Source organism: Leptodactylus fuscus, chromosome 1, assembly GCF_031893055.1.
Source record: "Leptodactylus fuscus isolate aLepFus1 chromosome 1, aLepFus1.hap2, whole genome shotgun sequence".
Taxonomy (NCBI): Eukaryota; Metazoa; Chordata; class Amphibia; order Anura; family Leptodactylidae; genus Leptodactylus; species Leptodactylus fuscus.
The window spans coordinates 12,701,391-12,767,022 of NC_134265.1; the positions used below are offsets into that span (position 1 = coordinate 12,701,391).

The 65,632-nt window shown below is 44.2% G+C and overlaps 1 protein-coding gene and 1 pseudogene across 1 annotated transcript; both read right to left on the reverse strand.

Annotated features, from left to right (window-relative positions):
• Positions 1-729: 729 nt before the first annotated feature.
• On the reverse strand, positions 730-51,414 carry LOC142188928 (uncharacterized; annotated as a pseudogene).
• Positions 49,325-50,582, reverse strand: LOC142188943 (uncharacterized). The gene is made up of 2 exons (XM_075262070.1): positions 50,477-50,582; positions 49,325-50,280 (listed from the first exon to the last, which is right to left on the reverse strand). The coding sequence occupies exons 1-2, from the start codon at positions 50,580-50,582 to the stop codon at positions 49,325-49,327; spliced, it is 1,062 nt and encodes a 353-aa protein (XP_075118171.1).
• Positions 51,415-65,632: the final 14,218 nt, after the last annotated feature.

The following is a 65,632-nucleotide window of genomic DNA, read 5'->3' on the forward strand; positions in this document are numbered from 1 at the left end:
GTGACTTAGTGGTCTTATGTCTATGTTAGACATGCACTGATTAAGGTGGGATACAGCGACACATCTACATTGAATATCTTGTTCCTTTGTTTCTGCACTGTAATAATTGGTCCTATATGTGAATATAACAATTATGCGCTGACTCTATAAAGGAGTGCTACTATTTGAGCGACTGAAAAACTTCCATCACGAGCACCCTGTCGTCCATAGAGGGGTGCAGAGACAATTTTCTGTACAGTGCGTTGCAGATTCAGGCCTGCCTGGCAATCATTGACCCAAAAACAATGTACCAATATGTGCCAGTCATCCACTGCTACTGCAAGTATCTCGTAGTCACAACACATCTGGATAGAGGATGAGACACTGCCAACACTTCCTTATCCTCTTGTTAGAGAAGGAGACAGATGTCCACCTTTGCACTGTTAGTGAGGTGAATGAGCCAGAGAAAAAAGAGCAACAGGAGGCGCTATATAAATGTAATTTAATTAGATTACATCATTTTCAAATTACAAATCTCTGATTGTGGTTCTGGATTTACAAAACAAAACAAAAAACATACAATACTTTTCATGGGAAAACCTCTTTAAGCTGTAATTGTGAGTGAATTTTTTTTCTGTGCAAATTCTCTGATGTCCAGATAGAGATGACTTTTGGTTAAAATGATTCACACAGGTTTATGGAAATGGCTTCTCTCTGGTATGAACTGTTTGATAGCAAACAAGATGTGATTTACAACCTAAAACATTTCTCACATTCTGCACATCAATATGGCTTCTTTCCTGTGTGAATTCTCTGATGTCTAACAAGATATGCCTTGAGGTCAAAACATTCCCCAGATTATGAACATGAATATGGTTTCTCCCCTGTATGAATTGTTTGGTGTCCAACAAGACCTCGTTTCTGGCTAAAACACTTGCCACATTCTGAACATGAATATGGCTTCTCTCCTGTGTGAATTCTCTGATGTGTAACAAGATGTGTTTTGTGAACAAAACCTTTCCCACATTCTGAACATGAATACGGTTTCACCCCTGTATGAATTGTTTGGTGTAGAACAAGACTTCCTTTCCGGCTAAAACATTTCCCACATTCTGAACATGAAAATGGCTTCTCTCCTGTGTGAATTTTTTGATGATCAACAAGACCTGATTTATGACTAAAACTCTTGCCACATTCTGAACATATATATAGCTTCTCTCCTGTGTGAATTGCTTGGTGGTCAATAAAATGGGATTTCCGACTAAAACACATACCACATTCTGAACATGAAAATGGCTTCTCTCCTGTGTGAATTGTTTGGTGTTGAACAAGACTTCCTTTACGACTAAAATGTTTCCCACATTCTGAACAAGAAAATAGCTTCGCCCCTGTATGAATTTTTTGGTGTAGAACAAGACTTCGTTTCCAGCTAAAACATTGCCCACATTCAGAACATGAAAATAGCTTCTCCCCTGTGTGAATTTTTTGATGATCAACCAGACTTGATTTATGGCTAAAATTCTTGCCACATTCTGAACATGAATACAGCTTCTCCCCTGTATGAATTGTTTGGTGTCCAACAAGACTTCGTTTCTGGCTAAAACACTTGCCACATTCTGAACATGAATACGGCTTCTCTCCTGTGTGAATTCTCCAATGTTTAACAAGATGTGTCTTGAGGCCAAAACATTTCCCACATTCTGAACATGAATATGGCTTCTCCCCTGTATGAATTGTTTGGTGGTCAACAAGATGGGATTTCCGACTGAAACACTTACCACATTCTGAACATGAATATGGCTTCTCTCCTGTGTGAATTCTCTGATGTTCAACAAGAACTGCTTTTTTGCTGAAGCATTTTCCACATTCTGAACAGGAAAAAGGCTTCTCCACTTTATGAATTGTTTGGTGCAAAACAAGTCTTCGTTTCTGGCTAAAACACTTGCCACATTCGAAACATGAATATGGCTTCTCCTCTGTGAGAATTCTCTGATGGAGATCTTGCCTAACAGTCTGTGAAGAATCAGTAGGTAGGACGTGTATAGTAGGATCAGATGATAGATCTTTGCTGTGAAGGGCTGAGGGTATATCTGGGGTAATGACATGTTCTTCATCTTGTGTGATACCATGATCTTCTGCTTTATAATCTGTAGATATCAGATGTCCCTCTGAGCTCCTGGTACAGCCATCTGACAAGAAGAAACAGGATTTTATTATTTTTTACATAATACAGTCTTAAGGATATGTTCACATGGCTGAATTGTTCCAAACTACAAATTTCAACTTCAGTAATGTTTCCTAGCTGAAAATTTCAGCTTCTGGAATTTGAAGCTGAATTTTTCCACAGCTGTGAGACAGTATTTTTCCACCTCCCATACCCTTCAATGGGAGTTATTAAGTGAATCTAGGCTAATGCTCATTCTTTCCATTGGAGGAAAAAAACTCAGCATGTGCTTAAATTTAATGCAAATTTCCATTGCGTGAACATACCCTATACCCTAAAATAATATTTTATAAAATTTTAACATACAGACCTATATACATAGTGTAATACATGTAGCAAAATTCAATCTATAGCAAAACAGATAACATCCTAACAGTAGACCTCAGAGCATAGGCCAGAAAAGAGGACTGTGCAATAATTATAACCAAACAGGCAGAATCTAGTTGCACCTATTGGTTGGGCAGTGGGTGCTGTTCTTTAGATGTACAGCCAACACATGCTATGTCCTGACACCTGTACACACACCAGGCAGTAGAAGGTCTCCTATAAAATGGAGCTTTTCACACGTTTTCAGGTCCTCATCCAGAACTTCACTGTGGCTATCCGTCTGTGTGATGTGACTTCAAAGATGAACAGAACTACATCTGGAGGACAAGTGTAGTAAGCCTAGCGCTTGTCTGTAAGTGGTGCCTGCAGGAGCTGAGAGCAAACCCCTGTGAGAACTTGGCGACTGTCATGGTAAGGAAGGCGTTGAGCGTACCGGAGTCACAGATGTTGTTGATCTTTTGCTGCAACTAATGCCAAGTACTTGTGGCTGAACAACGTCCACCTCAGCTTTATTTGGCCACATCTATACAGGAACATGATCCGGCTGCCCTGTCCCAGGGTGGGTCAAAGTGAGGAACACAATGGGTGACTGAGTCAGTAGTCCGGGCCCCCTCTTTGGTGTTGACAATGCTATTATAGTGCTGAATTATAATAAACAAGTGTGACGTAATAGTACGGTACAGATGAGAGGAGGTTAAAGCCCTCTGATTCAGGTTTTACTTCCAGTCTGCAATAGTACCTAAAAAAACAAGCCCCATAAAATTGGGCCTCTCATGTTTAACTGGTAAGCCCAGACCCCTAATACAGCACCAGTTACACTGCCCTGATATAGACCATTTTAGCAGGATTATTCTTTTAAACCCTTCCTACCACAGCTATTCTTCTATTTCAGTTTTTTTTTACTTCCCCCCTTCCAAAAGCCATCACTTTTATTTTTCTCTTCACAGAACTTAATTTTTGCAGGACAGATTGTACTTTGTACCAATTAATATTCCATATAATGTACTGAGAAGCTGGAAAAAAATTCAAAATAGAATGAAACTAGAGAAAAATTATGTTTTTGCCACCTTTTTGGGCTTCAATTTTTTGGCGTTCGCATTGTGGCCAAAATTACATGTTGTTTGCAAGTAGGTCCTTAAATGGCGATACCAAACGTAAGTAGCTTTGGTAATATTTGAATTGAAGTCTATTGCATAATCCATTCACTTCTATTACAGACTGCCTCGCTCCTCAGTCTCTAATTGAAATATATTGAAGACAGTCCTGGGAGATTTCAATAGGCTCCTGGCTGACTTGGCAATGGAACGCCGTCCCCAGATCTAGTCACGGGGGATGATGATCCTAGCCATCATGGAAGAGTCTCAGTCAGGATTGACTGAATAATTTGGTTAATGTCCAAAATCAGCTCCTGAGCGCCCATCATGTTTAAAGATCCGACATCTGCCGTAATAGTATGATGGGAAAGCTAAAGATTCCGATGTGAAATGAGTCCTGTAAGTCCGTGCCAGAGAAATATAATCCATGACTGACTCATTACAGCCAACTAAGTGACACAATACTTTAGATTTCATAAACTTTCGGGTCTAAGAGCTCTGTGAGGATAAAAGAGTCAGCAACAGAAAAGATCAACCAAGAAGATATTTCCCACATTTACAATATTGGGATCAATCTCATCAAGTGATCTGGATCTTTCCCTAATTCTGTACAAGAAGGCAGAATGCAAGGAAACACTGTATGATAGTATTCACATTACACAGAGCTTATAAATTCTACATATATTTGTTGCAAAGAACGAGGAGAATCTGAGACTCTTCTCTGCTTTATATAGTGGTGACTCCTCACCTAGGCGGTTCCCTGTAGCAATGTCCTCCTCACACTCCTCATCACCACTCACATAGGGATCTTCTTCTATCTTTACATCTATAGCATTAATATTGTCCAGAGCTTTTTCGTCATTCAAAATCTGTGAAACAAATATAAAGAAAACAGGAGGAGAAGTTATTGAATATACAGCAGGAATTATCTGAGAACCAGGACATAAGTATTAGATGACGGCTCAAAGACAACCACAAGACCCTCATACACATGTATACTCAGCGTGGCTAGACCTGCTTCAGGTTGTATCAAGGGAGGAGATCAGATTCATCAAGATACATCCGGGGTTGTTTGTCTCATGGGAAATAAAGGATCAGATCGGTAGAAATCCAACCTGATGGTTCCTTATTCCAACCAGCAGTCTCCATAGCCAGAAGATTGTGAGAAGATCCAGACAACATGTAATGTCTATGGTCAGCTTTATCCTCCATCTCCACCTCTCATTACACAAGTATAAACATCTAATACTGCTGGATAACCCAAGACTGACCACAAGGACTTCACAGCCCGTCTACACATCACAGGGAATATCTCCATCTACCTGATCATCCTGTGGAAGAAGAGGACGGGGACATCTCTCCGGTGTTGTCCTCTTACTGGATCTACCTGTAGGAAACACAGACAGGGACTAAATTCATTCTGTACATACAAATAATGGAAGTCCATGTGTATATAGTCATGTCTATTACCTGCTGATGTGAGGGGCTGGTGGTCCTCCATCATCACCTCCTTGTACAGATCCTTGTGTCCTTCTAAATACTCCCACTCCTCCATGGAGAAATAGACAGCGACATCCTGACACCTTATAGGAACCTGACAACACAATGATACAGTCATCACCCCGACCCCTCCAGTTACCGTATAATGTCCCAGCATTCCCAGCAGTGTCACCTCTCCAATCAGCAGCTCCAGCATCTTGTTGGTGAGTTCTAGGATCTTCTGTCCATTGATCTCCTTCTGTATCAGGGGGTGAGGTGGAGGCACCGGGAATAGGCTCAGACTTCCTCTCCATCCATCAAATACAAGGGTCTGACAGCGCCCACTAGAGGTCTTCTTCACTACTGTGTAATCCTGGTTATGGGGAGACACATTAATAAATCTCACTACATACATGTCCAGAGTCCATCACCTCTCCAGTCATATCATCTGTTATTACTATAGATAAGAATGATGTAATGATGACATCATCAGAATCTCTCACCTCTCCAGTAAGCTGGTAGATGATCTCTAGGGTGAGATTTAATAGACTTTCCGCCATCTTGCTCCTGTCTCTTTCCATCCTTGATGGATCAATCAGGAATATTCTCTTATAAAGAAGATACTGAGAGGATTCTATATTGTAGGAACCTGAATGGAGAGAAGATGAGACAATGTAAAAACCTCACAAGATCCTGTGTATTATAGATATATAGTCCTAGCAGCCCTGACTGTGTCATACACTATGTATTATAGATATATAGTCCTAGGAGCCCTGACAGTGTCATACACTCTGTATTATAGATATATAGTCCTAGGAGCCCTGACAGTGTCATACACTCTGTATTATAGATATATAGTCCTAGGAGCCCTGACAGTGTTATACAATATGGTTCAAGCCTATTTAAAATGTGGATGGTACCGAACTTGTTCAACTTTAAACAAATCTGAGACCTGAACCACCCGGATCCGAAATGAATGTTGAGAAACTCCCCATCTGTACTCATGAAATAACTGTGATTAATCACATATTTGGAAAACTGAATTACATGTCACTAGCCACACCCGGGTCTGATTACTGCCAATCCTGTAGAGAAATCACTTATATAGAACCTGTCTGACCACATGTAGTAGTCTAAAACATCTCAAAAAGCAACACATTACGCTATGATCTGAAGAAATTCATGAACAGATGAGAAACCAAGTCATTGACAACTACCAGCCTGGAAAAAGTAATAGAACCATTTATAATGCTCCAGTGAACCACAATGACGTTAGGTTCACAACTGTGTTCGGGTTTATGTTCTTCAGGACTTCTTGGGGACTCAAAAAACTGGAGCCCTATCTGCTTAAAAAGTGGTTACCTACCGAAACCTGCGGACCCCAATGACTATCAGTATAAAATTGGTGGAGAGTCCTGCTTTAAGGACTTTTCTTTCCACATATTTTATTTTAGTCCTTAAACGCTAGTGTGCACTGAGCCTTGGTGGTTATAGTGAGATGGTCTGGGGCGGCAATTCTGCAAAGAAAAGAAGGCAAAAATTTCTCCACAGGATGTGAAAGACTCATTGCCGGTTACAGCAATCGCCAAGGTGGTACAAACAGTTATTAGGTTTAGGGGAGTTTCTTTCTCACACAGGCCCAGGCTGGTATGGATAACTTCTTCTCTTACTAAATAAGAGAAATAATTGTATAATTATTACCTGCACAACCATAATGAACGATAATAAAACTATCACATTATCATCCAGCAAAGGGAAAAATTATTAAAAACCAACAACAAAAACTGAAACAAAACCTCGTCTGTACCTGAAGAAGAGACCAATGAAAACTACAAGTCCTCCCGCACACCCCGAGCCCTCGCACCTTTCTGGGGAAAGAGAAAGATGAAAGTTCGGGCTCAGAATACGGCGAGACCAGAAGAAATGATTCAGTATGTTCTTTCTAGTGTAGAAGTAATAAAACCTAAACCCTGTATAAATGTGGTATTAGTGTAAACATAGCGACCTGTAGAATAAAGCCATCATGTGATTTATACTGTAGGGTGAAGGCCCCGACTACTATTTACCTCTATGGGAGGGATGGAAACAGCCCAGAACAACCTCAGACGGCAAAAGACACAAATATTGTCATCTCAGCCATGGAAGGAACAGCCGAGTCCTGAGACAACGAGAATCACCGGAATACACAAAATATACAATTAAATACTGACACTGTCTGGAGAATTTTTACAATTATAATATAAATATCTGGTAATAAAGGGGTTAATAAAAAAAATGTGTTTACCACACAAATCCTGTCAGGTCTGTGAGTGACCATCTACCTCCTCCTGTACAGTAACCGTGGTTATAGGACCTGTGATGATGTCACCTGTGAGGGAGGAGTCAGCGAATCACATGATCAGGCTCGTTTGTTATGGTAAAGCTAGATACTATACTCGGTGAGGACCTTCTGACGTCATAAGGTCACGTGACAGGGTAGGCGTGTCTTTACTAGTAAATTGATTCTTCCAGAAGAAAAGAATTGTAATTCCGTGCAGTGGAGGAACCTGGAGAGATATGGGGTGCAGGGTGTAGTGTATGTGAGGGAGAGAAATGGGGTGCTTGGGGAACTGTGCGAGGGGGAGATGTGGGGTGCATGGTGAATTGTGGTGGGGAGGCATGGGGTGCAGGGTGAACTGTGGTGGGGAGGCATGGGGTGCAGGGTGAACTGTGCGAGGGGGAGATATGGGGTGCATGGTGAATTGTGGTGGGGAGGCATGGGGTGCAGGGTGAACTGTGGTGGGGGAGATATAGGGTGCATGGTGAACTGTGCGAGGGGGAGATATGGGGTGCATGGTGAATTGTGGTGGGGAGGCATGGGGTGCAGGGTGAATTGTGGGGAGGCATGGGGTGCAGGGTGAACTGTGTGAGGGGGAGATGTGGGGTGCAGGGTGAATTGTGGTGGGGAGGCATGGGGTGCAGGGTGACCTGTGCGAGGGGGAGATTTGGGGTGCATGGTGAACTGTGCGGGGGGAGATATGGGGTGCATGGTGAATTGTGGTGGGGAGGCATGGGGTGCAGGGTGAATTGTGGGGAGGCATGGGGTGCAGGGTGAACTGTGCAGGGGGAGATATGGGGTGCATGGTGAACTGTGCGAGGGGGAGATTTGGGGTGCATGGTGAACTGTGCGGGGGGAGATATGGGGTGCAGGGTGAATTGTGGGGAGGCATGGGGTGCAGGGTGAACTGTGCGAGGGGGAGATATGGGGTGCATGGTGAATTGTGGTGGGGAGGCATGGGGTGCAGGGTGAATTGTGGGGAGGCATGGGGTGCAGGGTGAACTGTGCAGGGGGAGATATGGGGTGCATGGTGAACTGCGAGGGGGAGATGTGGGGTGCATGGTGAATTGTGGTGGGGAGGCATGGGGTGCAGGGTGAATTGTGGGGAGGCATGGGGTGCAGGGTGAACTGTGCAAGGGGGAGATGTGGGGTGCATGGTGAATTGTGGTGGGGAGGCATGGGGTGCAGGGTGAATTGTGGGGAGACATGGGGTGCAGAGTGAACTGTGTGAGGGGGAGGCATGGGGTGCAGGGTGAATTATGGTGGGGAGGCATGGGGTGCAGGGTGAACTGTGCGAGGGGGAGATGTGGGGTGCATGGTGAACTGTGCGGGGGGAGATATGGGGTGCATGGTGAATTGTGGTGGGGAGGCATGGAGTGCAGGGTGAATTGTGGGGAGGCATGGGGTGCAGGGTGAACTGTGCAGGGGGAGATATGGGGTGCATGGTGAACTGTGCGAGGTGGAGATGTGGGGTGCATGGTGAATTGTGGTGGGGAGGCATGGGGTGCAGGGTGAACTGTGCGAGGGGGAGATGGGTGCAGGGTGAACTGTGGTGGGGAGGCATGGGGGGCAGGGTGAACTGTGCGAGGGGGAGATGTGGGGTGCATGGTGAACTGTGCGGGGGGAGATATGGGGTGAATTGTGGTGGGGAGGCATGGGGTGCATGGTGAATTGTGGGGAGGCATGGGGTGCAGGGTGAACTGTGCGAGGGGGAGATGTGGGGTGCATGGTGAACTGTGCCGGAAAAGATCAGGATCGGAATTCCGTGATTGTGAAATTTATTTGATCGCCGATCGGAATCCGAACATTTCCGATCCCAACCCTAACTGTTAGTCTTATGTGTATGTCTTTTTATTGCATATTTTTTCTTTTTCTTTTTTTTTTGAATAAATTCTTTATTTATAACACAAAATAAATACATGAAAAAAAACGAGTGAAAACATCACTCAACAAAATACAAAGACGAAATGGGGCCAGAGTAACAGCAAAGGGCCAGCGACATAATAATACAAGGCGAGCAGTACAGGAACAGGGCATCTCAAGTACAGACATGTAAAGGGAAGTCCCATAATGTCTTTGTACGACTGAGACCCCTGGAAAAGGATCCAAGGTGTCCAAGCCTTCATGAACGCTTCACGCTGTGAGGTCCTCCATACACTGAATGTCCTACACTTTTCGGAGCCAGTGGCGGAGAGAGGGTGGATTGGGGGACTTCCAGAGAGCCAGGATGCAAGCTCTGGCAGCATTGATCATGTGCCTTATCGCCGATTTACGGTAGGAAAGAAAGCCGGTGTATGGGGAAGCATAGTCTGAAAGATTTGGGAGAGGAAACGGTGGACACCATCCCAGAAATCCCTCAACGCAGAACAGCTACAGAAAATGTGTAAAACCTTCCCCTCCTCCAAGCCACAGCACCAACACAATGGAGAGGAAGACGGGAAGAGCCTGTGTAACTTAGATTGGACATGATACCATCTAGTAAGGATCTTGTAGCCCGCCTCCTGATATTTTTTTTTTTTTCTAGAGTGTGAGCCCCACATAGGGCTCACAATGTACATTTTTTTCCCCTGCCTCCTGATATTTACATGCCACTGAGCTCTTGTGAGCAAGCTCCAAAATCTAACGCAGTTCGAGTCTGAGAAGGACAAGTTAAAGAGGACCTTTCATCAGATTGGGCAAGGCAGTTCTATATACTGCTGGAAAGCCGACAGTGCGCTGAATTCAGCGCACTATGTGCTTTCCCGATCTGTGCCCCGGGTAAAGCTCTATCGGTACCGTAGCGCTTTACAGTCAGAAGGGCATTTCTGACAGCCTGTCAGGGACGCCCTTCTTCACAGCAGCGCTTATTGCATTGCACAGTGTGAGCGAGGAGGAACGCCCCCTCCCTCTGCTCACAGTGCTTGTCCGTAGACAAGTATTATCAGGAGGCGAGGGGGCGTTCTTCCCCACTCACACTGCACAGCGCGATAGGCGCTGCTGTGAAGAAGGGCGTCCCTGACAGACTGTCAGAAATGCTCTTCTGACTGTAAAGTGCTACGGTACCGGGACTGATAGCGCTTTACCCAGGGCACAGATCGGGAAAGCAGATAGTGCGTTGAATTCAGCGCACTGTCGGCTTTCCAGCAGTATATAGAACTGCCTGTGCCCAATCTGATGAAAGGTCCTCTTTAACTTGTCCTTCTCAGACTCGAACTGCGTTAGATTTTGGAGCTTAGACCACCGTTTCAGGTCAGACCGGATTACGCAAAGCAGGTACAAATAGTTCTTGGAGAAGAGGTCACCTGGGTCCCCGGAGATCCACACCCTGAGGTACTGAATGGTCGACTGGGACCACCACCTATCGGAAAAGGGGAAGACAAAACCCCATTGACCCTGGTGAACGCTGAGAGGTTGGAATATAAAGAAGAAATCCAAGATCTCATAACCGGGCCTAGACCAATGTGTTCCAGAACCCCAAAAAGAAAGGGCCAACCAACCCGGTCAAATGCCTTCTCCGAATCAGTGGAGAGAAGGCAGAGCGGGAGGTCACGGGAACGGGCAAAATGGACAGTATTGATGACCTTTATGGTATTGTCCCTTGCCTCCCGAGAGGAGATGAATCCAACTTGGTCTGGGTGCAGCAGGTCAAGGAGGAGGGGAGCCAACCTCGTAACCAGAACCTTGGAGAAAAGCTTCAAATCAACGTTAAGGAGGGAAATTGGCCTATAGCTCGAGCATAGCTTAGAATCCTTCCCCTCTTTGTGTATGACTGCGATGTGAGCTCTAGTCAAGTCCGAGGGAAGGGAGCCACCCTCCGATAGTGAATCGAGGGCACGAGTCAGGGGGCCCAACAAAACTGATGAGAATTTCTTATAATGGGAAGCAGGGAGGCCGTCGGGACCGGGAGCTTTGCTGGGTTGCATCGTTTTAAGAGACTGCGCGACCTCATCCCCAGTATTAGGCGATTCCAACGTGGCCAAAACCTCGTCAGAAAGACGAGGCAGATCCAAAGCCCTGAGGTATTGTTTAATGGCCGGTAATAATGAGGGGGTGGGGGAGGACACGGAGGAGGGAGAGAGATTATACAGCTGGCGATAGAAACTAGCAAACTCTTCCGCAATATGACTCGGATCCGTGAGGCACGCATCCGACGCCCCAGTAACAGACAGAACATAATTACGGGAATGTTGTTCCTGGAGGGACCTGGCTAAAAAGCGGCTACACTTGTTCCCGAACTCGTAAAAATGACGACGGCCCCTAGCTAAAAGGCATCTAGTCCTGATGTCAAGGCGCTCCCGCAATCTCTTACAAGCCAGGAGAAGAGCAGAGCGGGCATCCTCGGCATGTGAACGTTTGTGCGTCTGCTCCAGGGTGACCACGTCAGCAATCAGAGCCGCAATCTCGTGGGAGCTGTCTTTCTTCAAACGAGTGCCATGCTGGACAAACACCCCCCTGATCACACATTTGTGCACAGCCCAGAGCGTAACCGGGGAGACATCGGTCGTGTTATTCACCTGAAAGTAAAAGTCAAGGGCAGAGGAGACAGCTAGAGAGATTGGAATATCCTGCAGGAGCGACTCATTAAGGCGCCACTGCCAGGTCCGAGGTCTCGCGGAGGGGGATGTAAGTACTGCATGGACCATAATGTGGTCAGCATAGGTGATAGGGTCGATCACCAAACCACGTAGCAAGGGGACATCCGCACGTCTGACAAAGAAGTAGTCCAACCTGGAGTAGACATCACGGGGATGGGAATAGAAAGAGTAGTCGCTAGCTTCCGGGTGGACCATACGCCAGACGTCAATCAGTTGGTGGGAGTGGAGGAGCCTACGAACCTGGCGAAGGACCCGGGCCAGCATGTATGACAGTCTTCTGGAGACATCAACAGATGGATCCAAGGCTAGATTGAAGTCTCCTCCCACCAAGAGAGTGCCCTCAGTAAAGTCCGCCAACTTGTCCAGGATACGCTCTAGGGTACCAACCTGGTTGGAGTTAGGAACATACAAATTAGCAAGGGTGAACATGGTGCCAGCCAACTCCCCCTTAATAAAGAGGAATCTGCCCGAACCATCCGACAGGGGCGGCTCTAAATTTCCAAGCAACAGAACGGCCAATCAAGATGCTAACCCCCCCCCCCCACCCCCGGACTTGGACTCAGAAAATCAACTATGGTATGCATCGGGGTATCTCGGGGAAGAGAAGGAGGAAGCCGCCCCCTCTCGGAAATGCGTCTCCTGCACAAACGTCACATTAGCCCTCTTACTCCAGAGCAAGTGAAGAAGAGAGGATCTCTTCTCAGGGTATTGATCCCGTTAGCATTAATAGAGGAAAACACCAGGGTGTTCATGACTGGGAATCGAGGGCCCCCCTATGGGAAGGAAGGGAAAGGAAAGAGAAAGAAAAAAAAGGGGGGGGGGAGAGAAACACACAAAATCAAAGGAAACAAGTAAAACTAATCACCTCCAGCCAAGCTAATCTCAGAACGGGCAGCAGACTAGAACCGTGCCCAGCTAATCCAGGCACGGAAAACACCAAACAGTGGGAAAACCCACTAATGCAGGTCTCAGAGGCACACCGCAGTATACGCTCAGAGAGCTTACATATTTTTTCTTTTTTATTGAGTACTTTATTGTGTATATTAAATCTTTCGATTTGATTCAGGAGTCTTGAAGGACTTACCCAATGGCAAAGCCTCTGGTCCAGATGGTCTTATTTATTTTTACCATAAAAGCTTCAAGGAAGAATTGCTCCCTCATGTGAGAAGGTTGTTCTTTTCTTTCATAGCTGGCCACCTGATTCCGTCCACAATGCTCCACTCACAAATTACCTTACTACCCAAGCAAAACAAAGACCTGCAGGAGTGCTCAAATTATAGACCCAGAGCCATACTAAACTCAAAGCAATTCTTGAAAATTCTGAGACGGAACATGATACCAAGAGACGTTGGAAGATCAATAAAATGATAACTTCCCCTTTTATGATTTTATACACTATGCTCCACTAGCCCTCCTCCTATAATTCTATAAACTGTCCTCCAGTAGTCCTCCTCCTATAATTTTATATACTGTGCTCCACTAGTCCTCCTCCTATAATTCTATAAACTGTGCTCCATTAGTTCTCCGCCTATAATTCTATAAACTGTGCTCCACTAGTCCTCTCCTATAATTCTATAAACTGTGCCCCACTACTCCTCCTATAATTCTATAAACTGTGCTCCACTACTCCTCCTATAATTCTATAAACTGTGCTCCACTAGTCCTCCTTTTATATTTCAATAAACTGTGTACCTGTGTGTACTGATATGTGCCAGTCACTCAAGTTTATTAGGGTGCATTCACACTGAATATACGCTCACTGATTCTGAACGTGTAACTCATTCTGAATCAGCGGCGTTAAAACAGATCCCATTGCTTTCTATGGGAGTTGGCATACGTCCACGCATGTGATACGCGCGTATCACATTGAAAGCAATAGGGAAAAAAGCAGCCCATTCATTTCTATGGGGAGTGCACGAATGCCAGCTCCCATAGAAAGCAATGGGATCTGTTTTAACGCCGCTGATTCGGAACGAGTTACACGTTCAGAATCAGCGAGCGTATACTCCGTGTGAATACACCCTTAGAGTCACAAAATATCTGACTAAGGGGAATCCATGTACAGACAGACAGCGATCCAACTTTGCACTTTTACTAGGTAGACGAGTAAGTGATAAACAGACATCAGGGGGCACTATATATTATATATTTTAATCATTATCTTACATCATTTTACAAAATCTCAGATTTTGGTTCTAGATTTCAAAAAGTACAACACTTTTTTCGTGGGACAACCTCTTAAAACTGTAATTGTTGGTGAATTTTTTTTTCACATTCTAGATATGAAAATGTTTATATTTGTGCAAGTTCTCTGATGTGTAATTAGCGATGACGTTTGGTTAAAACATTTCCCACATTTTGAACATGAATATGGCTTCTCTCCTGTGTGAATTCTCTGATGTTTAACAAGACTTGATTTATCTGAAAAACATTTGTCACATTCTGAACATGAATATGGCTTCTCCCCTGTGTGAACTGCTTGGTGTTCAAGAAGACTCTTTTTATGAGAATAACATTTTCCACATTCTGAACATGAAAATGGTTTCCATCCCGTGTGAATTCTGTGATGTCTAACAAGATCTGATTTCTGGCTAAAACATTTGCCACATTCTGAACACAAAAATGGCTTCTCTCCTGTGTGAATTGTTTTATGTTTAGCAAGACTTGATTTATCTGAAAAACATTTCTCACATTCTGAACATGAATAAGGCTTCTCTCCTGTGTGAATTCTTTGATGTTTAACAAGACCTGATTTATCTGTAAAACATTTGTCACATTCTGAACATGAATATGGCTTATCTCCTGTGTGAATTCCCTCATGTCTAAGAAGATGCGATTTGCGAGTAAAAGATTTCTCACATTCTGAACATGAAAATATTTTTTCTCCTGTGTGAATTTTTTTGTGAAATACAAGACTTTGTTTATATACAAAACATTTCCCACATTCTGAACATGCAAATGGCTTCTCCCCTTTGTGAATTCTCTGATGTAGTTTTTTTCTTTCAGAATGCGATGACTGGACGTGTATAATAGGAGCAGTTGATAGATCTTTGCTGTGAAGGGCTGAGGGTATATCTGGGGTAATGACATGTTCTTCATATGGATCTTGTGTGATACCATGATCCTCTGCTTTATAATCTGTAGATATCAGGTGTCCCTCTGAGCTCCTGGTACAGTCACCTGATGAGAACAAAATTGATTTTACTAGCTTTACATAATACAATTTTAAGGCTAAGTTCACATGGCTAGATTGTGCCTAGCTAAAAAATGAAAGCAGAATTTTTCCACTTGAACGAATTCCACACAAGTCAGGCAGTATTTTTCTGCTTACCATTCCTAAAATGGGAATTATCAGGCAAAATCCTCCTGAAGATCCAGAATGACACTTACTGTTTTCACTACAGGAAAAAATCTGTATCTGCCTCAGACGCAGTGTAAAATTCCGTCGTGAACATATCCTTAACATTTTAGTAACAGTTTGTAAAATTTCTATATGTTCATTTTCATATATACTTTAAGTCATGTATCAAATTCATAAGACAGTGGAGAAATAAGACATGAACCTCACATCCCAATATTATACATTGATCTAATGCTAATGAAGAAAATCTACAAAAATTAACACGAGGTTCTTAGTACACATATTGATGAAGGTGCCCACTATCAAAATTCAATATACAGCTAACATAGTGGTGGTAAAACAGATAACAATCTCGAAATAGACCTTGGTGCATTGACCAATAGATCATGATGTTCGGCCACCAGACTGTTCTCCTCCAGTTTCCCACTTGTGTGGTGAGGCCAGCATCTTCATCGGTCCATGTTGCAGTGTGCCGGTCACCACTCTGTTCTAGAGAAATGCTCAGTGTAGGATCATAAAGGATCCTGTGAGTCAATGCTATTAGGGGGTGTCCGTCTCACACACTCCCTGGTTTCCTGCTGATACTCCAGTTTTCCCCACACTCCAAAGACATACTGATGGCGAATGTAGATTACGAGACAGTGATTGACAATGTCCGTTAATCTGTCCAGCTTCTATGTTGAGGTCAGTTCTAGCCTGGACCTGGGTTATGCTGTAGATATAATTTATCTGGAGTTTTCGAAGGCTTTTGATTCTGTGCCATATAAGGTTAGTAGATAAAAAGAGAATACTCGTACAGCCGGCACATGCTACGTCCTGATATCTGTACACACATCAGGCAGTAGAAGGTCTCCTATAAAATGGAGCTTTTCAGGTCCTCCATCCAGAGCTTCACTAGGGCTATCCGTCCATGTGGTGTGATTCCAAAGATAAACCTGATGCCTAGTGTGCATCTGTAAGTGGTTCCCGCAGGAGCTGAGAGCAAACCCCTGTGAGAACTTGAACTCTCATGGTAAGGAAGGAGTTGAGCGTACCGGAGTCACAGATGTTGTTGATCTTTTGCTGCAACTAATGCCAAGTACTTGTGGCTGAACAACGTCCACCTCAGCTTTATTTGGCCACATCTATACAGGAACATGATCTGGCTGCCCTGTCCCGGTGATTCAGGTTTTACTTCCAGTCCCAAATAGTACCTAAAAAAACAAGTCCTATAAAATTGGGCCACTTATGTTTAACTGGTAAGCCCAGGCCCCTAATACAGCACCAGCCATTTTTCCATTTCCGTTTTTTACTTCCCGCCTTCCAAAAGCCATCACGGTTTTATTTTTCCGCTCAGAGCTGTATGAGCTTAATTTTTTGCAGCACAAATTGTACTTCGTATTGTTACCATTCAATATTCCATACAATGTGCTGGGAAGCTGGAATAAATTCAGAATAGGGTGGACTTTCTTGGGTCCAGTTTTTTCAGCCTTCGTTGACATGTTATCTGTAGTCTGCAGCTAGGCACGAACATGGCAATTCCAAATTATTATGGAAATCATAATTTTCTTTAATTTTACTGACATGATCGATGCAGGTGACAGTATAATGTTCAAACTGCTAAGAGGATAAATCACACTTTATTGCACATACCCACCGTTACAAATTATTCAGCACAGCAGAGTTTCTAAACATTTTATCCGTTGTTAAAAACTGAAAATGGTATATTGTTGAATTTGCAGCATTAAGAAGTCATATTCACTAAAATCAAAAAATTTCTTAACCTTCTTTGATGTCACCTTCACAATTCTCGCACCCATTGAACGTTAGAGTTTTTGAATAGTTTCTGCTTGAATTTTTTTGCAGGATGTCAGGATCTGCTGTTTCAATGTGACCTGCCTCGATCTCGATTAGGGCCCCTTCACAGAGAGTTTATGCTCCTCTGATTCAGACACGTATACACGAGCGCTTCAAAACACATCCCATTCACTTCAATGGGAGCGCGTGTAAAGCCGGCTTTATGCGCGCTCCCATTAAAGTGAATGGGATGTGTTTTGAAGCGCTCGTGTATACGTGTCTGAATCAGCAGAGCATATACTCCATGTGAAGGGGCCCTTACATCTTTTGCTTGAGGATACTTCATAGGTTCTTAGTATGGTTGAGGTCAGGGGAGGTTGGTGGCCAAACTGTGAGTTTATCACTTTTTATGCCCGTAGCAGCCAATACGCAGGGATTTTCTATGCTGCATGAGTTGGAGCATTGTCCTGCATGAAGATGTTTTTCTACAGAAAGCATGGTTCTTTTTATTGTACCATGGAAAAAAGCGGCCAGTCACTTTACTTAGCAAGGTCATTTCCACTCCTTTAGGAATCCTAAAGGGTCCTACCAGATCTCTCCCTATTCTGGCCCAAAACATGACTCTGCCACCTCCTTGTTGACTTCACATCCTTGTTGGGATATGGTGGCTATCCCCACCCATCCACTGCTCCATCCATCCGGACCATCCAGAATTGCACGCCACTCATCAGTAAAATGAGTCTTCATGTATGTCTGGGCCCATTGCAACCTTTTCTGCTTGTGAGCACTTTTTAGGGGTGGCCGAAGAGTAGGTTTATGCACAACTGCAAGAGTCTGAAGGATCCTACACCTTGAGGTTTGTGGGACTCCAGAGGCACCAGCAGCTTCATATACCTATTTTTTGCTTTGTAATGGTATTTTGGAATCTGCTGTCTAAATCCAATGAATTTCCTGACAGAAACCTTCCTCATTCTGCCTTTATCTGCATGAACCTGTCTGGGCAGAGTGAGACACAAATCTCTTCACAGTACGATGATCATGCTTAAGTTTTTGTGAAATTATATGGGCTCACCCGGCAAACTAATTATCACAGGTGCTTGAGATTGATTTTAGTGATCCAAAGAGCCCCAAGAGACAAGACCATCCATGAGTTTAGGCTCCTCGTTGTCTAGGCAATAAAAGGCTGCCCCAGATCTTGTCATGGGGGATGATGATCCTAGCCAATATGGAGGTTCCTCAGTCAGGATTGAGTGAAGCATCTGAAGGGTTAATGCCGAAAATCAGCTCCTGAGCGACTGTTATGTTTAAACACCCGACATCTGCCATAATAGTATGACGAGAAAGCTAAAGATTTTAAAGTGGAACAACACCTTAAAATGTCATGAATCATCGGTTCTAAGGGCTCTGTGAGAAAAAAGGAGTCAGCAACAGAAAAGTCCAATCAAGAAGATATTTCCCATATTTACGTCTCTACGTCTTGTATTCTGTTCACTCACAGTAACTTCATATAGTTCTAATACAAACTAATGGTTTCCTAGTCCCAAAATATTTGCCTTTCCTTCATGACAGCAGGAGATAAAAAAAAATAGGAAGAAATTGTTGATATTCCAGCTGTATTTCTACATCATATTATAGACTTCAGCCATAACGTTATAACATTTTCATCCATAACGTTATAACATTTCCATCCATATATTGTTCAGATTGTGGCTGAATGTGGGAATATACAGCCGGGAAAATCTCACAGGACTTAGAATTTATATATTCTACCTAAATTTTTTGCAGAGAATGGTGATTTATGTAGATAAACTGTTTTCCCTTAGTCATAACAGCAGCACAATGTGGGTTATTTCTGCCCCTGCGTGCTGGTAGGACAGATGGAATATTTTAATCAGCAATTAATTTAAATATGCATGACTATACCCTATAAGAGGGCACTGGAACCTCCTCCTTGTGTGTTAATACAAGAGTATAAGATGAATAATAGGGAGGGAAGCCTTGTGCTGCTGTTATGACTAAGAGAAAACAGTTTATCTACATAAACCACCATTCCCTGTCGTCATACAGCAGCACAATGTGTTGAGATGTCAAGTAATCCCTTTAGGGAGGGTTTCCTCAACTTAACTTACAGAGCTCAAGACAGAACGGCCAAAGGCCGTCGCGTCCGAAGCACGTGAGCTCAGCCTATAGTGCTTCACGAAGGTGTTATGAGATGACCATGAAGCTACTGAGCAAATCTGTTCCAGAGACACTGCCTTCTTCTCCGCCCAGTAGTTACGACAGCCCTCGTGGAGTGAGCTGTGATAACCTGGAGGAGAAAAACCTTGGGAGAAGAAAGCCAACCTGATGGTCTCTCTGACCCATCGAGAAAAAAAGGTTTGGAGGCCTCCAGGCCCCTCGATTTCTCTGCTAAATTAATCAGGATATTTCCAGATCTCCTGAAAGCTTGCGTACATTGTAGGTAGATGTGCAAGCACCTACCCAAATCAAGTGAATGAAGCCTTACCTCCTCAGGCGAGGAGGGAGCAGGAAAAAAGACTGGCAAAGATATAAGCTGATTTAGATTTGTCAGTGAAGGGACTTTGGGTCTGAATTCCGGCAAAAAACGTAATTGTACCCTGTTCTCAAAGAAAGAGGTACAGGGTTCCTCGGAAGAGAGCACTTGAAGCTCTCCCACTCTCTTGGCTGAGGTAATCGCAAGCAAGAAGGTTGTCTTGTAGGCCAGGAATTTCAGATCTACCTGATCTAGCGGCTCAAATGGGGAGTCGCAAAGACCCGAAAGGACCGTCCTTTAGAAAATTACCAACTAAAGGGTGTTGAGTTAAACGCCTCCTCAGATAGGCGGACAGGGCTGCCACGTGAACCTTCAAGGTAGAGGGGCTAGATCTCTGTCTAGGCCGTCCTGGAGAAAGTCCAAAACCGATTCCACCAATGGGTTATTAGAAACAATCCTGCATTCAGAGCACCAAGCTTTGAAGATCCTCCAGATCCTGCGATAATTCCTGTTGGTGGAATCCGCTCTTGCATGGGCAAGCGTTCTCAGGACAGCCTCTGACAGTCCACTATTCAGTAATAGGGACTGGTCAACCTCCAGGCTGTCAGGTTGAATCTCACCAGATCCTGACATCTCTGTCCACCTTGAGTGACCAGGTCTGGGAGAGGGGGGAAGCCTCCAGTAAATGCCTTGACTCATCTGTATGAGCTGGGCAAATCAAGTCCTTTTCAGCCAGAACGGGATGATGGCAATCGCCTGGACTTGGTCCTGTCTTATTTTCATCTATACTCTGGGAATGATGGGAACTGTCGGGAATATGTAAACCAGCCTGAACCTCCATGGGATGGACAGGGCATCCACTGCCAAGGGATCATCCTCCTGATACAGAGAGCAGAACTTCTCCACCTTGGCGTTGAGTTGGGTTGCCATGAGGTCGACTTCTGGAAGCCCCCACATCTGGACAATACGTTGGAATTGAGGGACCATTCTCCTGATATGGTAATACCTCGACTTAACTGATCCGCTACTATGTTCAGAGAGTCCTTGATGTGAACAGCGGTCAACTGGGACAGGTTCGTCTCGGCCCAGGCAAATATCAGATTCATCACTTTCAGGAGACGTCTGGACCTGGTACCTCCCTGCCTGTTTAGGTACAACACTTACGTCATGTTGTCTGTTCGCACTTTGCCAGCCTTCCCCTTGAGGTATGGGGCGAAGTGCATCAGTGCTAGGTAAATAGCCTTGAGTTCCCTCTGATTGGAGGATCCCTCTTCCAAGCTGCTCCAATCCCCTTGAACAGTCCTTTCGTCTAAGTGGGCTCCCCATCCCGTTTGGGATGCATCTGTTGTCAACAGGGTCCACTCTGGTTGGACCAAGGACCTTCTGTCTTTCAGGTGTATCCGCCATCTGAGGGAAAGACGGGTACTGGGAGAAAAGCAGATTTTCTTGTGCAACCCCTGGCGAGACCTGTTCCAGGCGCTCAACACTTCCGTCTGAAGGAGACGCAAATGCCATAAAGACCAAAGGACCACCTTGGCCGAGGAGGACATCAAGACAAGGCATCTCATGGCGGTCCTGATAGATATCTGCCGAGTTTTGTAGAGAAACTGGGCAGCCGTCGGTATTCTCAACTTCCTTGGACTGGTAAGAGAGATCTGCAGAGTCTCTGAGTCCAGGAGGAATCCTAGAAACTTCCTCCAGGTGGATGGAATCACCTCTGACTTCTCCCAATTGATTAGCCAACCTAACCTCTACAGGAAGGTGGAGGCTATTAGAAGATGACGTTGGAGGACTGGGAGTGACCAAGCTGGAGACTGGAGCCCCCACCTTTGTAAAGGTGTGAGGAGCGGATGAAATGCCGAAGAGTAGAGTAGATGAGCTCTTTCCGGATGTTTCCATTCTGTTTCCATCAGCCTGGCTAGGGCTGCATCCACATGGAAGGCCCTCCGCCCCCCAGATGTGGATGAGGAGGCTTCCCCATCAACATCCTGGTCGCCTGACTGCATGGACTTCAGCAGTTTCCCCATCTTATCCATGGGGAGTATGGGTCTGCTGGAATTGACATCCTCGTCCAAAGAAACAGTTTGGTCGCCCATGGTTAATCGCACCAGCGATGGCAAGGACAAAGGGCGCCTATCAGTGCGCTGTTTCTTGGCAATGTGGGAAATGGAATCCCTGATGTCCTTTGCTCTTGTAATGGAAACAGAGAGAAAAAAGGGCGTCCAACGGCTGGACGGTTAGCAAAAAAGAAAAAACTCACCATGTAGTCTTTCTTTTACCCAGAAAATAACGTCTCAAGTAGAAATGTTCTCGGGAGGAGGGCCTCTGCTAGAATGGCAGTGGACCCATACATAGCCTGGGCCAAAGGGGAAGGAAAAATATTTAAAACCTCTGGGGGGGGGAGGTTTCGGTGAGAAAAAAACCTACCATCAGGCAGGGGAATTTTGCATTCAACGCAGGCCTCCTCTTAGAGGAGATTCCGTCTTCTAGGGTCTTCCAGAGGAAGGGTAGTAGAAGACATACTGGGCTACAAGCCACTCACTCTACGGAAAGAAACACATTAGTGTATGACCATAGGAAAATAATAGCAAGACTGCATACTCACGGAAAGGCCACCCAGCACTTGAATAATTGGGCTGAATAGCACAAGAAGCTCCAAACCAATGAAGCAACAGCTACACAAATACAGGCTAGTGCCAGCAAGCCCCACTAGTAACTAGTAAGGCCCAGAGCCTCCAGAGGAGGGATCCCCTATTGGGAAGGTGCCGGAAGGGGCACTCCAAAACATAATGAGAACAAAATAGGTGCTCAGAACCTTGAAACCCTGCAAGAAAAGCAGGGATAAAACATAGAAAAAAAAAAAATTTAAGTTCAGCTCACCTATAAGTTAATAAAGTAACTAGTAACTAGTAAGGCCCAGAGCCTCCAGAGGAGGGATCCCCTATTGGGAAGGTGCCGGAAGGGGCACTCCAAAACATAATGAGAACAAAATAGGTGCTCAGAACCTTGAAACCCTGCAAGAAAAGCAGGGATAAAACATAGAAAAAAAAAAATTTAAGTTCAGCTCACCTATAAGTTAATAAAGTAACTAGTAACTAGTAAGGCCCAGAGCCTCCAGAGGAGGGATCCCCTATTGGGAAGGTGCCGGAAGGGGCACTCCAAAACATAATGAGAACAAAATAGGTGCTCAGAACCTTGAAACCCTGCAAGAAAAGCAGGGATAAAACATAGAAAAAAAAAAAAAATTTTAAGTTCAGCTCACCTATAAGTTAATAAAGTCCCAAGGCTTTGCTTGTCCATGATCTTGCGGGGTGCACGGCAAACACTCTATTCCAAGAGTGTGTGGTACAATTTCCATATGAAAAAAGGGTGTCCGGCAACTCTCCATTAAAATATAACTTTTATTAGTCCTACATCATAAAATGACCAAAAATTGGATGTATCCAGGAAGAGAAACAAATAGAAAAAACCGCCTAAAAAAACGCAGACGTGTTTCGGAACGTTAGTTCCTTCCTGCAAGAAAAGCAGGGATAAAACATAAAGATCTTGCCACACAAGCAAGGAGCTGGCCGCAAGGGCGGGAGCTAACCAACACCGCCCAAGGCCTGCCCCTCACCGGACAGACGGCCTAGCAGTAGGCTGGAAGTGGAGCAAGCGACTGGAAGTAGGCCGCAAGAACAGTAGCAAAAAGAAGTAACAAAACCCCCAAAACCCAGTCAAGGAGGACACAAAGTCCTCCCCACCTGTCCTACCTTCCGAAGGACAGAAAAAACACACGGGGGAAGGTTCCAGTGCCCTCTTATAGGACCTAGTCATGCATATGTAAATTAATTGCTGATTAAAATATTCCATCTGTCCTACCAGTACGCAGGGGCAGAAATACCCCACATTGTGCTGCTGTATGACAACAGGGAATGAGAAGAATCAGTGACCCTTCTGTGCTTTATATAGTGGAGACTCCTCACCTGGGCGGTTCCCTGTAGGAATGTCCTCCTCACACTCCTCATCACCACTCACATAAGGCTCTTCTTTCATCTTTACGCCTATAGCATTTATATCATCCAGATCTTTACGCTGATGGAAAATCTATGAAAAAAAGTAAACAAACAGGTGGAAAAAAAATCAGGGAATGTAGATAAAGAGTTAAAATATCATTAATCATTTTAACGACCAAAATGACCTGACAGCGGGAGATATCAAGAAAAGCTGGACATAGATATTAGATGATGATGACGGCTCAATGACAACCACGAGAACCTCATACAAATGTATACTCAGCATGGCTAAACCTGCTTCAGGTAGTGTCAGTGGAGGAGATCAGATTCTACCAGATACATCCAGGGTTGTAGTCTCCATAGCCAGAAGATTGTGAGAAGATCCAGACATCATGTAATGTGTATGGTCAGCTTTATCCTCCATCTCCACCTCTCATTACATAAGTATAAAACATCTAATACTGCTGGATAACCCAAGACTGACCACAAGGACTTCACAGCCCATTTACACATCATAGGGAATATCTCCATCTACCTGATCATCCTGTGGAAGAAGAGGACTGGGACATCTCTCCGGTGTTGTCCTCTTACTGGATCTACCTGTAGGAAACACAGACAAGGACTGAAATCATTCTGTACATACAAATAATGGAAGTCCATGTGTATATAGTCATGTCTATTACCTGCTGATGTGAGGGGCTGGTGGTCCTCCATCATCACCTCCTTGTACAGATCCTTGTGTCCTTCTAAATACTCCCACTCCTCCATGGAGAAATAGACAGCGACATCCTGACACCTTATAGGAACCTGACAACACAATGATACAGTCATCACCCCGACCCCTCCAGTTACTGTATAATGTCCCAGCATTCCCAGCAGTGTCACCTCTCCAGTCAGCAGCTCCAGCATCTTGTTGATGACTTCTAGGATCTTCTGTCTATTGATCTCCTCCTGTATCAGGGGGTGGGGTGGAGGTCCCAGGATTAGGCTCAGGATTCCTCCATATCCTTCATACCCAGGAGCCTGACAGCGCCCACTAGAGGTCTTCTTCACTACTGTGTACTCCTGGTTATGGGGAGACACATTAATAAATCTCACTACATACATGTCCAGAGTTCATCACCTCTCCAGTCCTATCATCTGTTATTACTAGAGATAAGAATGATGTCATGATGACATCATCAGAATCTCTCACCTCTCCAGTAAGCTGGTAGATGATCTCTAGGGTGAGATTTAATAGACTTTCCGCCATCTTGTTCCTGTCTCTTTCCATCCTTGATGGATCAATCAGGAATATTCTCTTATATAGAAGATACTGAGAGGATTCTATATTGTAGGAACCTGAATGGAGAGAAGATGAGACAATGTAATCACTACACAGAATCCCATGGAATAAATAAAGGATACGACGAGACAAGAAGAAATGATTTAGTAAGTTCTTTCTAGCGTAGAAGTAATAAACCTAAACCCTATATAAATGTGGTATCAGTGTAACTGTAGCGACCTGTAGAATAAAGCCATCATGTGATTTATACCGTAGGGTGAAGGCCCCGACTACTATTTACCTCTATGGGAGGGATGGAAACAGCCCAGAACAACCTCAGACAGCAAAAGACGCAAATATTGTCATCTCAGCCATGGAAGGAACAGCCGAGTCCTGAGACAACTAGAATTCTGTCAGGACTGTGAGCGACAACTGTATATATACCTCCTCCTGTACAGTAACCGTGGTGACAGGACCTGTGAAGATGTCACATGTGTGGGAGGAGTTAAAGAGTCACATGATCAGGTCCTGCTGTTATAGCATCAGCTGCTGAAGATAAAGGACCTTTGATGGTGTCATAGTCATGTGATCAGGTGATATGGGTCTCTTGAGCTGTCTGTGTGTGACGTGCATGTAGCAGAGCCGTCTCTGTGTGACTTGTATGTAGTGAAGCTGTGTGTGTGTGACGTGTATGTAGCAGAGTCATCTGTGAGTGATGTGTATGTAGTCCAAATGTAAAGCACCATGGAATTAATGGTGCTATATAAATAAACAATAATAATAGTGGAGCTGTGTGTGTGTGACGTGTATGTAGCAGAGCCCTCTGTGTGACGTGTATGTGATAGATCTGTCTGTGTGTGACATGTATGTAGCAGAGCCGTCCGTGTGTGACGTGTATGTGATAGAGCTGTCTGTGTGTAACTTGTAGTAGCGGAGCTGTCTGTGTGTAACTTGTATGTAGCTGAGCTTTTTGTGTGTCATATATGTGTCAGCGCTGTTTATGTAGATAGGGGAGAAGTTCTAGAACTGAGCTCTGATGAACTCCTATGGAGTATGCATTGAATGTGCGGTCAGAGACATAGGAGGAGAACAAAGAGAGAGTAAAGATTACTAAGGAGAAGTTTGTGGTCTACAGTGTCAGATGTTGCTGAGAGAGCCAGAAGAATAAGAAGAGAATCGTCCCCATTAGATTTAGCTTGATGGAGATCATTGGAGACTTGTGTGAGGGCAGTTCCAGTAGTGCAGAGAGAAGAAACTAGATAGTAAGGTCAAGAAGAGATAGCAGAGAGGGAGTGGATTAGGTGAGGAAAGACCAAGGAGTTTGGAGATGAATGGGAGATTGGAGACAGGTCGATAGATACCAGCATAGGACGGGACAAGGGAGGATTTCTTCAATATTGGGGTATTAGAGAAGAGGAAGGAAAGACCAGAAGAAAGAGAGAGGTTACATATTCTAGTAAGGTAAGTAGTGACAGCCGGGGACAGAGACTGGAGAAGATGTGAAAGAAGTGAAAAAAACCTATACATATCAATCACACAGTCAAAGCCACCCACCAGCTTGTTGAAGAATACAGGAAATGAGAATTCAGGGGAGCAGGCAAACTGGCGGGAGAGAGAGATGGGAAAACCTCTTTAGGCCAGGGCCCAATGTGACATAAATGCAGCGGAAAAAAATGTGGTGTTTTACAGTTACAGCAAAGTGGATGGGATTCTAGCGAATCTTATCCCCACTTTATGCTAAAATATGCACTGCAGAGACGCTTTGATTTCCAAAAACATCGCAGTTTTGGAAATTGCTACATATCAATTATAATTACACGTTTTTTATAGGGATTATTGATGCAAAAACCTCTGTGAACTTTCTGTTAAAAGTGCTGCGGGAAGAAATGCGTGCGATACATTGCTGCCATGGTTTTTCTGCGGCGATATTTTGCTATGGGACGTCACATGGTCCTTAGCCTTAAATGCATTCAAAGTGCATTTACCACTGAAAGGTGGATTGTCCTGACTGTACATCACATCGATAGAAGGTTTAAAAGTAAAAAAAAAATAATTCTGTGGGTTATTTGTGAATATACATATTAATAATATCTTTGATGGACAGAACACGTGTCAGTTCCAATAAGATAAGATAAGATAATCCTTTAATAGTCCCACATTGGGGAAATTTCAGCGTGTTACAGCAGCATAGTAATACAGATACAGGATAATACAGAGTAATATATTACAGACTTGGACACAGATAAGCTATGAGAAGAGAAGATATACTAGGAGTCCATAGCAGCTAAGGAAAAACAGAAGAGAAAGAGGAAGACCTCATGGTCATCCTCATAATCATTAGTTCTCTGTGCGGAGAGCTCTTCGTTTGGTCTGATGTAGATTATACAGCCTGGTCGCGGTTGGAAGGAAGGACCTGCGATAGCTCCTTCTCACACTTGGGGTGAAGCAGACGGTCGCTTACAGTGCTGCCAAGTCCCATCAGGGTCCCATACATGGGGTGGGATTTGTTCTCCCGCATGGAGATCACCACAGACAGTATCCTTCTGTCACCCACCACCTGTACTGGGTCCAAGGGGCTCCCCAGGACAGAGCTGGCCCTCCTGATCAGCCTGTCAAGTCTATTTCTGTCCCTGGTTGATATACTGCTTCCCCAGCAGGACACACCGAAAAAGATGGCTGAGGCAACCACAGAGTTGAAGAAGGCCCTAAGAAGTGTCCCCCGGACTCCGAAGGCCCTCAGCCTCCTGAGCAGGTAGAGTCTGCTGTGGCCCTTTCTGTGCAGCGCCTCCAGGTGATCAGCCCAGTCTAGTTTATTATTGAGGAGCACGCCTAGGTACTTATAGGTCCTGACTATCTCAATACATGTTCCTTGGATCTCCACCGGAGTCGGAGCACCTCTCCGTTTACTAAAGTCCACCACCATCTCCTTGGTCTTCCCAGCATTAATCCTGAGCTGGTTCTGCTGGCACCATTCAACAAAATCCCGGTTTAAATCTCTGTATTCCCTATCGTCGCCATCAGTGATAAGGCCGACTATAGCAGAGTCATCGGAGTACTTCTGTAAGTAACAGCTGGATGAGTTGTGCCTGAAGTCAGCAGTGTACCGTGTGAAGAGGAATGGGGCAAGAACTGTACCTTGTGGTGCCCCCGTACTACAGATCACAGTGTCAGACACATAGATGGAATAACTAGAAATCAATGGGTCAGTTTTGTTTATTAGATAGAAAAATTAATTAACAACACGAGAGGGTTGGATGAAAAACACAAGCAAACAAAAAAAAAAGACATTTTTTCCAAGGTGTATTAAAAAGGATGCAAAACAGATGACACTGGGGACACAGTGGATACACTGGAACGATGGACAATGGACATGGTTTGGTGTGAATCAGATATTACATTTATTTACAATTCAAAACACTGTGCTCCACTAGTCCTCTCCTATAATTCTATAAACTGTGCTCCACTAGTCCTTCTCCTATAATTCTATAAACTGTGCACCACTAGTCCTCCTCCTATGATTCTATACACTGTGCTCCACTAGTCCTCCTCCTATAATTCTATAAACTGTGCACCACTAGTCCTCCTCCTATAATTCTATACATTGTGCTCCACAGTCCTCCTCCTATAATTCTATAAACTGTGCACCACTAGTCCTCCTCCTATAATTCTATACATTGTGCTCCACAGTCCTCCTCCTATAATTCTATAAACTGTGCTCCACTAGTCCTCCTCTTATAATTCTATACATTGTGCTCCACAGTCCTCCTCCTATAATTCTATATACTGTGCTCCACTAGTCCTCCTCCTATAATTCTATATACTGTGCTCCACTAGTCCTCCTCCTATAATTCTATATACTGTGCTCCACTAGTCCTCCTCCTATAATTCTATACACTGTGCCCCACTAGTCCTCCTCCTATAATTCTATAAACTGTGCTCCACTAGTCCTCCTCCTATAATTCTATACACTGTGCCCCACTAGTCCTCCTCCTATAATTCTATAAACTGTGCCCCACTAGTCCTCCTCCTATAATTCTATATACTGTGCCCCACTAGTCCTCCTCCTATAATTCTATAAACTGTGCTCCACTAGTCCTCCTCCTGTAATTCTATATACTGTGCTCCACCAGTCCTCCTCCTATAATTCTGTACACTGTGCTCCACTAGTCCTCCTCCTATAATTCTATATACTGTGCTCCACTAGTCCTCCTCCTATAATTCTATATATTGTGCTCCACTATTCCTCCTCCTATAATTCTATAAACTGTGCTCCACTAGTCCTCCTCCTATAATTCTATAAACTGTGCTCCACTAGTCCTCCTCCTGTAATTCTATATACTGTGCTCCACCAGTCCTCCTCCTATAATTCTGTACACTGTGCTCCACTAGTCCTCCTCCTATAATTCTATACACTGTGCTCTACTAGTCCTCCTCCTATAATTCTATATATTGTGCTCCACTATTCCTCCTCCTATAATTCTATAAACTGTGCTCCACTAGTCCTCCTCCTATAATTCTATAAACTGTGCTCCACTAGTCCTCCTCCTATAATTCTGTACACTGTGCTCCACTAGTCCTCCTCCTATAATTCTATATACTGTGCCCCACTATTCCTCCTCCTATAATTCTATAAACTGTGCTCCACTAGTCCTTCTCCTATAATTCTATATACTGTGCCCCACTAGTCCTCTTCCTATAATTCTATATACTGCACTCCACTTGTCCTCCTCCTGTAATTCTGTACACTGTGCTCCACTAGTCCTCCTCCTATAATTCTATATACTGTGCCCCACTATTCCTCCTCCTATAATTCTATAAACTGTGCTCCACTAGTCCTTCTCCTATAATTCTATATACTGTGCCCCACTAGTCCTCTTCCTATAATTCTATATACTGTGCTCCACTTGTCCTCCTCCTGTAATTCTATATACTGTGCTCCACTAGTCCTCCTCCTATAATTCTATATATTGTGCTCCACTATTCCTCCTCCTATAATTCTATAAACTGTGCTCCACCAGTCCTCCTCCTATAATTCTGTACACTGTGCTCCACTAGTCCTCCTCCTATAATTCTATATACTGTGCTCTACTAGTCCTCCTCCTATAATTCTATATATTGTGCTCCACTATTCCTCCTCCTATAATTCTATAAACTGTGCTCCACTAGTCCTCCTCCTATAATTCTATAAACTGTGCTCCACTAGTCCTCCTCCTATAATTCTGTACACTGTGCTCCACTAGTCCTCCTCCTATAATTCTATATACTGTGCCCCACTATTCCTCCTCCTATAATTCTATAAACTGTGCTCCACTAGTCCTTCTCCTATAATTCTATATACTGTGCCCCACTAGTCCTCTTCCTATAATTCTATATACTGTGCTCCACTAGTCCTCCTCCTATAATTCTATAAACTGTGCACCACTAGTCCTCCTCCTATAATTCTATAAACTGTGCTCCACTAGTCCTCCTCCTATAATTCTATACATTGTGCTCCACTAGTCCTCCTCCTATAATTCTATATACTGTGCTCCACTAGTCCTTCTCCTATAATTCTATATACTGTGCCCCACTAGTCCTCCTCCTATAATTCTATATACTGTGCTCCACTAGTCCTCCTCCTATAATTCTATATACTGTGCTCCACTAGTCCTCCTCCTATAATTCTATACACTGTGCTCCACTAGTCCTCCTCCTATAATTCTATACATTGTGCTCCACTAGTCCTCCTCCTATAATTCTATATACTGTGCTCCACTAGTCCTTCTCCTATAATTCTATATACTGTGCCCCACTAGTCCTCTTCCTATAATTCTATATACTGTGCTCCACTAGTCCTCCTCCTATAATTCTATAAACTGTGCACCACTAGTCCTCCTCCTATAATTCTATAAACTGTGCACCACTAGTCCTCCTCCTATAATTCTATAAACTGTGCTCCACTAGTCCTCCTCCTATAATTCTATACATTGTGCTCCACTAGTCCTCCTCCTATAATTCTATATACTGTGCTCCACTAGTCCTTCTCCTATAATTTTATATACTGTGCCCCACTAGTCCTCCTCCTATAATTCTATATACTGTGCTCCACTAGTCCTCCTCCTATAATTCTATATACTGTGCTCCACTAGTCCTCCTCCTATAATTCTATACACTGTGCTCCACTAGTCCTCCTCCTATAATTCTATACATTGTGCTCCACTAGTCCTCCTCCTATAATTCTATATACTGTGCTCCACTAGTCCTCCTCCTATAATTCTATACACTGTGCTCCACTAGTCCTCCTCCTATAATTCTATACATTGTGCCCCACTAGTCCTCCTCCTATAATTCTGTATACTGTGCCCCACTAGTCCTCCTCCTATAATTCTATATACTGTGCTCCACTAGTCCTCCTCCTATAATTCTATACACTGTGCTCCACTAGTCCTCCTCCTATAATTCTATACATTGTGCTCCACTAGTCCTTCTCCTATAATTCTATATACTGTGCCCCACTAGTCCTCTTCCTATAATTCTATATACTGTGCTCCACTAGTCCTCCTCCTATAATTCTATAAACTGTGCACCACTAGTCCTCCTCCTATAATTCTATAAACTGTGCTCCACTAGTCCTCCTCCTATAATTCTATAAACTGTGCTCCACTAGTCCTCCTCCAATAATTCTGTACACTGTGCTCCACTAGTCCTCCTCCTATAATTCTATACACTGTGCCCCACTATTCCTCCTCCTATAATTCTATAAACTGTGCTCCACTAGTCCTTCTCCTATAATTCTATATACTGTGCCCCACTAGTCCTCCTCCTATAATTCTATATACTGTGCTCCACTAGTCCTCCTCCTATAATTCTATATACTGTGCTCCACTAGTCCTCCTCCTATAATTCTATACACTGTGCCCCACTAGTCCTCCTCCTATAATTCTATAAACTGTGCTCCACTAGTCCTCCTCCTATAATTCTATAAACTGTGCTCCACTAGTCCTCCTCCTATAATTCTGTACACTGTGCTCCACTAGTCCTCCTCCTATAATTCTATACATTGTGCTCCACTAGTCCTCCTCCTATAATTCTACATACTGTGCTCCACTAGTCCTTCTCCTATAATTCTATATACTGTGCCCCACTAGTCCTCTCCTATAATTCTATATACTGTGCTCCACTTGTCCTCCTCCTATAATTCTATAAACTGTGCACCGCTAGTCCTCCTCCTATAATTCTATACACTGTGCCCCACTAGTCCTCCTCCTATAATTCTATAAACTGTGCTCCACTAGTCCTCCTCCTATAATTCTATAAACTGTGCTCCACTAGTCCTCCTCCTATAATTCTATAAACTGTGCTCCACTAGTCCTCCTCCTATAATTCTATAAACTGTGCACCACTAGTCCTCCTCCTATAATTCTATACATTGTGCTCCACTAGTCCTCCTCCTATAATTCTATATACTGTGCTCCACTAGTCCTCCTCCTATAATTCTATATACTGTGCCCCACTAGTCCTCTCCTATAATTCTATAAACTGTGCTCCACTAGTCCTCCTCCTATAATTCTATATACTGTGCTCCACTAGTCCTCCTCCTATAATTCTATATACTGTGCCCCACTAGTCCTCTCCTATAATTCTATAAACTGTGCTCCACTAGTTCTTCAAAAAGAGGATGTACAAGTCCTGACTCCTGATGTCCAGTGGTAAGAGAGTATCTTTACTTTATCTGCTGGATTTTCTCCTTCAGCAAAATAGATCATACATTTTATGTTCCAGTCTATAGTTATTACATTCATATGACAATAGTCAATGTATATGTTTTTTATAAGATCAGAAGGGGCATTTTCTTACAGTCCAGTAGTGAGAGAAGAAAGGACAGTTAGTGGAGGCTTCTGAACCATGGATAAGTCCGAGTATAAAGGGGGGTGGCGCATTAGGGGTCGCTTGTCTCAACCTGATAAAGAAATCCCCTGCCCCAAATCTGTCTGGGTCCAGATTGGTGATAGGCCCCAGGGACTTAGAGAAAGTATAACAATGTTTTTATGGGGGACTGTGAAGGTTATAATTATGTAATGTAGGAAAAACATTGTTATCCTTTAAAGCTGAATGCTAGATGTAGTTGCTTATGCTTGAAACTGTTATAATGTTATATCACAAGATGGCACCTGTATCCAAGATGGGTGCAAGAAAAACAAATGCTTGGCTTGCTGCCCAAGGTCAACACACAGAAGCGGGCTATATATGGCACTGCATACACTTTTTCTATTTGATTGAGATGTACCATACCCATCAGGGATGAATATGAAAACTTACGTTGTTGTTATATCACTTCCTTTCTCTGCTACTATTTAACTCTGTGTTCTCAATAAAAAGTGCGTCAGTATACAATTTTAAGCTGAGGAAAGACTGAATACCAACAAAGCCTTATTAATTAGGATGACGACAGTTACCCGAGATTAAGGGTCAATTAGTCATAAACGCGACTATGACCTTATCACTATAGACACTGCTGTGACGCTGACTGTCAGAAACGCCCTTCTGACAGTGAAGAGCTACGGTATCAGCACCGATAGCTCTTCACTGGGGGCACAGAATGGGAAAGCTGATAGTGCGCAGGAGGTGAAAGGTCCTCTTTAAAAAGTGACACTTTTTGGAGACTTTTTTCTGATTTTAATATAGTTCCCAAAACTGTCTTGTCCTAAAAGGGTTAATAATAAATCTACTTCCCACCCTCCCCCTATAATCCTGCCTTCCCCTTACATCAGCCATGGTTACAGGACCTCTGATGATGTCACATGTGGGAGGAGTCAACAATTCACATGATCAAGTTCTGCTCTTATAGCTTCATTATTATTATTATTTATTTATATAGCACCATTAATTCCATGGTGCTTTACATTTGGGGGTTACATACAATACACAAAATATACAGGTAGATATAATACTAACAATGACCGACTGGCACAGTGGGGTAGAGGGCTCTGCCCGCAAGGGCTTACAATCTGTGAGGGAAGGGGGTAGAGACAGAAGGAGAGGGGGGAGACTGTACAGATGGCGGCGCGGCAATAGTGTTATTGGAGGTTGTAGGCCTTCCTGAATAGGTGAGTCTTCAGGGCCTTCTTGAATCCTGTGATTGTGTCGGGTCAGTCTTATGTGTCGTGGTAAGGAGTTCCAGAGTATGGGGGATGCACAAGAGAAATCTTAGTGCTTTTTGAAATGTGTTTTGGGTCATTGTCCTGCTGGAAGACCCATGACCTCTGAGGGAGACCCAGCTTTCTCACACTGGGCCCTACATTATGCTGCACAATGTGTTGGTCGTCTTCAGACTTCATAATGCCATGCACTCGGTCAAGCAGTCCAGTGCCAGAGGCAGCAAAGCAACTCCAAAACAGCAGGGAACCTCCGCCATGTTTGACTGTAGGGACCGTGTTCTTTTCTTTGAAGGCCTCTTTTTTTTCCTGTAAACTCTATGTTGAGGCCTTTTCCTACTTTTGTCTCATCTGACCAGAGAATATTCTTCCAAAACGTTTTTGGCTTTCTCAGGTAAGTTTTGGCAAACTCCAGCCTGGCATTTTTATGTCTCTGGGTAAGAAGTGGAGTCTTCCTGGGTCTCCTACCATACAGTCCCTTTTCATTTCAGCGGATAGTATGGGTTGACACTGTTGTACCCTCGGACTGCAGGGCAGCTTGAACTTGTTTGGATGTTAGTCGAGGTTCTTTATCCACCATCCACACAATCTTGCGTTGAAATCTCTCACCAATTTTTCTTTTTCGTCCACATCTAGGGAGGTTAGCCACAGTGCCATGGGCTTTAAACTTCTTGATGACACTGCGCACGGTAGACACAGGAACATTCAGGTCTTTGGAGATGGACTTGTAGCCTTGAGATTGCTCATGCTTCCTCACAATTTTGCTTCTCAAGTCCTCAGACAGTTCTTTGGTCTTCTTTCTTTTCTCCATGCTCAGTGTGGTCACACAAGGACACAGGACAGAGGTGGAGTCAACTTTAATCCATTTCAACTGGCTGCAAGTGTGATTTAGTTATTGCCATCACCTGTTAGGTGCCTCAGGTAAGTAACAGGTGCTGTTAATTACACAAATTAGAGAAGCATCACATGATTTTTTAAACAGTGCCAATACTTTTGTCCACCCCCTTTTTTATGTTTGGTGTGGAATTATATCCAATTTGGCTTTTTGACAATTCTTTTTGTGGTTTTCCATTAAAGACAAATTAAATGAAAATAACAGTACCAAAGAATTTGTGATTGCAATCATTTTCTGGAAGACAATGAGTATTATTTGACAGAATTGCAGGGGTGCCAATACTTTTGGCCACCACTGTACATGTTTAACATGACCCTTCCTCGATATATAAAAAAAACCTTTCCTGTCATCTCCTGCTGGCTGCTAAAGCAGTCCTACCGAGATGGTGGAAGTCTACAGATCACCCCAACATAGAGGAACAGCTTGAGGAGGCAACTCAGAATATGGAAGAGGTTATGGCTGACACTCCAGAGAATCCATCCTACTGCACCACCATCTTCTCCTACTGGATTGCCTTCCAGTATTCCCCTGCCTTATTCCATATTTATCTCACATGCTGTGCATTTACTTCTGATCCTCCTTAAGATGGTTCTTCTCCTTCATTGGAGTCCAGTTGTGTTTAATTAAACTGATTGGACTTAGGAAAGGCGCCCAGGAAAGGGTATTTGAACCCTACAAATTGTACAGCGCTGCAGAATATGTTGGCGCTATATAAATAAAATTTATTATTATTTTATAGATATATAGTCCTAGGAGCCCTGACAGTGTCATACACTATGTATTGTAGATATATAGTCCTAGGAGTCCTAACAGTATTCTACACTATGTTTTATAGATATATAGTCCTAGGAGCCCTGACAGTGTCATACACTATGTATTATAGATATATAGTCCTAGGAGCCCTGACAGTGTCATACACTATGTATTATAGATATATAGTCCTAGGAGCCCTAACAGTGTCATACACTAGTTCTAGGAGCCCTGACAGTGTCATACACTATGTATTATAGATATATAGTCCTAGGAGCCCTGACACTGTCATACACTATGTATTATAGATATGTAGTCCTAGGAGCCCTGACAATGTCATACACTATGTATTATAGATATATAGTCCTAGGAGCCCAAAGCATGCTGTACACTCTGTTTTAGTTTATTAAACCTGTAGTTGATACCAAACGTGATGTGAAACAAAGCTTGAGACCAAACCACTTAAACCTGAACCTAAACAAATCTTTAGAATTTAGCCCATCTCTAGAAACAACCAAAGCGCTGGAATGACACATATAGAAATTGTAAAATAAATTATAACTAAACCCGGGTCCGAATACAAAGGAGAGAATGTTTATCCTTTAAACTTCTCCTTCCTTTTGAAACCGGCGTCAAAAACTGCCACAAAAATCCACCCACGTGAGGCATTTCAGAGACAATGTATAAAATCATTATTGAAAAAGCTGTGTTTTTGTACTCTTCCCTACTGAGTACACAATGCAATAGTGATGTGTTGTTCGCAAAACAGCACATCGAGAGTGATTACACACAAACCCTTTCAACTGACCTGAACAAGTATCCCATGCATAGCAAGAATAGCAAGGGGCGCTATAGACATATATTTTAATCATTACATTACATATACAATATTTTCCGTGGGACAATATCTTTCAGATGTAATTGTTGGTAAAAAAATTTTTTTAAAAAATCCTTTTTTTTTTGCGTGCACAATCACACAAATGACGTCCAAATGCTATCAATTTTTTCAAGGACCCTTAGACTGCCCAAGACGAGTAGAGGAACAAGGAAAAGCATGACATGCTTCTTTTACTCAATATCTCCCTGTCCATGAAATACAGTGGATGTGGGAATGGCCGTATTGCATGAATAATGGAAAGTAGTTAGTGTGAATAGGCTCCAACAGTTAAAACTCTCCCCCACATTCCGGTTTCTATCTTATGTGAGTTTTTTGATGCGTAGTTAGGGATGACTTTTTGATATAACATTTTCCACATTCTAAACAAGAAAATGGCTTCTCACCTGTGTGAGTTTTTTTATGTAAAGTAAGACCTAATTTCTGAGCAAAACATTTCCCACATTCTGAACATGAATATGGCTTCTCTCCTGAGTGAGTACTTTGATGTATAACAAGATTTGATTTAAGGGTAAAACATTTCCCACATTCTGAACATGAATATGGCTTCTCCCCTGAGTGAGTTCTTTGGTGTATAACAAGACCTTTTTTCTGAGCAAAACATTTCCCACATTCTGGACATGAAAATGGCTTCTCTCCTGTGTGAATTCTTCTATGTTTAACAAGAGTTGATATAACTGAAAAACATTTTCCACATTCTGAACATGAATAAGGCTTCTCCCCTGTGTGAATTCTCTTATGTTCAACCAGACCTGATTTACATGTAAAAGATTTCCCACATTCTGAACACAAATGTGGCTTCACCCCTGTGTGAAATCTTTGATGTTTAAGAAGATGTCCTCTTTCAGAAAAACATTTCCCACATTCTGAGCACAAAAATGGCTTCTCTCCTGTGTGAAATCTTTGATGTTTAACAAGACTTGATTTCTGATTAAAACATTTCCCACATTCTGTACATGAATATGGCTTCTCTCCTGTGTGAATTCTCTGATGTCTATCAAATTGTGATTTATAGGTAAAACATTTCCCACATTCTGAACATGAAAATGGCTTCTCCCCTGTGTGAGTTCTCTGGGGTACAACATCCTTTTGCTCACTTTTTCTTTGCTTAACAGACTGTGATAAATCAGAAGGATCAGATGATGGTTCATTCTTCAAAAGGGCTGAGGGTATATCTGGGGTAATGACATGTTCTTCATATGGATCTTGTGAAATACCATGATCCTCTGCTTTATAATCTGTAGATATCAGATATCCCTCTGAACTCCTGGTACAGACATCTGTGATAAATAAAAAGCATCTTAGTATTTTCAAAATAATCTAAAAAAAAATTCTATTAATGTTTTCCATTTCTATATTATACTTTCCACTTGTGTGGTTAGGCCAGCATCTTCATCGGTCCATGTTGCAGTGTGCTGGTCACCACTCTTTTCTAGTGAAATGCTCAGTGTAGGATCATAAAGGATCCTGTGAGTCAGTGCTATTAGGTGGTGTCCGTCTCACACACTCCCTGACACCTAGACGTACTTTACTAGAGGGAGAGGAGCAGTATAGTCATGTATGAGGAAGCCATGGCTTTGGAGTAAGTGTAAAGTTGGATGATGATATCTATTTTTAGTTGATTCTAGAAGTGGATACCAAATATATAGGAAGACAAGACCATAAAGGGGGTGCCAGGGCTTAAGCTATTTATCCTCAGGATGGGCCATAAATACCTGATCATGAGGCCAAGTGTCAAGCCTCGTTCACATCTGGGGTAGTCCGCATGAGGACCCTACAACGCATTGGCAAGTGGTATGTAGTGAAAGCACACGGACCCCATAGATTACAATGTACTATCTACTTTTCTGTCCGCATGACTCGTACGGAGACCATGCAGACAGAACAGTAGATCATGAAGTACTCTTATGTCCGCATGTTTGTGCTCAGACCGTGCGGAAAGCACACGGACCTCATTGTAGTCTATAGGGTCCGTGTGCTTTCACTGCACATCACTTGCCAATACCTTCGGTAGTCCATTCAGGGAAGCCCCCATGCGGACTCCTCCAAACGGATTACCAACGCAGATGTGAATAAAGGCCTCAGCCTCAGATGTACATAGCAGTTTCTACGTAGCACCTGTCCTATACACAATACAGAACCAAAAGAAGAAATGTCTGTCTCCTGTATATCAGTCAGTCGCTGTCACTGAAATCAGTGACAGTGCCTAGCCACTATACACGTGAGGGAACTTTCTGCTTCTGGCCCGGTATTGTATAAAGGACAGGCCAAAGAAGCAGCTGAGATGGTATGTGCAGTTATAGTTTTTTCAGGGGTGCACTCATCTTAAATTTAGGTCCGGCTCTTACCTGTCTTTAGTCTTTGCTGCTATGGCAGTTCTGCAGTTATTCAGTATTTTTTGTGGTTCTCATGCTATGGGTGTTGAATGGGGGTCTAACCAATCTTTTTAGCCGTTTCTTGTTTTTAGGTTTTATTTCTTAATAAATGTTAATTTTTACTTATCCGATTACCACCGTCTTCTCTCTTCAACTCCATCCCCATGCACATTACAAAAGATAATGATCCCCAGTGTCCCAATGCAAGTGGCAATGTACCCCTAAGATCCCCACAGTGTAGATGGTGTAGGTGAGACATATAAATTTTAAAAAATCGTACAGGATACAGAATTATAGCAGTCTGTGAATGAAGAGAATCAGTGACCCTTCTGGGCTTTATATAGTGGTGACTCCTCACCTGGGCGGTTCCCTGTAGGAATGTCCTCTTCACACTCCTCATCACCACTCAAATAGGGATCTTCCTTTATTGTTATGGACATAATAGTTATATCGTTCAAATCTTTATCCTCATGAAAAATCTGCAAAACAAATATAAAAGTCAACAAACAGGAGAAACTGCGAAAAATACAGATGAGTGAAAATATAATTAATCAGCAAAACAACCAAATATGACCTGGCAGGAGGAGTTATCTAAGCCATATAGCAGCCGGTTACTAGAAGCTGGACATAGATATTAGATGACGGCTCAGTGGCAACCTCAGGAACCTCATACACATGTATACTCGGCATGGCTAGACCTGCTTCAGGATGTGTCAGTAGAAGAGATCAGATTGTACCAAATACATCCGGAGTTGTTTGTCTCAGGAGAAATAAATGATCAGATCAGTAGAAATCCAACCTGATGGTTCCTTATTCCAACCAGCAGTCTCCATAGCCAGAAGATTGTGAGAAGATCTAGACAACATGTAATGTCTATGGTCAGCTTTATCCTCCATCTCCACCTCTCATTACACAAGTATAAACCATCTAATACTGCTGGAGAACCCAAGACTGACCACAAGGACTTCACAGCCCGTCTACATATCATAGGGAATATCTCCATCTACCTGATCATCCTGTGGAAGAAGAGGACTGGGACATCTCTCCGGTGTTGTCCTCTTACTGGATCTACCTGTAGGAAACACAGACAGGGACTGAATTCATTCTCTACATACAAATAATGGAAGTCCATGTGTATATAGTCATGTCTATTACCTGCTGATGTGAGGGGCTGGTGGTCCTCCATCATCACCTCCTTGTACAGATCCTTGTGTCCTTCTAAATACTCCCACTCCTCCATGGGGAAATAGACAGCGACATCCTGACACCTTATAGGAACCTGACAACACAATGATACAGTCATCACCCCGACCCCTCCAGTTACTGTATAATGTCCCAGGATTCCCAGCAGTGTCACCTCTCCAGTCAGCAGCTCCAGCATCTTGTTGGTGAGTTCTAGGATCTTCTGTCCATTTATCTCCTTCTGTATCAGGGGATGAGGTTGAGGCCACAGGAATCGGCTCAGGGTTCCTCCATATCCTTCATACCCAGGAGCCTGACAGCGCCCACTAGAGGTCTTCTTCACTACCGTGTAATCCTGGTTATGGGGAGACACATTAATAAATCTCACTACATACATGTCCAGAGTCCATCACCTCTCCAGTCATATCATCTGTTATTACTATAGATAAGAATGATGTAATGATGACATCATCAGAATCTCTCACCTCTCCAGTAAGCTGGTAGATGATCTCTAGGGTGAGATTTAATAGACTTTCCACCATCTTGTTCCTGTCTCTTTCCATCCTTGATGGATCAATCAGGAATATTCTCTTATATAGAAGATACTGAGAGGATTCTATATTGTAGGAACCTGAATGGAGAGAAGATGAGACAATGTAAAAATCTCACAATATCCCATGCAATAAATAGGATTCTGGTTCAGGCACTAGTATGTGAAGATACATGGCACATTCCTCCTCAGTATCAGACTCTTCCACTCCACTAACCTGTAATGTAGAACGAGCGCCCTACACCGGGGAGACAAACCTAGGCTGGTACAGAACATATTTATTGATCTGAATGGTCTGAAGATACTGAGCTGAAAATTTACAAGTAGAGATGGACAAAACTCCCAAGATTTGTCTCGCTGTCCCAGATTGAACAAAGAGGAGTTGAATACAGTGGTAAAAGAGGAGTGGACAGCCTTTCCTCACCATCGTGCCCCCTGTGTGCACCGGCCCCGAGAGCTGTAGGCATGACATCACTCAAATGGCACCTGCAGCTCCCAGGACAAGAGACTGCAGACTGTGCAGCAGGGCAGCAAGGAGTATCAGTGTTTTTTATGTTAACCTTTTGCAGCTCAAGACTGAAACTATGGGGGCAGATGGAGGGGGCATTAAACTGGGAGCAAATTGAGAGGTATTAATGCTCCCCTCTAGTTACCCTCCCAGTTTAATTTCCCCCTCCAGCTGCCCCAGGTTAATGTTTCCTTTTAGTTGCCCCCAGTTTAAACTGGGGCAGCTGGAGGAGGACATTAAACTTTGGAAACTATGGAAACAGCAGAGAACATCTGCGCCTGATTGTATCCATAACTCTCCACACCTCAGGTTGTAAACTACACCGGTATTGTCTTCTCTGCCAACTACAATCCCAGGAATCCACAAGGTAACAAATTGACATTTCCTGAAGAGTTTTCCCAGTTTTCATTTGACTGCGGTTAAATCCTAGAAATGTCTGGCCCTAAAGGGGTTAATATTAAATCTACAAGAACTGTGAGCGACCATGTATATATACCTGCTCCTGTACAGTAACCGTGGTGACAGGACCTGTAATGATGTCACCAGTGTGGGAGGAGTCAGTTAGTCACATGATCAAGTCTTTCTATAATTTCGAGTGGTCTAAAGGATCTTTGAAGATGTCACAGTCACATGATCAGGTGTTACAGGTCTCTTGTGGATAAACTAAAGTTATTGTGTAACATGTTTGTAGCGGAGCCGTTTGTGTGTGACGTGTATGTCATGGAGCTGTCTGTGTGTGACGTGTATGTAGCGGAGCCGTGTGTGATGTGTATGTAGCGGATCTGTCTGTGCGTGACATGTATGTAGCGGAGCCATCTGTGTGTGACGTGTATGTCACAGAGCCGTCTGTGTGTGATGTGTATGTAGCGGAGCCATCTGTGTGTGACGTGTATATAGCGGCGGAGCTGTGTGTGACGTGTATATAGCAGAGCTGTCTGTGTGTGACGTGTATGTAGTAGAGCTATCTGTCTGTGATGTGTATGTAGCAGAGCTGTGTGTGTGACGTGTTTGTAGCAGATCTGTCTGTGTGTGATGTGTATGTAGTGGACCCGTCTGTGTGTGATGTGTTCTGTATGTAGTAGAGCCATCTGTGTGTGACGTGCATGTAGTAGAGCCGTCTGTGTGTGACGTGTATGTTACGGAGCCGTTTGTGTGTGACGTGTATGTTACGGAGCCGTCTGTGAGTGACGTGTATGTAGTGGAGCTGTCTGTGTGTGAAGTGTATGTAACGGAGCATCTCGTAGTACCAAGACATCAGACTTCATACACTCCATCACTGGACTTTCCCTAAAACCGCCCGGTGAGACGAGATGGAACTCGACGTACGACGATGTCTGTCGTTTGATTTCTGAAAACGTGGAGCCCAAATTACACGAAATAACAACAGCCTTGAAACTTCCAGCTTTCAAGTCCGGTGAATTGGAGTTGCTACACCAGTGTAAATCCATTATGGAGCCAGTTGCAAAGGGTTTAGACCTATTACAATCAGAAAAGGAGTCGTTTACATTTTTAAAGTATTTTATTATTTGTAAAGAACTTTTGAAGTAGTATTTTGTATTTGTATTTAAAATACTTCAGTCATAAATATTTTGTATTTAAAATACTTTCCCAAAGTATTTTCCCGAACACTGGATGTGTATCTAGTGGAGTCGTCTGTGTGTGACGTGTATGTAATGGAGCCGTCTGTATGTGACGTGTATGTAGAGGAGCTGTCTGCGTGTGAATGTGTATGTAGTGGAGCTGTCTGTGTGTGACGTGTATGTAGCAGAGTCGTCTGTGTGTGACGTGTATGTAGCAGAGCCGTCTGTGTGTGACGTGTATGTAGTGGAGCCGTCTGCGTGTGACGTGTATGTAGTGGAGCTGTCTGTGTGTGACGTGTATGTAGCGACGTTGTCTGTGTGTGACGTGTATGTAGTGGAGCTGTCTGTGTGTGACGTGTATGTAGAGGAGTTGTCAGACTTCTTATCACCTTCTTCAAATCCAAACACCAGTGTTACTAACAAATTCTTTATTTCTCTATCACTTCTACCCCACCATCTGACCTTCTCTACCCCTTCTGTTCTCTGGTGCCCCCCTCTGACATGACTTACCTCATTTGAAGATTTTGCCCCCTACTGCAAAAACAAAATTGACTATGGTAGCATCTTACTGTATAAGATTAACTCTTCTAAGACTGAAGCACTTCCACTTAACATCCCGCATGACCTCCTCTGCCTTCTCCATAGTAATTATAGCTTTCAATGGCTGGCTGGCTCTATCCTTGATTTAGGGATCCAAATCACCCCTGCGTATGTGACTCCCTACTTGGCAGTAACCAGAAGGTGGCAGCAATATACCAATACAGTAGTAATCCAATCCGAATTGTCAATGAGAGGTCAGCGTAGTACAGAGGGGTAATCCAGGAGGGAGGTCAAACAAGTCAGTTCGGTAACAGGAGAGCAGAGCGGTACCAAATTGTAATCAAGGAGCTGGAGTCTAAAGACAAACAGAGGCCGAGGCAGGAGAGAGTAGAGGTACAAAGTCAGAAGAGTCGGGGACAGAACCAAAAAGGCAGGAAAGGAACACAGGAAATACAGGAAAGGAGAGACAATATCCAGGGCAGACCAAATAGCCGGCGGTGAGCGGGAGCGGAAGTGAGAAATAAATAGTTTTCGATGGGCACCAATATTAACCCTTTCGCTGCCAGGCACGTATGCTATACGGGCTCGCAAGGTGGCACTTCAGTAGCGGAGGACGTACTTAGTACGTCCTTCCTACTAATGCCGATATCTCTGGACTGCAACAACATATCTTGATGCTTTAAAATGCATTTTAAAGAAGAGACTCTCATCTTTAAAATGATACCAGGAACTTGATGATTTTACTTACAGTTTTGGAGGGATTCACTGTTGAAAACACTATTTGTCATTGAGATCCAACTGCAGATCTCAATTCCTGACAGCGTTTCAACAGTGAATTGCTCCAAAACTGTACATCCAATCATCGAGTTCTTGAAAGCATCAAGATATGTTGATGCAGTCCAAAGATATAGAGCTCCAAAGTGTCCCCCCCCCTCCTGTCTAAGCAAGCAATTTGCGATCTAACAAGAAAGGAAGAAGGACACGGAGCAGCCCAGCAGAGAGAAAGAGACAGAGAAACAATCTCTCTCTCTGCATAACTTGTATGTGACAGCAGGAGGGGGGGTGGCAGGGACTCTATTGTCCCTATTAACCCTTCTCCTGCCAATCAGAGCGTATACTATACATTTGTCTCTGATTGTCACATACAGTTATAATGTAATTCCCCCCTGAGCTTTACTAGTGGGGTATTCTTATGTTATACCTCCTGAACATAACCAGGAAGTTTATTGGCGCCGTGACCCAGACGTTTACCATTGTCCAGGTCGCAGAGCCAAAAAAAAAAAGTCGCATCAAACACTTACACAACATATACATAAAGTCGCAAATAAAGTTTACATTTCACCCAATCCCTGTCCTGTCTATACCTGAGCTTTCTACAGTAAAATACGTCTCTAGTGATGTCCGTTACACACTAAAATAATAGTAATAACGATTATCACTAGAGATGAACGTATAGATTGCTAAAATTATTATAGGGGGATGGAAAATAACATTTTTATGTAAAGTCCTATTTAATTTGCATGCACAAAATGGGATGGCGCATTTCTGCGATTTTGGCAATTCTTTAACACCCGCCCCTGTAAATATATACATGTGTGGTATGTATGAACTCCTCACATATTGCAGTTTTATGGACAGTACATTATGTTTGCAGAAAGGGATTTCTTGAGCCGCACTTTAGTGGCAAATTTGAATTTTTGCGCAATTTTTGCTAGCAATCTCTGCTTGCGGCAAAGTTGAATGAAGGTGGTTGTATATATAAACTATTAAATTGTGTTTTTATATACGGTATGCTGTGTACTCTGAAAAAAGTTAGATTTTGGTATCACAGTCACAGTTTGGTAGGTGCAGTATAGCTTTTTTTTTGGTGTTCCAGTATATCTGGAATGCTAAGTATCACCATATACCCCAGTTGGTTATACTAGTGGGGAGCGGGTGTGGGGGTTTGGCTGTCCCACATTTTCTTAACTATTATTGGGTGACCGATATACGCTGCCGGCCTCTACCAAGTGGGTGGAAATTGTGATGTTGTGGCTTGCACTTGTGCATCTGAATGCCTTTCTGTGGGTCGGCTCCTACCCTTCACCTCTACCGTACTATTTTTTAGGTCCCATTCGCTTTACTAAAGCTATCTGGACAGAGCGTTCCCGCCGCTTTCCCCTGGCCTCGCGAAGATCCTCGACAGTTTCCATCCTGAGGTCTTTGTGTGGTCGAGGGCAGGTCTCTTCCCTACTGCAGACATGCACTTCTCAGTCATGATACATGTCCAAATGGGAAGAGGCTCTTGGTACACAGATCTCACAGATGCAGTGGCAGATACTGTGGTTCCGAGTTATGAAATCCTCTGAAATCCTCTACGTGCGTGTCTAAAAAGGAGACACAATATAATGCCTTATTGCCACACTCCTGCTCGCCTCCATTCCCTTAACCACTCAATACCGCCCTATGCTGGCGGTGTGATACTGCTTTAGGCATCCCGTATCATATACTTTGGGAATGCCGCTGATCCTGGGTTTCAGGAGGGAGGTCAAGACTTTGATGCTTCCTTTTTACAAGAGTTTCCATTGGACCCGTACACGTATCTCCTCATCCTCCCTCCTAGACACCTTGGGCAGAAAACGTCTGGGCTTTTCCTTTATCTCTGTACAGCTGTGAAAATCCTTCTAGCTAAAAAGTGAAAGAGAGTGGCCCGCCTCTAGCCCTAACCTTCTCGCCAGAATGAAGGACGTCCGTAGTCTTGAGTACTTAACCCTTTCCCGCCGATGGCATCTTTTGATTTTCATTTTTCATTTTTGACTCCCCTCCTTCTAAACCCCATAACTTTTTTATTTCTCCGCTCCCAGGGCCTTATGAGGTCTTAATTTTTGCGGGACAAATTTTTCTTCATGATGCCACCATTAATTATCCTATATAATGTACTGGGAAGCAGGAAAAAATTCAGAATGGGGTGGATTTGAAGAAAAAATTCATTTCTGCGACTTTCTTAGCGGCTTTGGTTTTACGGCGTTCACTGTGCAGCCAAAATGACATGTCCACTGTATTCTGTGTTTCAGTACGGTTCCAGGGATACCAAATTTATATGGTACGAACAGGAAAAATATTTTTATAGATTTGTAGAGTGGGCAATTTCGGACATGAGGATACCTAACATATGTGTTTCACAGTTTTTAACTACTTTTATATGCGTTCTAGGGAAAGGGGGGTGATTTGAATTTTTAATACTTTTTATATTTTTTTATATTTTTTTTTTTACTTTTTTTATTTTTTTGCATTTATTAGACCCCCTAGGGGTCTTGAACCCCAGGGGATCTGATCACTAATGCAATGCATTACAATGCTAATGCATTGCAAAAAATCATCCTTTCTTTTGCAGGCTGCATAGACCAGCCTGCAAAAGAAAGAGCTTGCAGACAAGCCTGGGAGCCCATGTGCCGCCGGGAAAATGGCGCCTCCAGCGCCTTTGTCCGTGGCGCTAGAGGGGTTAATGCCTCCGATCAGTCCAGGGACCGATCGGAGGCATTAGAGCCGGATGTCTACTGCTTAAAGCAGAAGACACCCATCAGCTATGGCAGGCTCCCGGGCGGTCGCCAGAGTTACACACCCGACATGCGCCGTACTATTACGGCGGATATCGGGAAGGGGTTAATGGCTAGCCTCAATAACACTATGGAGGCTTTCCAGTCTATCTAGTTGCCCTGGGACATGGACTGCATCCTTCAAGGCTTCTAAACCGTTAACTGCTAATCCCTTCCTTCCTTTCATCAGCCCCTCATGTTTTTCACCACTGTCTTTGTCTACCCCCCTACCTGATTTTTTTTTTGTATTTACTTATTGCATCAATTTTATATTGTGGGTGATTCTTATTGGAGTGTGTATTTTACACCTCCCCTGTTATGTTTATTTTCCGGTTTCCGGTTACAAAATGTTTTATGTTTTTTTTTCAATAAAAAATTACAGTATAACAACCCCCCCCCCCCCCCTGAAAAACAGACACAAAACCATCAGTTAAGGTCCAATTTATTGTCTTTGACCATTAGGTTTCAGTCCATTTTTTGTGTTTATTTGGTTTCGGTAATACTGAATGACAACAGAGAGAATGTAAAAGCAGGAAGAAGAGCTGATAATTCAGTCTGGAGCCAACTTTGGAGAGGAGGGGAATGTTTCTGTGTTCCAGTTCTACTTGTGCTGCTGCTGTCAATTTTGTTTTTTGACCTAGAGATGATCAAGCTGAGGAAGAAGTGGAAAAGAATTGGCAGGCAAAGGCAACGACAAGGGTGATGTTTCGGGCTTCATCCCATTACATCCACCCGCATGACAAGTGGAGTCTATTCCAGTCTTTATGGAGAACTGAACAAACATCCGGAGAAGTTCTAAGTTCTACACTAGAGATATATACACACATATACACAGTCCAGTCATATTAATGTGACCACCTGTCAAAATCCAGAATAACCACCTTTGGCAGAGCAGACAGCTGCGAGACGTGCATGAAGAGAGGGGATGTTGTGATGATGTTTACTGGGATGTTGAGCCATGCCGACTCCAATGCCGTGCCCAGCTTCGCTAGGTTACACGGTTGAGCATCCATGGCGTGAACAACCCGATCGAGTTGGTCCCACAGATTCTCGATTGGGTTCAAATCTGGGGAATTCATCCTGGTGCTCTTTGAACCACGCACGTACACTGCAAGCTTTATGACACGTGGCATTGTCCTACTGGTAGATCCCATCATCCTGAGGAAAAACAATTCGCATGTAGGGGTGAACATGGTCCACAAGGATATATGCATACTTGTGTTGATCCATCGTGCCTTCCAAAATGATGAGTGCACCCAGATGGCTGATGACACGTGCCTTCTGCGATTGGTTATTTAACATTGATGTCAAAAGTAGGCGGTGGTCACATTAATATGACTGGACTGTGTGTATATATTTATATATGTATATCTATTTTAAATTACAGGTATCTGGCAACAAGCGAGAGCTTCTCCTCCAAGAACTTTCAGTTAATTCTTGGCAAGTCAACAATCTCCTACAACATCTGAGATACTTGCCAGGCTCTGTGGAATTTGCTGCATCACGAATTTATCCCACATCCAACAACAGAACAATGGAAGGACTTTGCAGAAAATTTCTGGGAGGTTGCATGTTTTCCAAACTGTGTAGGAGCAGTTGATGGAAAGCACCTCCGTATCCAGAAACCTGCAAGGAATGGCTCTCTGTTCTACAATTACAAAAAGTAATTTTTGATTGTGCTGATGGCCATTGCTGATGCCAAGTATCATTTTGTGGCTGTGGACATTTAGGCATACGGCCACAACAAATCCAGAATCTTCATGTAATCTGCATTGGGACAGAGAATCTATTCTGGAAGTTTTGGATTGCCAGCACCAAAACCATTTCCTGGAACTGATAAAACTCCTAGGCTCAACTACCAGAAAAGATTTAACATTTACAAACTGGCAAGAACCCAGTGACTTGCGGAGTGTGCGTTTGGGATCTGAGAATCCCAAAATGGCATATTTTCAACACTGCGACCCAGCGGAAACCAGAAGCTGTATATGATGTGGTGAAAGCCTGCGTGGTCCTCCATAACTCTTGCCAGTTGACATCCAGGAACTGGAGTCTGGGTTACGTGGCCTCAGCTCATCTGCACCAAGATGACTAGTTGATGTCAGCCACACAAGGGACAATTTTGCAGCATTTTTCCTTTCCAAAACACGTTAGGTAGACTGGCATGATGCCAGAGTCTAGATTTTTTATTTAACTTTTTGATTGAAACCATAATAGTCACCTTTGCCTCTGCCTGTGTTTTGTACATGATATCTTTAAAGATGGTGCCAAGAGAGGATTCCACAGTGGTCAAAGTGTAAGTCAATACTAGAACCATATTGGTCAGCGTTACCTCTGCTTCTCTTGTTAATAATTAAAAAAAATACTAATTTATTTTTAATAAAATAACCATTATTAACATACATTTTTTGTGCATAAGCCACTTTCCACGTTCTGAAGATGAAGATGTATACTGTATACTATACTGTGTGAGTTTTTTGATGTTTAACAAAAGTTGACTTATCTTTAAAACATTTCCCACATTCTGGACAACAATATGGCTTCTCCCTTGTGTGAGTTCTCTGATGGTCAACAAGAGTTGATTTATGTGCAAAACATTTGCCACATTCTGAACATGGATAAGGCTTCTCCCCTGTGTGAATTCTCTGATGTTCAACAAGACTTTTTTTACGAAAAAAACATTTGTGACATTGAGAACAGGAAAATGTCTTATGTCCTCGGTGAATTCTTTGATGTTCAAGAAGAGTTGATTTATGAACAAAACGTTTGTCACATTCTGTACAGAAAAATGGTCTCTCCCCTGTGTGAGTTCTTTGATGTTCAACAAGACTTGTTAGACAAGTAAAACATTTCCCACATTCGGAGCATAAAAATGGCCTCTCCCCTGTGTGAAGTCTTTGATGCTTAACAAGATGTGTTATTCGATTGAAACATTTATCACATTCTGAACATGGAAATGGCTTCTCTCCTGTGTGAGTTCTTTGATGCTCAACGAGACTTGATTTACGTGTAAAGCATTTTCCACATTCTGAACATGAAAATGGCTTCTCTCCTGTGTGAATTCTTTGATGTTTAGCAAAATCTGATTTATAAATAAAACTTTTGTCACATTCTGAACATGAATATGGCTTCTCTCCTGTGTGAGTCTTATAATGTTCAGCGAGATATGTCTTCTGAGTGAAACATTTGTCACATTCTGAGCATGAATATGTCTTTGATCCTTTGTGAATTCTTTGATGTTTAACAAGATATGGCTTCCGAGTAAAACATTTCCTACATTCTGGACACGAAAATGGTTTCTCTTCTGTGTGAGTTCCCTGATGTACAAATTTTTTTTTCCCCTTAACAGTTTGTGATGAGTCAGAAGATTGGATGTGTATAATAGGATCAGATGATAGATCTTTGCTGTGAAGGGCTGAGGGTATATCTGTGGTAATGACATGTTCTTCATATGGATCTTGCGTGATACCATGATCCTCTGCTGTATAATCTGAAGCTATCAGATGTCCCTCTGAGCTCCTGGTACAGTCATCTGTGATGAATGAAAATCATTTTTAAAATAATCTCAAAAATCAATTCAATTGATATTTTATAGAATTTCTATATAAAACTTTCCACTTGTGTGGTAAGGCCGGCATCTTCATCACTCCATGTTGCAGTGTGCCGGTCACCACTCTTATCTAGTGAAATGCTCAGGGTAGAATCATAAAGGATCATGTGAGTCAGTGCTATTAGGTGGTGTCCGTGTCACACACTCCCTGACACCTAGACATACTTTACTACAGGAGGAGGAGCAGTATGGTTATGTATGAGGAAGCCATGGCTTTCGGGTAAGTGTAAGGTCGGATGATGATATCTATTTTTAGCTGATTCTAGGAGTGGATACCAGATATATTTCTTTGTAATATGCTTCTAGCTTTGGATTAGTCCATCCATTGGTTACCATCCGTATATGACAAGGTCATTTTTAAGAAAACATTGGTAAAACCCTTCCCAAAATCTATCCCCTCCATAGGCAGGCATTCACTGATGGTTGTCACATAAAACAAACATGAACTTCTGATAGTCATTTAGTTCAACTGAGTCCACATAGAGATAAGTAAACGGATCTGTAACAAAGTAGTTTTAAATTTTCCAAAGTTTTGGATTTTAAGAGGATCACATTATCTCAGAAGACAGTAGGTGATGAAATATGTTCATATAGAAATATTTCATTATCCTTGTTAAAATGGTATTTCTACATCATATTAATAAATGTGCAGCGTGTTATCACCTATAGTGGTATCACATTTATATGTATGTATGATTTGTATTTAGCTAAATAAGGGAATATACAGCTGAAAAATCTAACAGGACTCAGAATTTTAGCAATCAGGAATGAGGAGAACCTGTGACTGTTCTGTGGTATATTCAGTGGCGACTCCTCACCTGGGTGGTTCCCTGTAGGAATGTCCTCCTCACACTCCTCATCACCACTCACATAGGGATCTTCTTTTATTGTTATGGCTATAGCATTAATATTGTTCAGATCTGTATCCTGATGGAAATGTCAAACAAATAAAGTCAGTAGAAAATTCTAGTTGAACAAAAGATTAGTGTAAGCAATATAGCTGTAGGTCTCCGAGAACATGGACATAGATTATAGAGGAGAGACCAAGGAGAACCTCAAGAACTTGCTATAAATGTATATTCAGCATGGCCTGACATAGTTCAGGTGGAGGAGATCAGATTCTACCAGATACATCCGGGGTTGTTTGTCTCAGGGGAAATAAAGGATCAGATCGGTAGAAATCCAACCCTGATGGTTCCTTATTCCAACCAGCAGTCTCCATAGCCAGAAGATTGCGAGAAGATCCAGACAACATGTAATGTCTATGGTCAACTTTATCCTCTATCTCCACCTCTCATTACACAAGTATAAACCATCTAATACTGCTGGATAACCCAAGACTGACCACATGGACTTCACAGCCCGTCTACATATCATAGAGAATATCTATATCTACCTGATCATCCTGTGGAAGAAGAGGACTGGGACATCTCTCCGGTGTTGTCCTCTTACTGGATCTACCTGTAGGAAACACAGACAGGGACTGAATTCATTCTGTACATACAAATAATGGAAGTCCATGTATATATAGTCGTGTCTATTACCTGGTGATGTGAGGGGCTGGTGGTCCTCCATCATCACCTCCTTGCACAGATCCTTGTGTCCTTCTAAATACTCCCACTCCTCCATGGAGAAATAGACAGCGACATCCTGACACCTTATAGGAACCTGACAACACAATGATACAGTCATCACCCCGACCCCTCCAGTTACTGTATAATGTCCCAGCATTCCCAGCAGTGTCACCTCTCCAGTCAGCAGCTCCAGCATCTTGTTGGTGAGTTCTAGGATCTTCCGTCCCTTGATCTCCTCCTGTATCAGAAGGTGAGGTGGAGACCTCGGGATTGGGTCTTCATACACAGGAGCCTGACAGCGCCCACTAGAGGTCTTCTTCACTACTGTGTAATCCTGGATATGGGGAGAAACATTAATAAATCTCACTCCATACATGTCCAGAGTCCATCACCTCTCCAGTCATATCATCTGTTATTACTATAGATAAGAATGATGTAATGATGACATCATCAGAATCTCTCACCTCTCCAGTAAGCTGGTAGATGATCTCTAGGGTGAGATTTAATAGACTTTCCACCATCTTGTTCCTGTCTCTTTCCATCCTTGATGGATCAATCAGGAATATTCTCTTATATAGAAGATACTGAGAGGATTCTATATTGTAGGAATCTGAATGGAGAGAAGATGAGACAATGTGATAATTAGAACTGGCAGATATTATTTGACATCTTTGACATTTCTACAACCAGGATCTACAGCCGGAGAAATCTTGAAGAATGGGGAAAACTACACCAGTATTGTCTTCTCTGCCAACTACAATCCCAGGAATCCACAAGGTAACAAACTGATATTTCCTGAAGAGTTTTCCCAGTTTTAATGTGACTGCGGTTAAATCCTAGAAATGTCTGGTCCTAAAGGGGTTAATAATAAAACTACAAGAACTGTGAGAGACCATACCTCCTCCTGCACAGTAACCGTGGTGACAGGACCTGTGATGATGTCACATGTGTGGGAGTAGTCAATACGTCACATGATCAAGTCCTGCTGTTATAGTTTCAAGTGGACTAGTGACCTGTGATGATGTCACAGTCACATGATCAGGTGTTACAGGTTTCTTGTGGAAGCTAAAGTTATGTGTGTGACGTGTATGTAGCGGAGCAGTATGTGTGTGACGTATATGTAGCAGAGCTGTCAGTGTGTGACGTGTATGTAGTGGAGCCGTCTAGCGGAGCCATCTGTGTGTGACGTGTATGTAGCAGAGCCGTCTGTGTGTGATGTGTATGTAGCAGACCTGTGTGTGTGTGACGTGTATGTAGTGGAGCCGTCTGTGTGTGACGTGTATGCATACCTCCCAACTTTTGAAGAACCGAAAGAGGGACAAAATGTGCGGTGCGCGTAGCGCGCCGCGGCAAATTTAGCCCCACCCACTTTTGTGTTGACTCCGCCCACTCGTTAATTTTTCATGTGCCCGCACACAGTATAATCCTCCTACAGTCACCCGTAAATTATATGTCCCCCCTCTATCTCTCCCCCAGTTTCATATACACCCTTCATCTGCCCCCAGTTTCATGTCCCTCCATCTCTGCCCCCAGATTCATATCCCCTCCATCTCTGCCCCCAGATTCATGTCCCCTCCATCTCTGCCCCCAGATTCATGTCCCACATCTCTGCCCCCAGATTCATGTCCCTCCATCTCTGCCCCCAGATTCATGTCCCTCCATCTCTGCCCCCAGATTCATGTCCCTCCATCTCTGCCCCCAGATTCATGTCCCTCCATCTCTGCCCCCAGATTCATGTCCCTCCATCTCTGCCCCCAGATTCATGTCCTCTCCATCTCTGCCCCCAGATTCATGTCCCCACATCTCTGCCCCCAGATTCATGTCCCACATCTCTGCCCCCAGATTCATGTCCCTCCATCTCTGCCCCCAGATTCATGTCCCTCCATCTCTGCCCCCAGATTCATGTCCCCTCCATCTCTGCCCCCAGATTCATGTCCCCTCCATCTCTGCCCCCAGATTCATGTCCCACATCTCTGCCCCCAGATTCATGTCCCTCCATCTCTGCCCCCAGATTCATATCCCTCCATCTCTGCCCCCAGATTCATGTCCCTCCATCTCTGCCCCCAAATTCATGTCCTCTCCATCTCTGCCCCCAGATTCATGTCCCCCATCTCTGCCCCCAGATTCATGTCCCTCCATCTCTGCCCCCAGATTCATGTCCCCTCCATCTCTGCCCCCAGATTCATGTCCCCTCCATCTCTGCCCCCAGATTCATGTCCCACATCTCTGCCCCCAGATTCATGTCCCTCCATCTCTGCCCCCAGATTCATATCCCTCCATCTCTGCCCCCAGATTCATGTCCCTCCATCTCTGCCCCCAGATTCATGTCCCTCCATCTCTGCCCCCAGATTCATGTCCCTCCATCTCTGCCCCCAGATTCATGTCCCTCCATCTCTGCCCCCAGATTCATGTCCCCACATCTCTGCCCCCAGATTCATGTCCCACATCTCTGCCCCCAGATTCCTGTCCCTCCATCTCTGCCCCCAGATTCATGTCCCCCATCTCTGCCCCCAGATTCATGTCCCTCCATCTCTGACCCCAGATTCATGTCCTCTCCATCTCTGCCCCCAGATTCATGTCCCTCCATCTCTGCCCCCAGATTCATGTCCCCACATCTCTGCCCCCAGATTCATGTCCCTCCATCTCTGCCCCCAGATTCATGTCCCTCCATCTCTGCCCCCAAATTCATGTCCCTCCATCTCTGCCCCCAGATTCATGTCCCTCCATCTCTGCCCCCAGATTCATGTCCCTCCATCTCTGCCCCCAGATTCATGTCCCTCCATCTCTGCCCCCAGATTCATGTCCTCTCCATCTCTGCCCCCAGATTCATGTCCCCACATCTCTGCCCCCAGATTCATGTCCCACATCTCTGCCCCCAGATTCATGTCCCTCCATCTCTGCCCCCAGATTCATGTCCCTCCATCTCTGCCCCCAGATTCATGTTCTCTCCATCTCTGCCCCCAGATTCATGTCCCCACATCTCTGCCCCCAGATTCATGTCCCCACATCTCTGCCCCCAGATTAATGTCCCTCCATCTCTGCCCCCAGATTCATGTCCCTCCATCTCTGCCCCCAAATTCATGTCCTCTCCATCTCTGCCCCCAGATTCATGTCCCCCATCTCTGCCCCCAGATTCATGTCCCTCCATCTCTGCCCCCAGATTCATGTCCCCTCCATCTCTGCCCCCAGATTCATGTCCCCTCCATCTCTGCCCCCAGATTCATGTCCCACATCTCTGCCCCCAGATTCATGTCCCTCCATCTCTGCCCCCAGATTCATATCCCTCCATCTCTGCCCCCAGATTCATGTCCCTCCATCTCTGCCCCCAGATTCATGTCCCTCCATCTCTGCCCCCAGATTCATGTCCCTCCATCTCTGCCCCCAGATTCATGTCCCTCCATCTCTGCCCCTAGATTCATGTCCCCACATCTCTGCCCCCAGATTCATGTCCCACATCTCTGCCCTCAGATTCATGTCCTCTCCATCTCTGCCCCCAGATTCATGTCCCCCATCTCTGCCCCAATGTCATGCCGTCCTCTCCTTCATCTGCCCCCAGATTCACGTTCCACCTCCACATTAAACTTACCTTCTCCTCCGCTCCCTCGCCGCCTCTCTCGCTGACACATGCGGCTGAAGGAAGGAGCTGACACAGGTCAGCTCCTCGCTTCGCCGCTGCCCGCCTCTCTCCCTGACACACGCGGCTGAAGCTGCACGCGTGCTCGCTTCGCCGCTGCGTCTCTCTCTCGCTGACACATGCGGCTGAAGCGAGGAGCTGACCTGTGTCAGCTCCTCGCTTCGCTGCTGCGGCCGGCTCCTGGCGTGTACATCGCGTCTACAAGCCAGGAGCCGGCGGCAGCAGCGAAGCGAGGAGCTGACACAGGTCAGCTCCCAGCTCCTCGCTTCGCTGCTGCCGCCGGCTCCTGGCGTGTACATCGCGTCTACAAGCCAGGAGCTGGCGGCAGCAGCGAAGCGAGGAGCTGACACAGGTCAGCTCCTCGCTTCAGCCGCATGTCTCAGCGAGAGAGAGACGCAGCGGCGAAGCGAGCACGCGAGCAGCTTCAGCCGCGTGTGTCAGGGAGAGAGGCGCGCAGCGGCGAAGCGAGGAGCTGACCTGTGTCAGCTCCTTCCTTGAGCCGCATGTGCGTTCAACTCAGATCTGCGTCCTCTGGACGCAGATCTGAGTTGAAATCGGGACATACCTCCCTCCAACCGGGACCGCGGGACATGTCACCCAAATCGGGACTGTCCCGCGGAAATCGGGACGGTTGGGAGGTATGTGTATGTAGCAGAGCCGTCTGTGTGGGATGTGGATGTAGCAGAGCCGTCTGTGTGGGATGTGGATGTAGCAGAGCCGTCTGTGTGTGACGTGTATGTAGCAGACCTGTGTGTGTGTGTGTGACATCTGCTTGATCCTTCCAAGCCGCACATCCAAGCCCTTAACACCTCCTGCTGTCTCCAACTCAGGAACTTACATCAAATCCACTCCTTCCTCATCCCTGAAGCCACAAAAAGGCTAGTCCATAGCAGAGCCATTTTAACACATTGGTGGGCCCTGTGCAAAGATTTTAATAAGTGTGCCCTCCCATCACCACCATCTGGAAATATCTGACTTGCACAAATGTTAATGCTCCTTCAATGGCCTCCACACAATATAATGTCTTCCTATTGGCCCCATACAATATGCCCCTAATAATGTCCCCCTCCAGGCTGCCCCCACAAATTCAGTTTGCTCCCATAGTGTCATGCCCAAACCCCCTCCCTCGTATCATATCCTAAACCCAGGTTGCCCCCACAGTATCATGCCCCCACACACTGACATGCACCTCTCAGGTTTCTCCCACAGTATCATGTTTTCTTCACCCCCAGGTTGCCCCCGTAGTGTCATGCCAAGACTCCTACCAGGTTGCGCCCACAGTATCATGTCCAGGAGCAAAGACAATGGCTGAGCACATCTCCCTACTTCATCGCTGGCTTCAACTCATTGGCATCCACAAGATGAATTGGGCTAGCTCAAACCCACTGCCCTGGACAGCGGAACAGCAAATGCTGGACTGTCCCGCTGTCCAAAGAGGCCCCCGCTACCATAAGGCGCGATGCAAGTACACTGTTGGCCCTATGGTTAAAGTGGCCCTGATCCATACTTTCATAATTTCCTGCTTAGACTGTAACACCCTTCTCCACGGCCTCCCAGCAAATGCTCTTGCCCCTTACGGTCCACCCTAAACTCTGCGGCTCACTGAATCCACCTGTACCCCCACCTTTCCATCAATCACTCCCTTTTTCCAATCCCTTCACTGTCTACTCATTGCCCCACAAATAGAGTTTAGGTTAGTGAGATCCCAGATACAGCTCAATGTGGAGGTAGTAGCAGAATGAAGAGGCCATAGAATGACCCAGTGACAGAGTGAGCAGGTGGGTGGCACAGAACAATACCCGCTGACAATGGTGGCTGTAAGAGGGAGCACTTGGTGTCAGATATGGTGGCATCAGGCGGGTGGCGAAATCAGAATAGTAGGCAGGTATTGAGGCAGGTACCATGTCTCCCCGAAAATAGGACACCCTCGAAAGTAAGGCATGCGGGGGGGGGGGGGGGGGGGGGTCTGTTGAATTGCCTAATTTAAGGCACCCCCCGAAAATAAGGCATGCCCAAAAATCATGTGCACAGCAAAGCCGGCTGCTACCTCTGCTGTTGTGTCCACTGCCCCTGCTGCTGTAGGATGAGCTCTCTCAGCTCATCCCAGAGGCAGCAGCCGGCATACAGAGGAGGCAGCAGGAGCACATGGAGCACAGAGTGCAGCAACCAGCCAGCTGCTGTGTCAGTGAAGTGGGGATTGCTAAGCCCCACCCATGAAAGCCCCACTAAGCCCCTCCCCCCGAAGCCTCACTAAGCTCCGCCCACCACTGCTGGGACGAACAGCAGCACCAGCGCTGCTATGAAAATGGGTAAGGTAAGTAGGATACCTTTTCCCCCCTCCCCTACACTACCTACAAACAGCAGTTATGCTGACGCTCCGCTAAGGAAGTGCCGGCATGACTGCCAGTTGTAATAAAGACACCCAACGAAAATAAGACAGGTCCTATATTTAGGACGACAATTTAATATAAGACACTGTCTTTTTTTCGGTTAAACATGGCTGCCAGAAGAAACCGGTCTCTTTTGTCAAGGTTTGGATGAGGCATCATGGATGACTTAATCTGATGCATCAGGCATTAGTGAGTGGTAATCTTGGCTGATCCTCACCTGATTCATCATTTTGGGTGGACAGGCGTGTCCTCCTTTGGGTAACTATGGCGCCCGCCGCACTAAACACCTGCTCTGATGCCACACTGCTGGCCGGGCAGTACAGCTTTTCCAGGGCAAACAAGGCCATTTGCGGCCACAAATCTAGTTTGGCTGCCTAGTATTCGAGCGGATCTTTGATGACGGGGAGGTAGGGTGCACTCCAAGTATGTCACCACCGTTTTTAAAGCGTTCACTGTGCAGCCAAAATGACGTCCCCTGTATTCTGCGTTTCGGTGCTATTCTGGAGAAACCAAATTTATATGGTTTTATTTACATTTTAACCCCTTAACAAAAATCCAAAACTGTGCCAATTTTTTTTTTCTAAAAGTCACCATCTTCTGACAGCCATAACTTTTTTTTATACTTTTGTGTACGGGGATGCATAGGGCGTCTTTTTTTTTTTTTTTTTTGCGGGGCTGGGTGTAATTTTTAGTTCTACCATTTTGGGGAATTGCTTTTGCTTTGTTTATTTTTTATAAAAAAAATTTTCAGAGGTAAAACAGTGAAAAAATGGCGGTTTGACACTTTTGACTTTTTTCCTGCTACGGCGTTTACCGTACAGGGAAAATATTTCTATAGATTTGTAGAGCGGGCGTTTTCAGACACAGGGATACCTAACATATAGGTGTTTCACGGTATTTAACTACTTTTATATGTGTTCTAGGGAAGGGGGGGGGGGTGATTTGAATTTTTAATACTTTTTAATTTATTTATTTATTAATTTATTTTGCATTTATTAGACCCCCTAGGGGTCTTGAACCCCAAGGGGTCTGATCACTAATGAAATGCATTGCAAAAAATGTCATTTCTTTTGCAGGCTGCAAGAAAGTGACTGCAGACAGGCCGGGGAGCCTTTACAAGGCTCCTGGCTGTCATGCCAACGTGACGTCGCTTTGACTGAGGTGCCGGAGGGGTTAATGCCTCCGAATGGTGCGGGCAGTAGACACCCGGCAGCTATGGTGGCCGCCATAGTAAAACACCCGGCATACTGCCACAGTGTGTCTGGGTCATCTGCCTCATCTCTCTCTTGCTCTTCTGGCTGCTCCTGCTCCTCCTCTCCTGTCACCTGTGTAGAAAAACCACCTACTTTGCAACAAATTGCTTGTGCTCCAAGGTCCTTCTCTTCCAGTTCAGCCCCCACAGGGCTGTGAGATGTAGGAGCAATGTCTTCAGTTCCCTGACCAACCAGATTTACCAGCATCTTTTCCAAGACATGAAATAGTGAAATGATGTTGTTCATCTCACAATCCTGGTGACTGACAAAGTGGCCTCCTCAAAGGGCCCAAGCGAACGGCAGATGTCACGCATGAGCTGCTACTGGTTAACATTGCATTTACACAGGGGAGTTCCTCTTTCCACTTCACTCCTCTAGAAATTATTTATGGCCTTTCTCAGTTCATACAGTCGGTCCAACACATGGAGGTTGGAATGCCAATGGGTGGAAACGTCACATATCAGCCAATGTTGTGGTACACCGTTCTGCTGCTGCAACGCAAGGAGGGTGTGCTTGGCAGTGTACGAGTGGCTGAAGTGCATGCAAAGTTTTCTGGCCATTTTTAGGATGCCTTGCAGATGGGTGGAAGACTTTAAGGAAACGCTTGACAACCAGATGGAACACATGCCAGGTAAGGTGCATGGCTCAGCCCTACTTGATGCAGCGCCAACACCATGTTCTTCCTATTGTCGGTCACCATGTTTCCGATTTTGAGTTGTCGCGGAGAAAGCCAGGATTCAATTTTTTGACACAGGACACGTAGCAGTTCCTCCTTTGTGTCACTCCGTTCACCCAGGCAAACAGGCGTACTTCTGAACAAATTCAACTTCGTCAGCTTCGATTCGCTCATCCCTAATCATTATGGTAAAAATTTCAAAATTGAAAATCATCTCATATTTTGGTGCTGGGTTTAAAAAAAACAAGATTTGTCTGACAACCTTTTTCAGATGTAAATATGATTTACACAATCTAGATGTGAAAATCTTTTTCCTGAAAGTTTTTTCATGTGCACATAAAGATGAGTTGCTATAATAATTTGGTTTCTTCTTGTGTGATGTCTAAGGCTGGATCGACACTAGCTATCCATTTTGTGGACAAAAAACATATTCTCGTGTATTTATGTCTAGCGCCAGTTTTTTTCTTGCATTCACAATCACCAAGCAAAATATCTGTAAAAAAAAAAAACCACAGCACAGAAATGACGTTCAAGTCCCTTAGAATGCCAGAGACAACTAGAGAAATGAGGAAAAATTCCATAACATAATTTTTTTTCCTCAATGTCCCTGAAAAAAAAAAAAAGAAAAAAAAAGTATAAATACCCCATTCACTACAAGTCCATGTGATGTCTGGATTATTTCATGAATAGCACACGGAGAGAAAAGTAGCGTGAAAAGACCCCTACAGGCAAAACACTTTCTGAACATAAATATGGCTTCTATACTGTGTGACTTCTACGATGTTTAACAAAAGTTGACATATCTTTAAAAGATTTCCCACATTCTGGTCGTGAATATGGCTTCTTCCTTTTGTGAGTTTTCTGATGGTCAACTAGAGTTGATTTATGTGCAAAACACTTCCCATATTCTGAACATGAATATGGCTTCTCTCCTGTGTGAATTCGACGATGTTCAACAAGATCGGATGCCACCGATCGGAGGCATTAACCGCTCCGGCGCCGCGGTCAAAGGCGCCGGAGGCGCCATTTTCCTGGCGGCGCATGGGCGACGCCATTTTGTCCGGGATGCTCCAGGGCCGACATCATGTTGCCATGACAGCCGGGAGCCTGTACAAGGCTCCCAGGCTTGTCTGCAAATCCTCTCTTTTGCAGGCTGGTCTATGCAGCCTGCAAAAGAAAGGATGATTTTTTGCAAAGCATTGCAATGCATTAGCATTGTAATGCATTGCATTAGTGATCAGACCCCCTGGGGTTCAACACCCCTAGGGGGTCTAATAAATGCAAAAAAAAAATTAAAAAAAAGTGAAAAAAAATATAAAAAAATATAAAAAGTATTAAAAGTTCAAATCACCCCCCTTTCCCTAGAACACATATAAAAGTAGTTAAAAACTGTGAAACATATACATGTTAGGTATCCCCGCGTCTGAAATCGCCCGCTCTACAAATCTATAAAAATATTTTTCCTGTTCGGTAAACGCCGTAGCGGGAAAAATAGTCAAAAGTGCAAAACCGCCATTTTTTCACTGCTTTGATTCTGATAAAAATTTGAATAAAAAGTGATCAAAGCAATAACATTTCCCGAAAACGGTAGAACTAAAAAGTACACCCGGCCCCACAAAAAAAGTCGCCCTATGCATCCCCGTACACTTACGTATAAAAAAGTTACGGCCGTCGGAACATGGCGACTTTTAGAAAAAAATTTTTTTAACACAGTTTTGGATTTTTTTTAAGGGGTCAAAATGTAAATAAAACCATATAAATTTGGTATCCCTGGAACCGTACCAAAACACAGAATACAGGGGACATGTCATTTTGACTGCACAGTGAACGCCGTAAAACCAAAGCCCGTAAGAAAGTCGCAGAAATGCATTTTTTCTTCAAATCCACCCCATTCTGAATTTTTTCCTGCTTCCCAGTACATTATATAGAATAATTAATGGTAGCTTCATGAAGAAAAATTTGTCCCGCAAAAATTAAGACCTCATATGGCTCTGGGAGCGGAGAAATAAAAAAGTTATGGGGTTTAGAAGGAGGGGAGTCAAAAACGAAAAACGAAAATCAAAAAATGCCATCAGCGGGAAAGGGTTAACAAAATATGACTTCCGAATGAAACTTTTCCCACATTCTATACATGAAAATAGCTTCTGGATGTACAACAATTTTTTTCCCCATTAGTTTGTGATGAATCAATACATTGGACATGTGTAATAGGATCAGATGATAAATCTTTGCTGTAAAGGGCTGAGGGTATATCTGGGGTAATGACATGTTCTTCATATGGATCTTGTGTGATACCATGATCCTCTGCTTTATAATCTGTAGATATCAGATGTCCCTCTGAGCTCCTGATACAGTCAGGAAAATAATTTTTAAAATAATCTCAATTCAACTGATATTTTATAACATTTCTATATAAAATTTCCATTTGTGTGGTGAGGCAAGCGTCTTCATCGGTCCATGTTGCGGTGTGCCGGTCACCACTCTTTTCTAGTGAAATGCTCAGTGTAGGATTATAAAGGATCCTGTGAGTCAGTGCTATTAGGTGCTGTCTATCTCACACACTCCCTAACACCTAGACGTACTTTACTACAGGGAGAGGAGCAGTATGGTCATGTATGAGGAAGCCATGGCTTTGGGGTAAGTGTAAAGTCGGATTAGCAGATTATTTCTACTTTTAGTTGTTTCTAGGAGTCGATACCAAATATGTCAGAGGACAAGACCATAAAGGTGTTGCCAGGGATTAAGCTATTTATCCTCAGGATGGGCCATAAATACCTGATCGTGAGGACCCAAGAATCAGCCTCAGCCTGTATGTAGCAGCTTCCAGCACCTGTCCTATACACAATACAGGGCTAAAAGGAGAAAATCCATGCCCTATAGCAGTGATGGCGAACCTATGGCACGCGTGCCAGAGAGGGCACGCAGAGCCCTCTGTGCTGGCACGGTTGCGGTCTCCCGGATCTCTCAGTAACGGGGAATCCGGTACAGGATTCCCCGTTAGTGAGCAATCGCTGCTTTCAGCTGGATGTGCAAATGCACATCCAGCTGAAAGCTGTCAGTGTAGGCCACGCGGTACGCACGGCCTACATTGACTATACAGAGTGTGACCTCTGCACTGGTGCGGACATGATGACGTAAGTCATCAGCGCCCGTAGTGAATAGGTGAGAGAGAGGACGCCTGGCGGCCCTTCAGGTAAGTATATATGTGTATTGTCTGGGGAGGGGGCTGCTCTGGACCATTTTGTGCTGTTGGGTAGAGGGAACTACTGTGGAATATTTCATGCTGTGTGGGGAGGGGGCTACTGTGGAATATTTCATGTTGTGTGGGGAAGGGGCTACTGTGGACCATTTCGTGCTGTTTGGGGAGGGGAACTACTATGGACCATTTCATGCTGTGTGGGCAGGGGGCTACTGAGGACCAGCTCATGCTGTGTGGGAAGGGGGCTACTGTGGAGTATACAGGTATAATCCCTTGGGGGGGGGGGGCCACCGCGGGGCAAATTGTACTGTCTGTGGGGGTCACTGCAGGGCAGATTGTAGTGTGTGTGGGGGCCACTGCGGGGCAGATTGTCCTGTGTCTGTGGGGGCCACTGCAGGGCAGATTGTACTGATTTTGTTTTGTTTTTTTATGTAGATTGTGAGACCCACATAGAGCTCACAATGTACATTTTTCCCTATCAGTATGACTTTGGAATATGGGATGGAAATCCATGCAAACACGGGGAGAACATACAAACTCCTTGCAGTTGGTTTTATGCCCTTGGTGGGATTCGAACACCAGGATTCCAGCGCTGCAAAGCTGCAGTGCTAACCACTGAGCCACCGTGTGGCCCCCTGGCAGATTGTACTGTCTGTGGGGGCCTCTGTGGGGGCCACTGCGGGACAGATTGTACTGTGTGTGTGTGGGCCACTGCAGGGCAGATTGTACTGTGTGTTGGGGCCACTGCGGGACAGATTGTACTGTGTGTGTGGGGGCCACTGCAGGGCAGATTGTACTGTGTGTGGGGGGGCCACTGCGGGGCAGATTGTACTGTGTACAGACCTTTCAGTACAAGCTCTGTAAAGCCCAATTCACACGACTGTAATTTGTGAGTCCGCAATTGTGGATCCAAATAGTTTTAAGGTTAAATTGCCGTGTTGGCACTCTGTGATAATTTATTGGGTTTTGGGTTACAGTTTGGGCACTCGGTCTCAAAAAGGTTCGCCATCACTGCCCTATAGATACTGATGAGTCACTGTCACTACAGCTGAAACATCTGCCACTCGGCTCAAATCTGCATTTGGTATTCCGTTCGTGGAGTATGCTTGGGGATCCCCCGAACAGAAACCTATACGCATTAAAAAGCGGTCCGTATGGTTTCTGCAGGACTTTTCTCTCTACATGTTTCATGCGGAAACTGAACAGAAACCACACGGATCCCATTATAATCTCATGGGATCCAAGTGTTTTCCCAGGTAACCACTTTTCTATGCGTATAGGTTTCTGTTCGGGGCGGGGGGGGGGGAACTCCCCAAGCGGACTCCCCGAACGGAATACAGAACGCAGATGTGAACCGGGAATGATGAGGTGGTATATTTAGTGGTGACTCCTCCCCTGGGCGATTACCTGTAGGAATGTCCTCCTCAGACTCCTCATCAACAAACGCTTGTTGTAGTCCATTACAGGCTGCACTAAGTACCTTCGAATAGAGGTCTATGCTGAAGATAGGCTTGGGATCCTTCCTTAGGCTCTCATCTGTCAAGGCAATGGATCAATAAATATGGAGCTGTCTGGAAGGCGAAAGAGTCATCTCCTCCCCCAGTATCATCCCCATCTACTTATGTTATTGCCCCCACAGCTTGTCCCCCATTTCCAAGCCAGCACTGGACAGAGAAGATAAAGATAAGAAAGTGGTGTCAGTGTCTCAGCCCTGCTCTGTACATGGAGGCCTCAGTCTCACCAGAGGACTCTGATCTTCACGTGCAAAGGAAGTGACAGAGCGACATCTGTTACCAAGTGCCCAGAAATATCATTGTCCGCTGGTTAGAGGGACCCTAAGTACAGAGCAATTTGGAGACACCGACGGCACTTTCTTCACTGCTTGTCAGAGGAGGAGATTGTCGTCCACTTGTCAACTGTTACTGAGGTGAATGTGCAAAAAACAAACCCAACAGCGGGGGGCGCAATACACATGTATATTAACCATTACCTTATATAATTTACAAAAAAACATACAAGATTTGTGTGACAACCTCTTTCAGATGTAACGGTGCATAAGAATAATTTACACAATCTAGACATGAAAAATTTTTTCCTGTAAGTTTTTTTTATGTGCACATAAAGATGAGTTGGTTGTAATAATTTGGCTTCTTCCTGTGTGATGTCTGAGGCTGGATTGACACTAACTATCATTATGCGGACTAGAAGACAACGGACGTTGTATATCCTCGTGTATTTACTTGCACTGTCAGGGTTTTTTTGTCATCGACAGAGACTGCACAGAATATCTGTAAAAATAGGACAGCACAGAAATGACGACTGAGATGCTCGAGACAAGAATAGAAATGAGGAACAAAATAACAACTAAAGGAATCCAGCGTCCACCAGGCGAAAAAGTAAAATTTAACTTTTATTACTCCATAGTAAAAAC

Coding starts and splice junctions, on each gene's coding strand:
- LOC142188943 (XM_075262070.1), bottom strand. CDS start 50,582: ATGATCCTTTATGATTCTACCCTGAGCATTTCACTAGATAAGAGTGGT. Junction 50,281..50,476: donor CCTTACCACACAAGTGGAAA/GTTTTATATAGA, acceptor ATATACCCTCAG/CCCTTCACAGCAAAGATCTA.